The following is a 63,399-nucleotide window of genomic DNA, read 5'->3' as shown; positions in this document are numbered from 1 at the left end:
ATGACTTATTTTGTCAACAGCAATTCAGAGGGATGGTCTTTTTGTGAGCGTTCAATCTCTCGGTGACCTCTCAAAGGCCTGAATTAAGAGCTTCTATAGAAACATGAGAAAAAACATGTTTTCGCAGATGCATAAAATGTCACAAGACGCCAATACTATACAACCATTGCTTAGGCCTCATATCTGACTCATATCTGTTCCATCACAAGACTTTAAGCTCTAAAATAGGAAGCTTACTATGAAATAAGGCTGAACAGTTTATCGTTTCAGCATTGATATCGCAATGTACACATCAGCAATAGTCACATCGCAGCATGTGCAATGTTCAGTCGGGATTATAGTTGATCAGGTTGTTTATCATTGCAAAGTTTATCCATAATGTAGAGAAAGTTTATCACTTGCATGTGTTTTAAGACCCATAACTAGGCCCACAAAAAAATCCACAGATTTCTGCAGATTTTTAGCCCATCATCGAGTCTATAACTTACTTATGTTGTAAATGTGTGCAAATTTATATTTATTCAGTTTTTTTATTAATTTCAGTAATATTATTGACTAATATGAAAATGTTTATATGATTTATTTACAATACAGTTTGTAAAGTAATAGTTTTGGTGCGGTGAATTTATTATTTATGAATAATTAATTAATAATGGATTAGTTATTTGTAGCCTACCATTTCAACTACCTGACCCGCGTGGTCTTTGTTTTACCCATAATCAAATCATAAATAAATAAACACAAGTTACGCACAAATTGCCACCCGTCAATCACTTTTTCCATGGGACTCTGGCATGAATAGACAGAGAGATCTGTGTTGTTATCATGGCATCGACAAACTTAGTTGGTAAAAAAAGTGCTCAACCAACAGGAACCAACCAACAGCATCTGAGTTTTTTGCTAAAATAACTAAATAAAAGTGTGAAAGCAAAAGATTGAAGCAGTTTTCTGAGCTGTGGCACGTTACCTGATAGATTCAAAAACCGAAGAGTCGTTAGATAGAGACAAGATTAATTAAATATCACGTTTAACAACTATAGTAAGACGCGATCCAGTAGTACATCTACACAGACATCTACTACATACATGCATATGTCAACTGTCTGACGTGCACTGCTCTCTGGGGGTTTGTGCTCAAAGCATCCGCTGACTGCTGGAGCTCAGATGCGTGCATGACTATACAGTAAGTGTGAGTGTGTGTGTTCAGAAATGCTAGATGAAAAAAACTGTTCAAAGTTTAAAAACTGATCCTAATGAGTACTGTGAACTTAATCCATTTGGGTAAATGAAGCAATCTGAGCATAGTAAAACCCAATAAATGAAGAGAACTCAAACCAACTGAGTACTGTACAACACAATAAGTTAAGTCAACTCAAACTGTTTGAGGAACCTGATTGCTACAAACCATTTGAGTTAAAAACTATTCTATATGAGTACTGTGAACTTACTCCATTTAAGGTGAAGTAAAAGGTATTTTATTAACTCATTACCTTCATCACTGAGTTCAAAACTCTTTTCAAATGAGTAGAATTAACTTTCAGCAAATTTTGAGTTAACTACACTCATTTCATTTGATAAAGTTGACTGTTGGGTTTTACAGTGTATGACTATGTATAATTTGATATACTATAATATACTCAGGTTCTGTCTGAATACTGTCCAGCTCCTTAGATGTGTATTTCATTTGTATCTTTGCCAAGTTGAATTTATCTGCTTTTAATTTAATTATCATATGGGTAACACTTCATAATAACTGCACATTATAAATCATGCATTAAGTATTAGCCAATTCATCATTTGTTAAGCATTAACTCTACATTGATAGACATTGGTAAGCACTTTTTAAATACAGCTACAAATGGGCTGTTATTGATTTATAAGCACACAAATAATGTAATGACTGCGTCTTCATATTTTGTTAATGATTAGGTTTTCATAACTAATGTATTGCATTACTTACAAACCTATTTCAAAGTAGTTGGTTAAAATGAGCAAAGTAAATGATTAATAAACTATTCAAATCCATATTTATTTCATCAGGCATATAGTAATAGTCAATTTGTATGTAATTACATGCTTCATTAACACAACTTGATGCAGTTTTGTGGCCTAATCGGAGGTGAGAACTATTTATGCTTTCTAAACCCCTTATAAATGATGGTAACACTTTATTTTGATGGTCCATTTAAGCATTAGGAGACTGTCTGCTTAATATCTGTTGATACCGCTGCTAAACAGACTATAAGAAACTTTGCAAGTACATGTCAACTTACACTAACCCCACCCTAACAGTCTGCTTATAATCTAATGAGAATTAGTTGGCATGTAGATGCAATGTAACTTACATTCAACAAACGGACCATCAAAATAAAGTCCGCCCTAAATGACAACTATTTTAAAGTGTTACCAACTCTTAGTAAACATTTTTAACTCAAACATTGACTTGATTCAACCACTTTAAATCATCACGTGAGCCATAATTATTAATAAATAAAGCTTTTTACAGTATACATTTACTTTAAGGGAGGTTTCTATGCCTAAAAATCACAACACTGTTGAAATTTTATTTCTATTGCAAAACATATCGCAAAATATAGACCATTTTGAGGAATGTAAACAATAACAATGGTCCCAATGTACTTCCTGTTTTGCATTTTTAATTTCTATAGCTTTTGAGAATCCAAAAAGAGCCACATATTGATAAATAATGTTATGACGGCTGTTTTAACTTTAAGTTATGATTGAATTGATTCTTGTATAGGTTATAAAATAGTTTGATAACAAAAAAGAAATGTTCATGGGCCAATGACATGACCACATTGAAATGGTCTATAGCAATATTCTTTTTTTCTAATATCCTGATGCCCTAATATTTAATGGTCTGTTTGAACCACTCCAAATAACACAATCAAGTCCACAACATCAAACTAAATTATAAATATTTAAGAGTTCTGTCATTGGCTTGCTTAAGAAGACCTCTTATAAATGGCACACGATTGAATTTATGCAAATTGCTATGTCTTTGTGCTATGAAGGAGACTTCTGAAGCTTGTCTTCTCCATTTAAAGCTTTGAAACATGGACTATGTTTACATACATTAAATTAAGTGAACAAACCATATGCCGCAAAAACAAGCATATTTACATGCAGGCACTGTACAGTTTAGTATTCAATGCTTTTTTTAATGTTTTTGACATGAACACTCATAAGTATATTTGTAACTTTTTTGACTTTTCAATTTGACATTCCTCAAACAGACAAAACCATTCATTTCTATAAGAGCACAAGTCTTTCCCAGCTAATGAACAAACCGCATCATTTCCTGCCAAATGAGGCTAGAGGCAAGTGATGCCTTTTCAAATGTGATCCACAGTAACATGTCTGCGTTTGAATAATGTAGGCCTTGCTGTATTTATAATGCACTTCTCCCCTTTCCCCAGTAATGAGTGGCACGGAAAGGGCACAGCATGCCTGCTCTTTTATTAAAACAAATGAAAGATCCATTATGACACTGAATAGTCAGACACTCCTCCTCCTTCGCCTCTGCCTCTCTGTAATGTAAGGGAAGGAGGGAAAGTGGAGGGTGCAAAAAGCAAAGGTAGAGGCCTGCCATTCATTAGCCTGATGCACTATTCAGGTCTTGCAGTAAGTCATGATTTTAAGCCTTAATGAAAAGGCACAACCACTAACTTGAGTCGGCAGAAAGCAACTTTTAAGAAATTGGATGTCAAATTGGTTTATGTAACACTATTTTTAAGAACTATGGGAAGAGTTCTTGTGTGTACATATTTTATGATGTACGTTATGAAATGCTAAATTTGTTATGTTTTAGAGCTAAAGTAACCATACTTTGTATAGGGGTTTCATTACACTGATGATGTTAATGCACTGAAAAAAAATATTCATTGGATTTACTAAATTTTTGTAAGGTAAGTGGTGGCAAACATTTCATATGGGCTGAATTTAAACAAACAAAAGTTGAACATTACAAAATTTAATTTGTTTAAATTCAGCCCATATAGTTGTTTGCAACAACTTAACTTAAAAAAATTGTAAATCTAATGAATAATCTTTTTCAGTCTATCTGCCTGAAACAATAACTGCAATACAATCAAAACAATGAGTACTGCTGCTTGTTCAAACTACCCGTTTAAAATGAGCTGAAACAAAACAATTTTTGTAATTTCTTTGGCCAGTTAATTGTGTTATGTTCTGTCAACTTAAATTTGTAAGTTAACTTAAGCGTTTCGTGTTGGTCCAACTACCTGGTGTAGTTCCCAACATGCTTTGCGTGGGATTAAATTAGGAAATGGAAATGCTGACAATAAAAGTAATCTTAGATGTTTCAAGTTAATAGAAAGGCTTGTTAGAGTTTAATCTTCACTTTAGTTTGAAGCTTCAGAGGATTCTCATGTAATGCTTAGAGTTTTGAGATTACCACCTTGCAGAAGCACCCATGCTTTAGGTGTTGGCAGCTTAATTAGCAAAAATGCAGTTTATTCCCTTGCTCAGTGAGCAATAACTGTTCTAAAATTTGTTCTGAGATTAGTCTCAATCAATTGTATATGTAACTCATGAAATATGCTTAAAAATGGCTCTTTTAGTTCATTTAGGATAACTTTAAATAAAACTAAGCAACTTTGAAATGTATGACACATATTAGACATACAGTTAAAGAGTAAATTATTAGTCCGCCTGATTTATTAGCCCCGTTTATCCCCAATTTCTGTTTAGAAGATAGATTTTTTTTCAACATTTTTAAATATAATAGTATTATTAACTCCTTTCTAATATGTGATTTATTTTCTTTGTCATGATGACAGTAAATAATATTTTACTAGATATTTTTCAAGACACTTCTATACAGCTTAGTCACATTTAAAGGCTGAACTAGGTTAATTAGGCAGGTTAGGGTAATTAGGCAAGTTATTGTATACTGATGGTTGTGTAGACTATCGAGAAAAAAAAAGCTAAATAATTTTGACCTTAACATTTTTTTTTTATATAAAACTGCTTTTATTCTAGCTGAAATAAAACAAATAAAACTTTCTCCAGAAGCAAAAATATTATCAGAAAATTTCCTTGCTCTGTTAAACATAATTTAGAAAATATTTAAAAATGAAAAAAATTAAATTAAATTCAAAGGGGGTTTAATAATTCTGACTTCAACTGTACATGACATTATCAGACGTTTGAGTTTAAGATAAATAAAAATACAAATGTATTTAAACTTTTATTTGATAAGTCATATTGGACCAACTCAATTGCATTTAATTGTGTAAATATATATATATATATTTTTAGTCTGTGCTAAATAAATTTATTGGATGGAAATCCTGCCCTCATCCAGTTCATGCAGTGGGGTTCATCCAGCGAGTTATTGTTTGTGTACCTAGATCAAAACAAAATGACTAGACCCAACATCAAAGAAAAGCAAAAACTTCAAGCCAAAATACGTTGCTTTCTATTCAATTGCCTAATCTAAAAATGGACAACGGGAATTGTATTTTTTAAACATTAAAACAGACATTGTACTTAAGACATTGAATTGACTTTATAAAATTTGCATTAAGAACACATTAAGCGTCTTTAAATTTTCACTTAGTTTTTATAGTTTTATGTTACGATTTGATTCTATTTTTATTATTATTATTTTATTAGATTGTTGCAGTGTCATTAATGCACATCCAATTTATTGTATTCATGCAGAAGACATTTGACAAGTATGTTGTTGTTGTCTGGTAAAGGTCATTATGCATTGCCTGTAAAAATGTGCATTAAAGTATGTGATCCTACTAAACATTTGTTGACAGATCAAAATACCTAGTAATTATGGGGCTCAACACATCAACAATACTCTGCCAGTGTGTCTTCAAGAAGGGTGTTTGTGGTGGCAGCTTGGTGAGATTTGTGAGGTCCTCTGACTGATCTGAAGCCGCAGCACTGCTTGTTTAGAGCAGCTAAGAGCTGAGACCTCAAGGCCGGACAATAAATACACAAGTATGTTCATCGTCTGTGACAGAAAACTACTGGATTGTCACATCCTGGCCCGGCGACCTCCTCCAACCCGATCTCTTGGAATGATTCGTAGTTCTGAGCCGTGTTTCAGAAACACATTTCCTGGAAAATCAGACGGTTAATCAAATTACTAGTGGAATCGTTCATTTAAAATGTTATCAGTTGTTTCACAGTTTAATACACATTGAAAAATAAACTACTATATGCCTGAATAATGATAAGATACATAAATGTTAACATAAATAGTTTATTCTAAATTATCTTAAAAACCACCTTAAATACAAATGAGCAATTAATCAAATTACTACTGGAATCATATATATAAAATGTTGACAGTTGTTTCACAGTTAAATCAACACTGAAAAATTAATTTTTCATTAATATATTATGCAATGCCTCAAGAAATGTTACATTTTATCTCACTTAATATCATATATTACCTATACATCTTAGACATATCAACAGTCTTTTTTTTCAAAAGGGTGAGATGTGTATGAGCTCTGCATTTAAAAATACATATCATCTCCATAGAGATGTGTGCATAAGGGCTGTATCTTTCACATCTCTCATTTTCATTCTTTTTATTTTTTTTAACACTACTATCATAATCTCTGCTTGTGGCAGGAGTTTAAATATGGACTTAATATCACTCCTTTTTGCCTCTGAGATAGTTTTGATTGGTCCTTTAGTGTGCATTCAATGTGTTGATTTTCTCATAAATAGAACATTGAATATTTGTAAAAATAAACCCTCCCAAACTACATAAATAAGGTTTCTACAACTCAATTTTGACATATGTCAGAAACCTTTTATATGCCAAGGTAAAGACTTGCATTGCGTTCACACAGCAAATCTGCAATAACATGAAAAGATATCTATTCAGGTGTCTGAGCATAATCTATATTTAGCATGTGCTTATATAAGGTACATCTTCATAAGGTGGCTACATACACTCTCAGAAAAAACTAGGGTCATTTGGGTGGTACCTTTTCAAAATATACACTTTTGTACCAACCACTGCTACCAGGTTCACATTTGTACATAAAAAGTATATTTATACCTAAATAGAACAAATGTATAGGGGAGATAGGGGACGAAAGTAACATAAGACGAAAGTATTGAAGCGATTTTCTCGAAGCCCTGACAACATTTGATTTCCAAGCTGTAACAGCACATTCAGCAGGCAATCCTTGATGAAGCTGCCAAATATCATGTGATCTTGGGACAGTGTCCCACAGTTAGCTCCAAATTTCTGTTTTTAAGTGCAAAAAGTAAATTATTGTAGCGGTTCTTTTTTCCTTATTACAGGTTGTTTCTCTTTTCATGTGTCACACTATTGATCAATCTACAGGTTATTTAGTGCAATAACACATCCTTAAGTTAGAAACCTCTTGAGTTTTTCGGTTTAAAAGTAAATCAGGTTAAAATGGCAAGAGTTCCTGTGGGGAAAAAAGTAACATTGTTATTCATGTCCCACTGCTAATAGCCATACATTATTTTTCACTCCCACATTTGAGTTTTCAGTGTTTTTTAAAATTTGTTTTATAAAATTAATGCATATTGTCAATAAAAAAAAAGAAATATTCAAAAATTATAGAACATTTTTACATTTTGCATTGTTGGATTGCTTTTGAAACTGAAATTTTAAATGAAAATGCAGTTTATTTATTTCTTTGTAAAAATAAAGGACAAAATATGATTGCAGTTAACATTAACAAGGTCATAGTCAGATATATTTAAAATAAACAAGATTAACCCAGTAAATCTAACAAATATTGTTGTGTTACTTTTGACCCACCCGTGTGTAACTTTCGTCCATGCTGATGGGGTCAAAAGTAACTTTTGTTTAAAGTGAAGTTATATTAGAGTTGTTCTACATTGATGCAAAATAACACCTGATATTGATAGACCACTGTTGTGAGTTAGTTAACAATGCAAAAATATATTTCTTTTTTAAATTAGGTTATGATAAATTTTACTTTCCTCCCTGCTCACCCATATCTCATATTCATTAAATGTACAAAAATGTACCCTAATAGTTTAAAAATGTACCTTTAATATGCATCTGTAAGGTACAAAAGTGTAATATCTGAAAAAGTAGCAACACAGTGACAGGTTTTGTAGCTTTATTTCTGAGAGTGTACTTGGGTCAGGATAGACATGTTGCTACCATAAAACTAATGAATTACAGCAAATCTGACATTTAGTGCTCAACCTCTGACGTGTCTGAAAAATTACAGGTCATTTTTCCTGTGATTACATGCAGCACGGCACTCAGGAAAGAAAACACTGACAGAAGACTACTGGGACTGCTTATTAAGACAGCGTGTAATGGATTACAGCCTTAAATGACAAGTAAAGCAGGATGGAAAACATCGGTAAAGAAACATTTAGTCAGGGGAATACACTCACAACAACGGGGAATCGTATAATTGAAGCGCATCATCAATATTCATTAGGCAATATGTGAAATTTACATGCACAGCCTATTGAAGGAGTCTCAGGAAATCATTCGATCTCACAAAAGGTCCCCGAGCGGATAATCATGAACAATATGAGGCGGTAAACAGAAGGATCCATTCATTTGCATGCGGGTGATTATGTACTAAGGATAGCCTGAAAAATCTGAAGCGTGGAAGTAAACAGTGAGAGCGAGATGAGGTTTCATGTTTTGCAATGCACAGAAAATGCATTAAAGGTGGGTTCAAACAAACAGGCATTCATCTGAATGTGCAAAAAAAAAAAAAAACATCACCCTCGTGTGATATTTTGATGAATCAAAAAAAAACTTTAGAGCTGAAAAAAAGACATTTATCAGAGCCAGATGCTGTTGAATGAAGTAGTGACACCAACCTGCTGTCTGCGCCGGATTGATTCCAATGCCATCTACACAAATAATGATCACATCAGCATCATCATCATCATCAATGTGAATACACACACAAAACAATCATTCTTTAAGACAATCAATGAATCAGACAGATGGGCAAGAGCACAGAAACACTCTGACGAGCTGAAATGCTGAACAACCACATTTCAGCACATCTCATTTACAATAACTGTCCTGTGTTGTGCAAGACGAGTAATGCGTACATTCTGGTTATCATTTCTTCAATAATTACTCAACATGAAGTATTAAAGTGCTCTGAGGTCTCCTGCTAAAGCTTTAAAATTACACAAAATGGTCCATGTGGGGTCTGCTCTGACAGATCTAATGGCTCGTTTCCACTGACTGGTACAGTACGGTTGGGGTCGGTACAGGTCACCTTTATCAAGCTTGCGTTTCCACTACCAGGGGTACCCTTTTGGTGGGCGTAGTGTATGACAAAGTTTCAGTCAACGTCATTTTCGTTCGAGAAAACGTCTACACTACAGTAAAGCTGTTGGAGTCGCTTACATATCACATGAGAAGCACTTCTCACAAAACAGATGCTTTATACACATAAATACTTCTGTATAAAAGTTTATTACTAACTTTTCTATGAACATGATTTGATTATAACTGCAGATCAAAATGTAATTATATAAAATAAATAAATAAATGCAACATTTATGAACACACACAGACCCTTACAGTCACTGATATGTTACCAACTACAGAAAAACTACACACAACATACATTTAGTCCTTATTTACAACACAACATATAGCCCACAGTCAGAGCAAACCTCTCGTCTTTAGCAGCACATGTAGCCTCTGTTAGAGAGTAATTTCATCATTCCCGGTTCATAATAGTCCAAAAGGTGATGATAATAGTTAGACAAGGCAGTTTGTTCACGTTTGCTGAAAAACGTCACTCTCACGTTTGTCAGTTTCTGACAGGATCGGCTTTTAAAAGCACGTCAATAATCAAGCGCACATTATTATCATCAGCTCAAGAAGTTTATTATTTCAGATATAGATGCGCGGCGAGCGCAAGCAAGGGAAACTGCTCGCACTTCAGACAGGCTTGTAAAAAACTAAGGGGCACAGGGTAAATCTGCTCTTCTTTTTGGCTTTGTGACTGTTCATCCAGACGACGACAAGGTTTGTTTGAGCCCGGGTCGACCATGCCTCATTATTATATGTATACATAATTCTGCTGTAATCTCTCGGCTGTGTATTTTAAACATGATGGGTCTTTTGTTTTCATTCTGGCTTGTTGCGTAAGCAAATGACGTATCTTAGTTTAACTCAAATGGTTTGTTGCAATCGGTTTCCTCAAACAGCTTGAGCTGCCTTAACTTATTGGGCTTTACAGTACCCAGTTGGTTTGAGTTCTCTTTATTTATTGGGTTTTACTGTGCTCAAATTGCTTCATTTAATCAAATGGTGTAAGTTGACAGCACTCATTAGGATTAGTTTTTTTTTTTTTTTTTACTCAAATGGTTTGTTGCAATCAGTTTTCTCAAACTGTTTGAGTTGCCTTAATTTATTGAGTTTTACAGTGTATAGGCACTGTATGTGATGTGAAAAAAGAAGGATTAAAATGATTTTGCTGCAGGGAATATAAATACAGATATGTAGAATAAAATATACTTTGCAAGAAATAATAATAATAAATATCATGAAAAAATAATAACAATAACAAGAAGAAGGCCAAATCCCAAAAGATATGCAACCAAGAAAAAAATGGAATTTAATGTATCAGAAAGAGCAAAAAAACCCTGAATTTATAATGCCCCATTAAAATAGACTGGAACGATCATGTACATTTACATTTAGTCATTTAGCAGACGCTTTTATCCAAAGCGACTTACAAATGAGGACAAGGAAGCAATTTACACAACTATAAGAGCAGCAGTGAACAAGTGCTATAGACAAGATGTAAATGCATTAGTTAATAAAATCCATATCAGAATTAATGTAGAGATGAAACAAATTTATCAGTTAACATTCTAAATGAAAATGCCAGGAATCACAAATAGTATTCAAATAATAAGTGAAATTAGGTACAGTTTTGAAGACAAAACTGTTGCCTTCAGAGACAATTGTTTGAGAACCACTAGCTTAAAGATTACATCAAAAAGAGATCTAACATTTTTTTTGTATTAATAATAATAATAATATTAACAATCATCCTCATCCTCTTTATCATCACCACCATACATCACAGCATATATTATAGCATATATCATTTCTCATATTATATCTCATTTCATATCTCATACAACTTACCATTTGTAATGATGGCACTGGTAGCTGCAGGCACTTTAAACTTTAAATCAAAGAAAAAAGAAAAGTTTTATTATTCATCAATCAACAACATATGCTGACAGGCAGACACAACCCATAAACAGCACCACACAGTCTTTCTGTCAGGCAGGGATAAGAAAATCTCAGCTCAAGTCTGTGTTTGCGTTAGGTGATTTAAAGAGTACAGAAGCCTTCAAACGCGTGAGAAAAGAGTTCCCTGGGCTGAGCTTTAGAAGAAACTGTCACAAAGAGCTAGAAGAGTTGAAAAATAAATAAATAAATAAAACAGGGAAATTCGTTCAGAAGGGGCTTTGAAACTCTCTGGGTTTCCTGAAGGCACTTCTACTGCACTATTGAACAGCATAAAACTGACTTGAAGAAAAATGGAGAATTGCTGACCAGACATGTTGATGATTTTAGGTTTCTAATTCTCTGTACACTAATTTTTCTATCTGTTCTTGTCAGGAGAAGGAAAAAAAATCTGTGAATGATCACATATCCATAATCTTCCGAAGCAGAAAAACAAAAAGGATTTTTGAGAGGCCAAAAAAAAGAGGGTGAAAATAAGCCTGTGCGTTTTTAAAAAGGCACTTCATCATTTGTTCGGGCTTCCACTTGATGCATTACATCTTCCTATTATGAGGTTGTCAGAGTTGGCATTTCATTATGTCAAAAAAGGAGCGACGACCCGAGATAATCGGCAACGTCATCCTGCCATTGGGTCTGCGTGCCTTGAATTCAGCCGTTAATTCAGACCAGACAGTCCACAGTAAATTAAGATGCTTCTGTCAGATTTGAAGCCGTTTCTGAACGACTTATGGCTAATATTTTAATTTATGGCTATAGATTAACATACAGCTGAAGTCAAAATTATTAGCCCTCCCCTAAATTTTTTTTATATTTCCCAAGTGTTGCTTAATGGAGAGAAGATTTTTTCCAACACATTTTAAACATAATAGTTTTAATAACTAATGTCGAATAACTAATTTATTTTGTCTTTGCCACGATGACAGTGCATAATATTTTTCAACTTATTTTGCAAGATATTAATATTCAGCTTAACGTGCAATTTAAAAGCTTAACTAGGTTATTATGTTAAGTAGGCAAGGCAATATATATATATATATATATTATTTATTTTTTTTAAGCGGGTTAATAGTATTCACCTTGAAATAGTTTTTTTTTTTTTTTTTTTTTTAACTGCTTTTACAAGCCAAGGGTTTCTACAAGTTTTATCAAGTCAAATTTAAGACTTTTTAAGACCATAATGAATGAAATTTCAGACTTACACAAGACTAAATGCTAAAGATTTGTTTTGTTTTGTGTTTTTCAAGACTAAATGCTAAAGATTTTTTTTTTCAGGTTCAAACCTTAAAATATTATTGTAAGGAAGATAATTACACCATATGAATAAGTAAATAAGGTTAATAAACAAATGTTTCTTAAAACTTTTATTGAAATATATTGTTAGTGATTGGATGGGTGTCGGCCCAAAATTTGGTTTTCGAAATTCAAGACATTTTAAGACTTTAAGACCCAACAGATACCCTGCCAGCCAAACAAAAAAGAAGCTTTTCTCTAGAAGAAAAAATATTATAGGAGATTGTGAGAAATATTTATTAAACAAAAAAAAAAAAAAAACATTTTGCAGAAGGACTAATAATGTTGACATCAACTGTAGGTTAAAATGTCAGCATAAGCCAAATTTGTGTGTGTGTTTTTTTTAAACTTATTATATTAGGACTTTTTAAGGTTTTATTAGTTTTGGGAGGTTTCTAAAATGTATTTGACTATAATAAGGGTTTAACAGTGGCAAACGGTAATACAGATATCTTAAGCACAATGTATATTTTTGTAAAGTAAAAAAAAAACATTTACAAACAAATCTACGAGAACTTAAAAGATAATATTCATTTACATGTATATAATATTAAAACAATCATAATTCACATTTTATTTTATATTACTACTGCTGCTACTATTTACGATGATAATTTAATGTGATAACATAACTCATATAACAAACAATATCATAATGAATTTTGAATTCAACACAATGTAATATTGGATGTCTACCGTGTATTGCATTTTTCCTTTCTTTTTATGCAATTATATATTTATAGTACAGGTACCAGCTCTAATATTGGTTATTGGAATTACATTATATCTAATTCTAATGACTTCTCTACAAGATTGAAATATCAGATTCTGCATTGATCCCGTTCTGATTTTAACAGGAAAGGCTGGGTACACAGAGATAAGCCTGATCTACGCTAGAAAAAGAGGATAAATCATTATCAGAAAAGCCCTATTAAATCTATAGGATATAACTGGGCTAAAGTTCATGATCCATGCAATGCTATATAAACAATTTTATTCGATGATTTCAAAGTCAGTAGAAAAATATTAATTATACAATCACCCTTGAAAATTATCAGTAATATAGTAATAAAATATCAGTTAAATGAACATGTTTATGCCATCAACTCACCTCTTCTGCTGCAAATTTCAAAACCGCTGTGAACGGTGTGCTCTCAGGAACACTTAATCTGAAACATAATAAGATCAATAAATCTCTGTGTACAGGTAACACTAAAAAGAATATTATGTGTAGTGAATAGGCATGGGACGATAACCATTTTCAAGGTATACTGCAGTTTGGAAAAGTCAAGGTTTTCAAACCGCCAAATTATTCTGCTATACCGTTCCTATGGTTCCTATGGTTTTTTTTTAATTTACTTTTTTAAAGACAACAGTATGTCCAGCAGAAAAGATATCCAAAAATGCTGTTTTAAATTACAAAGAAATCAGTGTTTTTAAAACGAATGAAGACAGCAGAGGTCAATAATTTATTTTAATTATTTAGCCTGACGTGTATTGTTCCAAAATATTTTATACGTTTCTCAAAATAAAATATATTGTGTTCAAAGTGGAAAAAAGTTTCTGTTTTTTACCCATACATTTGAAAAGAGCATATGTAAGAGCAGTAATCACAATACTGTGAAACCGTGATATTTTTATTCAAGGTTATCATACCGTCAGAATCTTAAACCGGCCCATGCCTAGTAGTGAAAGTGTTACTGTAAAGAATGTGTGTTATACAGAAACAAAGCAAAAGTGTGTCAAACACAGTAATACTAGTAGGGCTGCACAATATTGGGAGAAAAAAAAAATTACAGTATATACGTATAGTTATATGAATATCTGTGATATTTGTGATATATACAGTGCTCGGCATATATGAGTACACCCCACACAAATCTTTCATTTAAATAAATATTTTCTATAAGAAGCTATACAATATTATATTTGTGCATATACATTAGTTTAGTCAGTACTGAAGCCAAATCTGGAGCTAATCTAACAAAATAACTTGCAATAATGGTTCAAAAATTAGTGGCCCAAATTTATATCTTAGGGAAAAATATTAATTAAAAATGAGAAAAATAGCAAAGATCAAGAGAAACAAAAAATATATACGAATTTGTTGAAATGTTGTAGTTTGTAATTTTTTTTTTTTTTTTTTGCAATATTTGGTATGAATTTAAATGTATTATCTTTCCATTTCTAAAGATGTTCTGTGACTAAAATATTATTTTTAATTAAATATATCTATTTAATAAATCTCTTTTGTTCAAATGCACCAATATACATTACCCATATTCACTGAGAAATGGATGAAAATGTTCATTTTCAAAATGGGGTGTACTCATATGCTGAGCACTATACAGTTGAGGTCAGAATTATTAGCCAATCTGAATAATTAGCCCCCCCTGTTTATTTTCCCGTCTTTCTGTTCAACAGAGAGAAGATTTCTCAACACATTTCTAAACATAATAGTTTTAATAACTGATTTATTTTATCTTTGCCATGATGCCAGTAAATAATATTTGACTAGATATTTTTCAAGACACTTCTATACAGTTTAAAGTCACATTTAAAGGATTAACTAGGTAAATTAGGTTAACTAGACAGGTTAGGGTAATTAGGCAAGTTAGTGTATGAACATGGTTTCCTCTGTAGACTATTGGAAAAAATAGCTTAAGAGGCTAATAATTGACCTTAAAATGGTTTTTAAAAAATTTAAAACTGCTTTTATTCTAGCCGAAATAAAACAAATAAGACTTTCTCCAGAAGAAAAAATATTATCAGACATACTGTGAACATTTCCCTGCTCTGTTAAACATCATTTGGAAAATATTAAAAAGAAAAAAAATTCAAAGGCAAAAAATAATTCTGACTTAAACTGTATATATTTCATATACATATGAAATAGATGCTTTCAAATGTTGCAGCAATTAGGGGGATTGCATCTAATAAACTAGATTTTTAAAAAAATCCAAAAATAAGGAAAAAAAAAAAAGTGCTTTATTTTTTTTCTTGGAAGTCTTGTTGGTAGGCAGACACATTATACATTTCATTAATAATCAAAAAATCCAATCATTCAAAATATCCTAATAGTTAAAATGTTATTAAAAAATGCAATAAAAAAGTTAAATATCTCTTCATTATATAAATGAAATGCAAGTCAAATTTGATGAACTTATATTTATTTTTCCCTAGTAGGTGCTTTGTCACATAAAACAATAATAATAATTTTGAATTTGTATAATCCCTTTTGACTTTGAACATCCTGCAACATGACTATTGCAGATGTGCATAATGCCATGTCGCATGCTATATTGTGCAACACAATAGACTAGCTCACTTGGATCTAATCAGTCCATAAAACGTAAATATTATGCTTTTTCAAATGATTCTCTGTTATGTTTTAATAAGTTCATTTCTAAACTGGTGTAATGAATTATATTATAAAATTCAACACCTGAACTGTGAAAAACATCCAAATTGGCCGGCGTGTATATAACAACAATGCAGGTGTTTAGAGCCGAGCTGGTAAATCAGTCTGTTTGAATGGCCCTTGACAGAGCAATCTCACCCACTTAGCATGTGCATCTGCCGACCCGTCAGACACAGTATGACATCTATAGATTATTACAGACCACAGCAGTGATTGCGATCGATAAGGCAAACAGACTAAGAGCAACTGTCACAAGGGAAGACATGACCTTCTGCTTCATGCACTGACCAATTTGAAGATTTCTGGCTGCTTTGCTGTCATAAAATGTAATCTTTTTTAGATTAGCGGAGAGAACAAACATTTAAGTGATTCTTTTAAAGGATTTGATCTATTTGCATCTGTAGATTGCAGTTACAGCACACATCTTTAAAGGTGTTTTCTCAAAATGAGCATTTTGGAAAAAATTCACAGAGGCAGAATTTCAGTTCAGCAGTACAAACATGAAGATTTCAGTATTGATTAACTGTCTGACTGATCGCAGATTGTAAGATATTTAAAAATAATAATAATAATTTAAGACAACCATTTTGCAGCATACATTTTAAATATGAGAAATATAGGAAATGTACATCAAGGATCTTTAATTGTAATTCTTGAAATGTGCTGTATTTACTGTAAACATTAATTTCATGCCAAATAAGATTCATAGGATGTTAATGACAAAGGAAAAGCTTTTTTATGTTCATACATAAAGCAGAAAAGTAAAACATTGCTGTAAAGCAAAAAGTAGATTTTTATATTATAAGTTTTACATTATATACAATTTATATTTATTTTATATGTATGAATAAAAAAGCAATCAAACAAAATACAAAAATCCCTTTTCAAAAATTTAATTTCTTCCAATTCCTTGCTATAGTGTAACTATTCAATTAACTAATGAGTAATTTGAGATGCTAATTAAAAATAAAGTTATTGAAAAAGTGAATGAATTTAAGTATCTTGGCATAACTCTAATTTTAAAATTTGATAGTCATGTTTAAAATATAAGCAAGAAGGTTAAGCCAAGTCAACTGTTTTCGTTTTATTGGAAGATTTTAAACGTATCAAATTGCAAATTTATACATGAACACAATGATATTCTGTCACTTGACATATTGCATTACATCATGGTCACAAGCCTCTTTGATTACATTGAAGCCTATTGACTCGATATATAAACAGCGGTTAAAATTATGGCCTTAAAGCCTATGCAATAGCATCTTTGTGATGTTTTATGTAAACATAACCTTTATAGTTTTGATAGTTTTATTAAATTTAATTATATAAATTGTTTTTTAAATGTTTAAATAATCATGTTCCAATGCTGTTTTCAGATCAAATCAGTAGGCATCAAACCTCTCACAGTCGCACGAGCCACTGCTAATGGTGACTGTCTAGTGCCAAAGTGTAAGACCTCTTTTAGTCAATCTGTTTTCTCTGTTAAATGAGCCAAATTGTGGAATGATTCACCTGTTAGCCTAAAATTAGAAAGTAATATAAATATTTTTAGTGGTGTTCCTAAAAAGTGGTTAAAAACAAAACAACAGTGTTTGCACAAACAGTCTACTATTAGTTTGTTTGATCATGCCGCCTTTGCTTTTGCCTTACAATAGTTTTATGTAAAGAGTTATAATGTTGTGTATAGGTATCTATTTTGTTTCATTTTGTCAAGCCTCCAGTGGACAGGTGTTGAGAATTAGCAAGTCTGCTAAAACACTTAAACAAATGCATTTGGTTGTCCAGTGTAATTGTGATGTCCACGTCAAATAAATAAATAAATAAATAAATAAATAAATAAAGATTAAATACTTTTATGCACACTCAGGGTTCATCAAATTTTTACTACTAAAATTCCATGACTTTTCCAAGACTTTTCCGAAACTTTCAAGTACATTTTCATGACAATGTTTCATGTAATGCCTACATATACATGGTAAAAAATAAGAAAAACAATGACGTTCAAATGTATTACAGCATATCATAGAACACGCAACAATCTATTTTTGGCCAAGGACAGAAAATAAGTAATGACAACTAACCTATATTCAAGCTAGGGCTGCACAATATATGGTTTTAGCATCGATATCGCAATGTGTGAATGCGCAATAGTCAAATCGCAGGATATGCAATGTTGGAATTATAGTTTAATATAGAGTTTAATCATAATGGAGTAAAAGTTTATCATCTGCATGCATTTTTAAAGAGATAGTTCACCCAAAAATTACTTGCCTTTTTCATTACACCCTTTCCTTGTTTCAAACATTTATGATTTTTATTTTATTTTAAATGAACACAAAAAGAATACAATTTAATAACTCCTATTGTATTAAAACAAGTGAAGTGTGAGTAAATAGTAAGTACATTTTAATCTTTGAGTAAGCCGTCACTTTAAGGCCTGTGACTGTGTGAACATTTCAATATTTCAAATTTTAAAACAGCCGGCCACAAGATATTTTTTGTAACTTTGATAAAGATTAAATAATATACAATGAAGACTATGCAGTGTTGATTATTCAAGATCTGTACCCGAATAGCGAATACCTGAAAACTATCATTCACTTTTATCTTTTACTATATTTTATTTATCTATGCTTGCAATTTATTTGTTCTATATTATTCAAGATTCTCCCCCCAACAAAATCTCCCAATCAACCTAAATAAACCTGTTAAATCATCTGGTGAAATTGTATTCACATCGCAATTTATATCACAGAAATACAAGTATACAGATATTTGTTAAACTAATTTCCATAAATTTGCAGAAACTTTGTGGGCTTTTTTTTTTCCCAAAACTTTTCCAGGTCTGCAAAATGTCAAAATTCCATGACTTTTTCAGGTTTTTCATGACTGACACTGTTTGTTTGGGGTGGGATTTACAAAGAGGGATTTGTTCCTATAACACTTTATTCTTAAACATATGCTGACAACTATTTGGCTGCTGAATGTATGCTCTGATTTATGGTGTAATACAAATATGCCATTAAAGAAAAGTAAAACCTTCAATTATTGAGCTGGGTTTTATGTTTATGTTCTTGAATGTGGATTTCCATTCAAGTTGTATACAAATATGTGCACACTTAATTGACCTGTTATACAAAACAGTTCTTGATACACTGATGAACTAACGTGGGGAAATATATGGTGCTTTACATGAAAATTATAATGTATTTTATATTTGACTTTAATTTCTGAGTTGACAGCAGAGTTAAAAACATTAACACTGTAAATGTATATTTAATTAATCAGTTTGGGCCATTATTTAACAAATCACATTGATATAAAGTGGGTTTAATATTCATACATTCAGGCTTTCACCTTAATATAATTTCATTAAGGTATTCTAAATAGTGAAATCAAATTATCAGTGAATGACTATCAAAGTACAACATTGCTGACAGTCAATTAAATAGTGCTAATGTTGTTTTCAAGTCATTCTTACATGCGATTTTAGACACAATATTTAATTTATCATGATAAACAACATAAATATCGTGTCACAAGTTGTGCTCATAATGGTGCATTACTATAATGAATCTCTATTAGACTTTTAAATTCTGCTATAGTGTTTTATTGAACGTCAAAGTCCAAATGTGTGAATATAAAACCAACTTTACCTCAATACAAATCATGTGTGAATAAAAGGATGAACGAATAACAGATGAATTGATTAAGAGATCAAGTCAGCCCCTCAAATTATACAGTCTGGGCACATAATCAAAAGACGTACATATTAAGACAAAGAGCATTAAGCAAATCAGGCTAATGAAACAATTAAATGAGGAATATTAATACTGATGGTGTGTCATATGTTGAATAATGTGTCACTCACACTTTATACGGTAACCGCGGGTCCGACGTCAGCGTGATTTTAAAGGTTACTTTCGACCTAATGCACACAGAGAGTTTATTAACATATTAAGTACAATATATAACAAAAAATGAAGTGTTGTTACAAGATAAACGTCTTTACTTACATTTTACTTGTTTGTATGAGATACCCGCACACTGTTTACACCGACCCGGAAGACCCAGGGACCCGCTGTAACACGTCATCCGTCTGATGGACCTCTCTTTCCGTTTTTCTAATTTCGTAATTTATCAATCTGCTAGAGCTATATTTAACAAATAGGATTATGTTGATGTATTTTAGCGAAGTGGAGAAATATGAGATTATAAAAAGGAATATGATGTGTCTTGTGCATTTCACTCAGGCATGTTTCAAGCTGACTCAAGATGGATATTACCGTAAAGCTTGTTGTTAATGCCCCGGTTTATAAGAGTAACTGCGGCTGTGCTCAGTGTGAGTTTGGAATTAAAGAAAAGCAGAATTGCAAATACAGCGAAAAATATTTGCACATCAAAGACATTCTTTAAAAGTGTTTTTTTTTTATAAAAAAGATAGACTGAGTCTAATTTGAGAAAAAAATGTTTTGTGGTGATAACGCGCTTACATATAAACAGTTACATGTGAAGTGTAGAAAGATACATAAATGGCTAAAATAAATTATATTAAGTATATTAGATATTACAATGTCTGCATTAGAATTATTAGAGGGAACTGAGGCTTGAAATATTACACAGATTAGAAATACTGGAATCTTAAATTAGCCTAAATGACTAAAAACAACAACAACAACAACAACAACAACAAAACCATTAAATCGAGCAGTTCAGGTCTTAAATTAGAAAGACTTGTGTTAAAGAGAACTGAGAATCAAATGTTTGAATAGATATAGGCAGAATAAATATAGAGAATAAATATAGGCAGAATGTAATTTTAAATCTTCATTTCAAAATGTATTAGATAGTAATTTAATTAATTACTAATTACTTTAATTATTAATTATTATATTTAATAATATAAGATACAGACAAATAGGTAGATTTTTTTTTTCAAAGAAAGATCATGATTGAAGATGACTTTTTAGTTGAATATATTTTAAATATTAAAATAAACATTAAAATAATAATAATAATAACAAAAATAATAATAATAATAACAACAATAATAATAATAATAACAACAATAATAATAATATAAATAAATAAAATAAATATTCATTCATTCATTCATTCATTCATTCATTCATTTTCTTCTCTTGTCTGCTTAGTCCCTTTATTAATCTGGAGTTGCCACAGCGGAATGGACCGCCAACTTATCCAGAATATGTTTTATGCAGCGGATGCCCTTCCAGCTGCAACCCATCACTGGGAAAGAGCCATACACTCTTGTATTCACACACATACACTACGAACAATTTTACCTTGCATAGTTTTTTGGACTGCGGGGGAAACCGGAGAAACCCATGCCAACATGGGGAGAACATGCAAACTCCACACAGAAATGACAACTGACCCAGCCAAGGCTCGAACCAGCAACCTTTTTGCTGTGAGGCGATTGTTCTACCCACTGCATCACCATGACACCTATTATAATTATTAATTACTAATTATTATATTTAATAATATAAGATACTGACAAATAGGTCGTATTTTTTCTTCAAAGAACGATCATGATTGAAGATCACTTTTTAATTGAATGTGTATTTTAATATTACAATAAATGTATAAATAAAATAAATATATCAATAATAATAATAATAATAATAATAATAATAACAACAATCACATTTTTTCTCATAAGTAAAAGCTTATGTTGGCCCATATAGGAATCATGGGTGGACTGATGATGAAACAGTTGATTAATCACATTTTAAATACACATTCGCCATAATAGGTTTGGCCCAGAGGTCTGTTTTCTGGCTGGTCTCGGTGTGAAGCTTATACAGCGCTGCTGGATTTATGGAGGGCTGTAAGCTAACTTGAGTCTCATGAGTCATTTTCATAAAGCCAAGCCTGATTTCTGGTACCGTAGGGCACACTGCCAGCAGCTTCCCTAGAGGGACATGTGGGTGTTGAAGAAAACAGACTTCTCAGTGTGACTCAAAACCCAAATTCACTAGATGCTGACAGTTCGCAGGAGTCCATTACGCTTTTGTCACAGGCTTATTGAAAGCACTTAAATAAAGTGGAAAAGTTATTCTCCTGAATACCAACCAGAGATCAAAGACGACCAAGTCCAAAAACAACATGACAGCAGTATGACAGCGTCAAAACAATCCTTCAGTTATGTGTAGTTATTAATCTTACAGACATAGACACAGAACGACCTTTGAACAAAAGCTGCTTCCTCACAAACATCTCCTCCAGGAATTTCCAGAGTCTGTCGTCTAAATTTCTCCTAATCATGAAGCCCACAGTGAGTCATTTATGGCGACAAGCAGCTGTGTGGTTCCTGTGTTGAGGGGGATGAGATAGCAAAAACATTGCTCATGCTGTCAGATGAACTTTTTCATATAGACAATCTAACAAATAATTCAGCTGTGACAACTGAAGGCAAATGTGGTGAACACTGCGAACAATGCAAATTAACACCAGAATTATTTGCATGCCAGAAGTCGTACATCAAACTGATTTACTTGTTCATTGAACCTTAATATTGATCTATTTGAACATTTACACATGGGCAAGAGCTATCTTTTGAGGGTTTACATAGTGGATGCAAGTAGTTGTTTTAAAGGTGGTATTTATGAAAACTCGACATACAATTAAAGACAATGTTATTAGCTCTCCTGCACTGTAAAACCCAAAAAGTTTAGGCAATTCAAACCATTTGAGAAAACTGATTGCAACAAACCATTTGAGTTCAAAAACTAATCCTAATGAGTACTGTGAACTTAATCCATTTGAGTAAATGAAGCAATTTGAGCACAGTTAAACTCAATAAATGAAGAGAACTCAAACCAACTGAGTACTGTAAAACCCTTTTTAGTTAAGGCAACTCAACCCGTTTTAGGAAACCGATTGATACAAACCATTTGAGTCAAAAAACTAATCCATATGCATACTGTGTCAACTTACTCCATTTAAGTTGAAGTAATGAGGTATTTAATTAACTCATTACCCTCAACACTGAGTCCAAAAGTTTTTGCAAATGAGTAGAATTAACTTTCAGACAATTTTTGAGTTAACTACACTCATTTCATTTGATAAAGTTGACTGTTGGGTTTTACAGTATATATATATATATATATATATATATATATATATATATATATATATATATATATATATATATATATATATATACACGAAATCATGTTGCACTACTTGTTATTGCACAATATTATTCTGTAAAAATACTTGTATAGTCTGTCTTAAGTTATGTGTATAGTTTAAGTTTGTATAGTCAGGGGTGGACTTAGGTAAGTTGCCGCTTAGGGCCCCAATGTATTAGGGGGCTCTGACCAATGCCAAGAAGCCTATATTAATCATATAGCTCTTTTATAAATTTTCTATCATTTGTTGTAAAATCTGTCAATAACTATTAGGTTTTTAATGTTATTACTACTTTTTAAAACTGGGGGACCCCACGAACAGTGGAACGTTCCTTTAAAATCTTTCCTTATTAAAATCTAACCACAAATATGGCTGATTACCAGTAAAAAATATTTGTGTATTTACTGTATTTAATTTTATATTAAGAAGATAAAGGTTCCACTTTATCTAAAGGTATAACATTACTCACAGGATCATTAATATGCACACCCTCAGCAGCATCGCATTGGCTGCAATGTATTATTATATTTACAGCAACTATTACAACTATTATATTTATATATTCCTTATTGTCTCAGTTTAACACAGCTTATTATACAGCATTCCCTATTTATGTGAGACTCTTATTTTGAAATAGAAAAATTGAATGTTTTTGACTGATATATCAAACTTATTCATTAAAAAGCTTCTCAAATGGAGCAGTGCTTCTAAAGGGGGTGGTGCAAAATGACAATTGATGTATATTTTTCTTTTTCTCTTGACTTTTTTTATTTCTTTGTTTCTTTCATTAGGACAGGCTTTATTTAATTTATGAAATTGAAAGACCTGCTTCTATCAAATGTATGTCAAAGATTCAGTACTGATTGATTTAGAGCCTGATTTCTCTTGAGGATTTTTTCCCTTTGTTTCGTCAATTGGTGAAGTTTGTTCCTCGCCACTGTTGCCAAAGGCTTGCTCGGATTAAAAGAACAGACTTTACAATAAAAAAGCCATTTGAAAATTTCTTTGAGTCTATTGAACTGTTAAAAAAATTAATAATTCAGGAATAAACCAAAGAAAAAGAATCAATCATTTGCTTAGTCAATTTAAACACACTGGTTCATTTAAAACAACTGAATGAATGAATCACTGAATCATTTGCACAGTCGATTTGAAGATTTACTGTGAAATGACTTACTTTGAAATATATGACCATAATTTACATAGTAATGTAAATCATGCATTGTCCCATGTATATATTGTCTCATGTTTTTTTCCTTTCACTTCGTCAATTGGTGAATTTTTTTTCCTCGTCACTGTCGCCAATGGCTTGCTCTAATCAGGACATGAGGAGCTGCACATAGATGGATTTGCTCTTCAGTGATTTAACTTTCAGCAGTGAAATTTAAACTACACTGAACTGAATTAAACTGAACTTCAACTATGAAATCTGGACTTTACTAGAACTATGTTAAGCTGCTTTGACACTATCTATATTGTGAAAGCGATATATAAATAAACATGAATTGAATTAAATTTATTTAGGAGGTGCTTTGAAGAACTGAAACAGCCATTTCTCTATCCATACTCTCTATTCGTCTATCCTCTCGCCTCGTTCCACTGTCCATGGTGCTGAATTCCTGTACAATCTAAAGACTTAAAACAGCCTGACTTGATATCATAAAAGCAATGGCACTTTACAGGACAAATATAGAGAAGTCAGTGTGACTCAAGCAGGCGCAGTTCCAAGTTTCAGTGTCTGTAAAACAATGACTTGCTTTTTTTTTCCTGCAGAATATTCAACTGATTTCAGCGAGTGAAGAAAATGCGAGCGATCCAAGCAGTGGAATTTGCAATTTCTGATTTTAAATGAGTCATAATTTTGGAGGATGAGGAATCTTTGTTTGCTTCGCTTCTAAAAATAAACGCCTACACACCTACATGTTTGGTCCTGCTGTACTGTTATTTCTCAGCCATTGTCTGCGTTCTCTGCAAGATTTTTACAGGCAACCGACATCAGACCAAATCCATTTCCTCCTCCATTGTCTTGAGTGTGACACCTCACCTGTGCTATAAATAACACACAGAGTCAATTTGTGGTTCCTTGGGGCTTTACAGCAGAATCTGGATGGCTATTTCAGGAAGAATCAGGCTGGAAGAGGGAGGATTTGAACAGGCTTAGAACATCTGCAGGCTCTTGATAAGGGCAAAGGAGAGCTGCATCCTCAGTGCAGTGGAACAGATGAGCATTAAGCAGGCCCGGGGCTGCCCTAAGGGGATATGAGCTCCTAAATATCTACACTTGCTCTTTCACACAGTTACATGTCTGTTCTTGATACAAAATATGAAATGTTTTCAGTAGAATCTGGTAACTTTAACTGTGAAGCTGCCAGTATACCTATGGTGAAGCTCTTTCTTTTTTTTTTTTTTTTTTTGCCTAAAGAGACAGTTCACACAAAAATGAATCATTTACTCTCCTTCATGTAGTTTTAAACCTTTATGAGTCTCTTTCTTCTGTTGAAAACAAAAGAAGATATTTTGAAGAATGTTGTTAGCTGGTCAAATTTGATATATTTATGAAAGTCAATGGCTATCAGCATTTTCAAAACATCTGCTTTTGTGTTCAACAGAAGAAAGAAACTCAATTAGGTTTTGATCAAGTGAGTAATGAAGTCAAGAGTAAACCTTCTCAGGTGAGTAAATGAGGACTTTTTTTTAGGTTAATTATCCCATTAAACTAGGGATGCTCCAATTGATCTGCCGGAGATTGGCATCGGCCTATAATCACATTGTATGGCTCACATTGTACTCGCTAATCTGGGCGATCTCATGAACCGATCTCAAGTGTTCATTTACAGGTTTACATGCAGAGAAAGAGCCATTTTAACTTCTTATGCATCAAATATAGATTCCTTTTTCTTCATTGAGACATGTTGAATTCTTTATTCATAATTTGCAATGTTTCCAGATTGCATTGTTAGTCATTTTTCTTACCTTTTTTTAATCGGTCGCATCTATTATTTTTTGTAAAGCTGCTTCTGACCATGACATGTCCACACTAAATGGTTATGAGATGTGTTTAAGGGATTATACTGTATGCAACATCCTTCATTTATTCTTTTAGTACAGGAGAGATTTCTACCTAAGTATCATACTTAGAGGGAAAACGTACTAATGTTGAAATGTGTAATGTTGAAGTTATATGAAGCTTGAAGCATCAGAATCAGTACTCTGTATTGGTTGATCACCATGCAAGGAATCGGTACTTGGTATCAACTCCAAAAATCTTAATCAGAGCATCCCTAATTTAAACATAAAATATGTTGATTATATTGACCTTATTTTTTATTTCTTTTTTTTATTGTCATAACAACAGGCAATTACAACAGATAGAAATACAAACAGATAGAAGTATAGTACAAACAATACAAATAATACTTTTTTGCAAAAAGAGAAATGTGACAATTTTAAAGAAATATAATAAAGGAAAAGCAAAGGAAAGACAAATAAAAAGAAAAAGAATAATTAATATTAATAAATTAAAAAAAATAAATAAATAAATAAAAGAGGGCACATGAAAAAAATAATACAAATGAATGTAGAATATTGAATAAAGCACATTGTTTATAAGTTTTAATTGCTTTCTTGCTTTACATTCTGTGATGGTTAAGTACAGTTCCAATTCTTATTTAAAAAATACAAAATTTGGCTTACATTGTGTGGTCAGATCAGTTCTGGCCGTGTTGGAAATATTTCAATCAATTAATTGTCTCTCCATTCTTCTGTGGAAATAACAGACTTTACAATAAAAAACTTCTTTTTACAATTGAAAACTTCTTTGAGTCTATTGAACTGTTAAAAAAATTAATAATTCAGGAATAAACCAAAGAAAAAGAATCAATCATTTGCTTAGTCAATTTAAACACACTGGTTCATTTAAAACAACTGAATGAATGAATCACTGAATCATTTGCACAGTCGATTTGAAGATTTACTTTGAAAGGACTACCATAACTTACATAGTATTGTAAATCGTATTGTCCCATATATTGTCTCATGTTTTTTTTTTTCCTTTCACTTCGTCAATTGGTGTTTTTTCCTCGCCACTGTCCCCACTGGCTTGCTCAAATCGGAACACGTGGAGCTGCGCTTCGGGTGGATTTGCTCTTCAGTGTTTGGACTTTCAGCAGTGAAATTTAAACCACACTGAACTGAACTAAACTGAACTCTGAAATCTGGACTTTACTAGAACTATGTTAAGCTGCTTTGACACTATCTACATTGTAAAAGCACTACATAAATAAACATGAACTAAATTGAATATGTTCTGTTTTGGTTGTTTTTTTCTGCCATTTTTTGTTACATATTTACAGTGCTTTTATATCAGTGTGTTTACAAGACCTCTGTTTTCTTCATTCATTACCTTGCTTAATTTTAGGGTTTTAGTGCAGATTGCTATTCTGCTTCCAATGTTGTTTAAACTATCTTGAATTTATTCAGAGGGACTCCACAAGGGATTTCAATGGCTCTGCGTTATCTACAAAACCAGACTCACCTGCGCATGAAGAGTCCTTGAAGGAGTTTCTCACAGTATGTGGAGTAGGTCTCAGTGAACTGTTAATGTTATTACACCATCTGCCCTGGCCTCCTTCATCTCTCACTCACTTCTCCTCTTCCTAAGCCAGCCAGTCTGCTTGCCCCTCATCCACCAACTTCTTTCAGCTTCCTACTTGGCCCCTCATTTTGCAGCATGGATCCACTCTAAATCTCCCAAATCCACAGTTCCAAAGTGGATCCCATAGCTCCACCTCAAGCCTCCAAGCCCTCAACTCCACTTTTTACTTTTTCCCCAACAGGGTACATAACTTTTTGGCTGCTACTTGGCTCCCTTATCCCTCCAGCTCTGCTTTTATCATTTAATATCTTGCTTCTTCTATGGTCAACACTTTGACTTTATTTTGTTGCTTCATCTCTCTTGTTCTGCTGATTTCTTCCTTCTCTTTGACTTCACTTTGGTCCACAGTCTCCTCTGTCTGCCATGCCTATAAGCTTTTTTATGGCATGACAATGTGCCTTTTTCTGGAGGGGGTGTCTTGTCAAACGAATGTTTTGTTTCATTGGGTTTGACCTTCTTTAACTCTAGATATTGTGGCTCCAGAAAAGAAAAAGAAAAAAGGTTAGGGTTAAAGAAAATGCTATGGAAAAATAATCATATTTGTGGAGGAAATGGTGAAAATCAGAATGTCTCTGGAGGAAAACTAAATTAAACATACATCATGAGATTTTGCTGTCTAATATATATGAATATAATAAAACAATTCATGTGGAAAGACAATCTTTTATTCAAAGATCATTAACGAAAACAGTAGTAACCCTAGAAAACGCTTCTCTACCATAGATTGTCTTTCAAACAATAAACCTGTTATTTTGACCAGTCTTCTGCAATTATGTGTGAGGATTTTTGCTACATTTTTTAAGCAAAATAACGCAGATTACAACCGATATTGTACAGATTGATCACATTTTTGTGGCTAAATTAGGAAGTTATCCACAAAATAAAATAGAAATGTTTAGAATCATTAGTAAAGAAAATCTTATACAAATCATATCTCTGTTAGTCCTCTTTTAGCTGTCTTGACCCTATCCCAACAGATTTTTTTCTAGAGGTTTCAAATTGCTTGATTGACTATGTCCTTGACATAGTAAACAATTCATTAATGACAGGAATTTTTCCTAATGCTTTAAAAAAAAAGCTGTGGTAAAGCCACTTTTAAAGAAACTAAATCTGTACTCCACAGTCCTGAATAATTACAGACCAATTTCTAATGTTTCATTTTTTAGTAAGATTTTAGTTGTATTGCTACAGCTTAATCAATTTTTAGATGAGCATAGAATGTGGGAAAAATATCAGTCAGGTTTTAGAAAAGGTCATAGAACAGAAACAGCTCTACTGAAAGTAGTAAATCACATGCGATTACATATAGATAAAGGTAATGCATCAGTTTTAATTCTTCTGGATTTAAGTGCAGCAATCGACACACTTGATCATTGCATTTTAATTAACAGACTGGAAAAACTTGTTGGTCTCTCTGTGAAAGTTTTAAATTGGTTTAATACATGTTACAGAAAGGACATTTTTAGTGAAATAGATGAATATACATCACAAGAACACAATATATTATATGGTGTTCCTCAAGGATCTATCCTAGGCCCAAGTCTATTTCATTATATATACTTCCCTTGGGTAGTATAATTCAGAAATATGGCATGAATTATCATCTTTATGCTGATGACATACAATTATACATTTCTGTTGAGCCCAGAGACACTGCTGCAATAAAAGATTTGTCCAACATTGTACAATGAATGAATGCAAATTTTTAAGGTTGAATAAAGATACAACTGAAATTCTTACTGTGGGCAAAAAACCTGAATGAGAGAGGATTGAAGCAGAATTGTGTATTTTACGTTTACAATCAAAAAAAGAATTAAAGAACCTGGGTGTTATTTTCGATTGTGATCTTAATTTTAAATCTCATAATAATCAAGTTACAAAAACATGTTTTTATCATTTGAGAAATATTGCCAGAATTCGTTCTTTCCTATCTTTTGATGATGCTAAGAAATTAATTCATGCTTTTATTTACTCTCGGCTTGATTATTGCAATGCTATTTATACTGGTTCACCAAAGGATTCTATAAGGAAGTTGCAACTGATACAAAATGCAGCAGCCAGAGTTTCAATGAAATTTTAGAAACTAGAACATATTACACCAGCATTAATTGAATTACACTGGTTACCAGTGCACCAAAGGATAGATTATAAGATTCTTTTATTAGTTTATAAGGCACTACACAACAACTTCTTACATTTCTGACTTCTTATCAAAATATAATCCAAACCGTTTGCTACGCACTTCTAGCGCTGGACTTTTAGAATTTCACTCTTTAAACGTGATGCGATCTGGCAGCACCTCTTTTAGTCACTATTCTCCAAAAATTTGGAATTGTCTCCCAAATAAAGTGAAATAATGCCCCAGCATTCATGTTTTTAAAAAGCATGTTAAGACACATCTTTTTAAAATTGCGTATGAATACAACAGTTTGTGAAGTGTGCATTTTATGTATATTATGTAGGTGTATGTATGTATGCATGTACGGTTTGTGCATGCATATGTGAGGACTATTGTGTGTGTGATTGTGTGGATATATGCATATATGGGTGTACATGTACGCTTTTATCTGAGTATATATTTGTTGTTTATTATGCTTTATTTGTGTATACATTTTTATGTGGTTTATTTTAATGCTTGTTTGTTGTTTGTGAAGTGCTTTGAGTTGCATGTATGTAGGAAAAGTGCTATGCAAACAAATTTATTTATATTATTATTTAGACTGACTAAGTCCCAATCCCAATTTATTACCCCTACGCTGATGCCTTCCCCTTAGCTATAGAAACAAAGTTTGAAGGGATAGAGAAGAAAATATTCTCCTAAGAAATGGGACACCACTACTACACACATGCCATCATATTTCATTGCTCATACTTCACACGAGATGTCATCTGGGGTACTCCTTCTTGAAGGTGGAAGTACAGTAACATTTAACAGATTACTCACTTGCAAAGATGCTTTGAGCTGTATTTGGACCTTGTTCATGTTCAGCTCGAAAATGAATGAGCCAGCGGGTTTCCTCAGGCATCTCTTTTATAACTGGTGGACCATTTTGCAAAAAGCACAAAACTGTATTATATTCACACAGTCCCCATGTTCATGAATGTAACCAACACAAGAAAACAACATTAACGTTCTACCAGATTTGCTGTAAATAGCCAATTCACTACCATCAGACCTTTCTGACATCTGATATGCTGGTTCATTTTGTTAAGTCATCAGGTAATTAGAATTGAAAATATACAGTTAGGTCTATAAATATTGGGACATAGACACAATTCTAACATTTTGACTATATGCACCAGCACAATAGATTTGAAATGAAAAAAACAAAACAAGATGTGCTTTAACTGCAGACTGTCAGCTTTAATCTGAAGGTATTTACATCCAAATCAGGTGAACGTTGTAGGAATTACTGTACAACAGTTTGCATGTGTTCACTTGTTAAGGGACCAAAAGTAATAAGACAGAATATTAATCATAAATTAAACTTTCACTTTTTAATACTTGGTTGCAAATGCTTGAAGGTTGGAACGCAGACATCACCAGATGCTGAGTTTCATTCCTGGTGGTGCTCTGCCAAGCCTCTAGAGTAACTTTAGTTCCTGCTTGTTCTTGAGGCATTTTCCCTTCAGTTTTGTCTTCAGCAAATTAACTGAATGCTCAATCGGATTTGGGTCAGGTGATTGACTTGGCCATTGCATAACATTCCACTTCTTCCTTTTAAAAACTCTTTGGTTGCTTTTGCAGTATGCTTTGGGTCATTCTCCATCTGCACTGTGAAACACCGTCCAATGAGTTCTGAAGTATTTTTCCTAATTTAAGCAGAAAATATGGCCTGAAACACTTCAGAATTCATCCTGCTGCTTCTGTCAGCAGTCACATCATCAATAAATACAAGAGAACCTGTTCCATTGACAGACATGCATGCCCACACTATGACACTACCACCACCACCATGCTTCACTGCTTAGGATCATGATCAGTTCCTTTCCTTCTCCATACTCTTCTCTTCCCATCACTGTGGTACAAGTTGATCTTGATTTCATCTGTCCATAGGAGGTTGAAGCACTGTGAAGGCTTTTTTGAAACTCTAATCTGGCCTTCCTGTTTTTGAGGCTCACCAATGGTTTACATCTTGTGGTGAACCCTCTGTATTCACTTTGGTGTAGTCTCCTCTTGATTGTTTTGCAAGCATATGCAAACTTGTTTCATTTCAAATCTATTGTTTTGATGTTTAGAGCCAAAAATATTAGAATTGTGTCGATGTGCCAATATTTATGGACCTACCTGAATGTTGTGAAATGTTTTGCGGTGGTTATTATGAAGGACTACCATTAGCAACATTTATTTATTTTTATTTTATTTATTTAAATTTTCTTTAAAGAGCATGACCGTAAAACATTAATGCATAATCAATACAATAAAACAGAGGCTTCTTTGTAGTAAAAAATCCTTATGAATGCCAATTTATTTATGGAATGCGTTGGTCTTCTTGCTTGCTTTGGCAGCCATGTTGCTGCTGTAGCTGGTGCATTCATGGAAATATCGAATTTCTCATGGAAATATCTCATACATTCATTTGAAAGGCTATATAAGGCTTTATAAAGCACTTCTCCTCCATTTTGCTTGTTCATATGAAGGGGCAGAAGTGTTTTGATTCTCTTTGTGGAAGTGGAAGGGCTAGGGGTAGAAATGAAATTGGGCCAAAAGCAGTTTGTGACATGCATTTTAAAAAATAGTTTTCTAAAATAAATATAAGGTTTGCAGTAGAACTCTTTTCCAAATATTAATTCATCTGCAGTCTAAATTAAAAACAAAAAGCTTAATTGAACAATTGAGCCATGTGTATTGTTGTATTTCTCTTTATGTATAGTTGTGTCTTATGGAAAAATTCTACTCAAAATTTAAGAATGAATAAATTGCAAACTCTTTGACAGTGTAAAACCTCACTTTGTTTACATGGATAAAAGCATGAGCAATTGCCACTCATGTGGAAAAAATGGACCTCTTTTATGGACTGGCAATTCTGACCATTTATGATGTTTAAAAATGCTGACAACTGTCACATTCCCTTTGAAAAGAACAGAGCAGAGTACCATTTAGCCCTAAACACATATGAATGTACCTGTCAAATTTCAACTGAAGTGCTTGTGCTTTCAAAGACATAAAAAATGCATGCACAAAAGGTCCACGTTGTACTTCAGTCGCGTCTATTCTGAAATAAAGAGTTAACGCAATCATTTTGCTATTACTAATCCTTTATTGTAGTCGTTCTGCCACACATTTAAAGTGCTGAACAAGTACACGCTCTGCTTCAGACCTTCATCAGACAAAAATGAACCATAATTGCTGATAATTAGTCTACTTAAAACGTTCAATTAAAAAATTATTTAATCGGAAGTTCAGTGTAGCAGTTGGAGTTTCATATTAAGGTATGCATACCTTGTACTTTCTCTCTAATTAAACTGGCACTCTGAAAAGCATCACTCACTTGACTGAAGATGCATGTAAGTCACTTTACTATAAAGTATGTGCTGCAGAACAACAGATGGAGCTAGAAAAGGCCACAGAGTTAATACATTTTACTTTACTTTTAATTAAAAAACATTTTGTCATTTTGCTTTGCTGGAGATCAAGAGCTAAAGTTCTGAACCAAAGCTGTTTTTTCAGACTTTTTCTATATCATAAGTTAGAGTAGGATAAATGTGTGAGATATAAGTTTAAATAAGTTTAATATGTAATTTTTATAAGTTTATAATACAATAATTATATAATATACTGTATATATAAGTTTACTCATCCTCTGCTTGTTCCAAACCAGTTTGAGAATTTCTTTACTGGTCAACATGAAAGAAGATATTTTGAAAAATGTTAAAAAGTTGTAACCATTTATGGATGTCAGTGGATTTCACTTAAAAGTTTCACAAAACACGTAAAAAGCCTGAAATATGTAAACAGGGAGTACATTTTTTGTTTCATTTCCATTAAATACAGCATTGACTTAAAAAATGTATTATTTTATAAATAAAGACTTAATAAATCTCCTCTCTATTTCTGTGCTTAAGTTGTCTTCCTCCTTAAGTTGTAATCCTCCTGATTACTGATTCTATTAGTTTTTTTACTGATTAATCTGAGTCTTGTTTGCTTTTTTACTCTACTAAGCACTTCTTTGATTGTTTTTTTTAAATGTGTTTTATGAATAAATGTTTTTTTATATATTTTGGGGCGAACTGTCCCATTAATATTGTGCAAATTTTGATTAAAAACTACTTAAATACAGCTTTTAAACTAAAAATATGGATTTAAATATCAATCCGACCTATATTAAATGTTAATTTAAACAACTGGAACAGGTAAATAAAAGCTATTTGAAATGTTATCTTGCCAACTAACTACAGTAAGGCACAATCCCAATTCTATTTTTGTACACCTTCCCCGGCATGGACATGGGACACCCCTACAACAACCGCACACGTCATCATATGTCATCACGATCTCTTACTTCATATGAGATCGCCGATGGCGACTAGTGTAGTTATTCCAGTTGTGTTATTTTTTGTTATTCATCTTTAGGAAATCACCGAAGGCAACGATATCATATTATAACGATATAATGTGGCAATAAGATCGTAGGCCTACTGTACTGTGCATTTACACTGTGGCCATATTCATCTATGTAAACACACAAGAGAGAAAGAGAGAGAAAACTTTACAGTCATTGAAGGTGATAAGTAGCAAAATTCCTCTTGTCAAAAATAACATTTGAAATATAAAAGAATGAGTATGTATTCTACACATAATCACTGAGGTAAAGTTGACCCTGATAAACTGTGTGGATCTGCTGTGCTGATTGTGTCAGCAGCTCAGAACAGATAAAAGGCAGAACGTGAAGAACATCTGAATAGTGCACTATTAAGGTTCATTTTTTTAAAAACACCTGGATTTACTTCCATTTATTTTGCTCATATGCATGGTTAATTATAGTAAAAGATCCTGCTGTTTGTCTTTTTAAGAATAAACGACACAGTACCACAGAAATACGAATAAATACGATAATAGAAAAATCTTAATTTACAGATCAGCTTCGAAAACTCTCCTTCACAAACTGGATGTTATTTACCATGCAGCAATTCATTCTGTTACTGGTGCGCCATTAAATACTCATGACTGTCAACTGTATTCCTTATTGAATTGGCCTTCTCTTCAATCACGTCGACAAATTCAATGGTTTCTGTTCATTTACAAAACTCTTATTAGGAAAACTTCACTATATTTACAGTCACTTCTTAACATTCAGAAAACATGTCGAAATCTGCGCTCTAGTAGTTTTATTAACCTTTGGATACCCAAAGTTCGCACTTCATTTGGTTGCTACTCATTTCAGTTTTCTGCTGCTGATGCATGGAATCATCCACAGCTGACCTTAAAGCTCAACACTTTCGTTCCACTATCATCCTTTAAAAATTCAATCTAGTTAATAACACAAGATCACAGAGCTTGTTTTTAGTTTTTCCTTGGTTTTATATGTTATTAACTGCATTTGTGAAATTGTTATGTATTGTCCCCGCTGCTTCTTATCTGCTTTTTATGTTGCCTCTTGGCCAGGTTGTCATTGTAAATGAGAAGTGGTTCTCAATTGACTTACCTGGTTAAATAAAGGTTATTATTATTATTAAAAGACATTTTTTGAGCTGTTGGTGGATATTTAAATAATGCACAAAAAGGGGGAAAATCTGTCCAGGTGAACAATTAATCACCATTTTATCTGATTATCTCTGTTTGGGTCCATCAATTCGACAATACAGGGCACAATCCAACCTTACCTGGACAAACAGAGGTGGTGCCAAAATGTAGGATTTAATTGATTAAATGTATTTACAATTGGATTACACAATCATTTGTGTCCACTTGATTGGTTCTATGGGCTGCAGTGACCTGAAACAACAGGGAACAAATAAGCCATTTGGCTCAGCGAAGACAATGGCGATCAAAGCCAATTATTTGTGTCTCCCAGACTTTACCCGTGTAGAGCTACAGCAGATTTGTTAACATGAAGTGAACTGTGCTAATCTAGGAGAGAAAGACACACTCATGCTCATCAGGGCTTCCAGCCAGGGAAGCAGTGATTTCCTTCAGCCTGTTTGTCTTCCAGAAAAAATCCATACAAATTTTCTGCTGACGGACCATGATGTATTCAGTGCCTACAGATTAAAGAGACAGCTCTCAGAACATACAAATTCATCGTTTACTCACCCTTGTGCATTTAAAATGAGTGATGGCTCAGCGCAAATTTTGCTGATTGTGGGCAAATAGATGAATAAATGCTAAATTATTATAAAGAGAAGCTAAACTTTAAATTCGAGATGTAAACTACAGAAGTATATGCTGGTGATCAAATTATGAAAAATTGTGTTAAAAGGTTGTGGAATTATAGTACTGATTTAGCAACTGATGTTATCTGATCTATTTAAGAAATAATATATAAAAATAAATAATTATATATACTGAGATGACTTTTTAAGGTGTTTTTCTTTTCTTTCAAAAACTCTACATTAAAAAGTCATTTTACAGATGCACTAAAAGTTTATTAGATCACATCTTGCACATTTGGCATCAGTTTTAAAATTGTGCCAAATTACATATTATTAATCAGTTATAGTATTTAATTTAAAGCCTCATCACATCTCGTTTTAGTCCATGAAACAAGTCACTCCATAACAGAGTGAGCTAATTTCAATTTAAATTACATGAGAACCAAACATTGCAGTGTGTTTTTTCTTTCTCATTTTCAGTTGCTCATTCGTGAGCCACATTACCTGTGTTATTTGTGTTGCAAGCCATGAACCAGACGAGGGAAATCATAACATTTCAATCATTTGATTTGAAGCAAAGTATATATGAAAATCTGACAAAAATCTAAATTGCTGTATGCTTAGCGGCTTTAATGAGAAAAAGAACTACAAACCCACTGAAGCACTCTGAATAACTCAACCCCTTTAAAAACAACATGGAGCTTAGCTTATTAGCTAACAAGCAAGTTTATTGGTCAGAAGAACCATGGATGTTGTTATATAAATGATAATATGAAATAATTTACAAAATCATGCTCTATAGTAAAAGTGTTTGGAGGAGATAACAAGTGAGCCCTGAGGATAATTTGCATTGCTGTCATATTTTGGGTGTTGAAGGGATATTCCACCCCAAAAAATATATTCTGTCATCATTTATTAACCCTTTACTTTTAAACCTTTATGAGTTTTTTGGTTAAATGCAAAATAACATATTTTTATGAAGCTATAAAACTTTAACCATTGACAACCACAGTATTTGTGTTTCTTACAATGAAAGTCAATGGCTACAGGTTTCAGTTTTCTTCAAAATAGCTTCTTTTGTGTTTAACAGAAAAGAAAAAAGGTTTGGAAACACTTGAGAGTGAGAAAATAGTGAGTACATTTTTAATTTTTGGGTAAACTATCCCTTTAAGAAATAAAAGTTGTTGGCATTTCACTGCCTCCAGTGCTTATTTCAGCTAAAACTCTTCCAAACATGAACACGTCTACATACATACGTCTACGTCTTTCACCCTTCGTGGTTTAATTGATTTTAACATGTGAATTCAACCATCTGCACGTCTGTTCTGATAAGCCTGTTCAGACTGTAATCTTCATGCCAAACATAATATACACAAGGACATGGCAGCAAAACCAGCTTTTCCACACAGGTGAAAAATGTGAATTATTTTCTGTTTGATGTTTTCCTTTTTCTTAAAATGTATTTTAGAAACTGAATTTGGAACGCATATGTTGATTGGCTGCAACTGGGTAAGATAAGGAGCTCCCAGAGAGATTGCACAATTTGCTTTATTTTCTTGCATGTTCGATCAATATGCAAATCAGTAATCATAAGCAGCCAAGGATGGCAAATAAATGTCTGCACACCTGAAAAATGACATGCTGTGAGTCATTATGATTAAAATGCGTTTCAGTGATCACAAAATCAAAACAAATTCACAGATGTGCCATTTTATGTGTTCCGATCATCAAGAAAGACAGTGTCTAAACAGCATTAGCATTAATAATATAAAAAAATCAAACCTTTTGTGGGTAAAGTATTGTTTTAGAGTAGACGGTTAGAAATGGCAATAAAGTCACTTTATTTAAACATCAAATATTGTCAGAGCAGATATCAAGATCTCGTAATGCCATTAGAAAGCATAAATAAATATGGTATACTGTTAATTAACAGACTTTGTAAATATTATATAGCTGCTCTGGTTCAGTTTGAAAAGGCACTATGGGTTAGGAGGAAGGTGGGATATTTTTTCATAATACTAATGATTCATAATAGCATGACCTTTTCAGTGGATTAATGTTTTGTCAAGAATTTATGTGGTTCAGTGATTTCCTGATTAAGGGTCTGACTAAACATTCTAATGAAAATATAATGAAAAAAAATTGTCTGCAATTAAAAAAAAAATAAATAAATAAATAAAAGGAATATATATGTCTTTCTTTTTTATTTTGGTATTGAAAATTAATCTTTTAATGAGTGTATTTTTATGCTTGTACATCAAAACATGGCTTGTCTTCACGAATATAAACATGACAATAGAATCGCCTAGCCAACAAATCGAATCATTCATTCAATCAATCATCATCATTCAAGTGATTCATTCAAAACAGCTGATTCATTTAGAAACAAAGCAAGTGAGTGTCTTGAATGAATCACTGTTTCTAACTATTTGTTCAAAAATGTATTTATTTATTTATTATTTATTCAGAAACAGATTTGTTTACTAATGAATCATCTCAGCGTTTCTTAAAGGAGTGGTCCACTACGATATCATATTTTAAACTTTAGTTGATGTGTAATGTAGCTGTGTAAACATAAACAACATCACTGAATGTAAGACGCTCAAAGTTCAATGCAAAGGGAGACACTGGCTTTTACAGAGTTAGCTCAGCAAAGCAGCGAACGAAGTTTGGGGACTACAAAAAAATACATCTGGGTTAATGCGATCACAAACCCTTCAGGTTACGCGCATACACCATGCCATACACCCCACGCACCAAAGGGGCGTGGCCAGAGGGGCTGTAATGTTATAGCAGAGAAAGCTAAAAATGTCAAACGCTGCTATTTCAGCCTGATCTCACGAGAAAACTTAAGTATTTTATGTTTTGTCAGTTTAGTGGCTAATTCGTACGAGTTCAGTCGTACGAAATTGTACAATTTTAAAAAGGAGGTGTGGCACCTAACCCCACTCCTAAACCCAACCGTCATTGGGGGATGAGCAAATCGTACTAAATTGTACAAATTATATCCTACGAATTAGCCACTAAATCAAAAAGTTACGAATTGCTGTGAGATTGTGTTGGTTATTTCCACAGAGCTTGTTCTGTTTTGTATTTGGGCTTAAAAAGGACATGACACAAAGAGAGAAGTGCTTACAGTTTAATTCTAATTATGTTCCAGAGACTTATAAAAAATATATAGCTAGAATTTGATAAAGGGCAGCTTCCAAAATATCTCCCAGTTCAGTGCTGGATTTGGTTAAAACTCCTCAAAGGAGAAGCTCCATCAAGCAGAAGCTGTGGATTGTGAGTCACAACCGTTAAGTTTTATATTTTGTTAAAATTGATCTATGACATGTACAGTTTCTAGCATTAATGGTATGTTGTACCAAGGATGTAAACAACGAGAAATGCTGTTTGGCATCGCTAACAATTTAGCTACACATTCATATTTATCTGTAAAATCGCTGTGCAGTGTCTCTCTATGCGGCCGCTTTCCCTGAATTCTACATCTCAAATAATGAACTCGCAAAAAATATGTGAACGTTTCATATTACTCGCACATGCTTATTCCGAAAATATGTGAAAGACATGTAATGCTTTGAGTTAGGTAAAAAAATACTGCATAGCTCACCCAACTCGTGTAGCAGCAGAAAAATCAATCAAAACTCACACGGGTCGCATTCCGTATCTTGTGCTCTATTCTCCTGTCAACAGAGTCACTGTATATTACAGAAAAATAACTTAATTCGAGTGTCAGGGAAAAATAAAAATAAGCATCGCTCCCGCACACATGCGGTTCTTGTGTTACATGCGTCTACAGACTGATCACACACCCACATACATAAAATGGAGATTCTCTATTAAAGGAGCCACACCCTATTTTCACTCGTTACAGACATATGTCAGATTTTATTTTAGAGCGCAGGCATGAGGTTCATCCTTTTCATTTACTGTCTGGTCACACTCAAACAGATACTGCTAACAGCTACTCTGACTGACACTATTTACACAGCAGAGGCAAACCACGTACTTTTGGAGTCATGAAGCTTTAGTGGTGACGTTGAACCGATCCACGATAACACATTATGTTAGCTGACCAATCAGAGCCTCTTGAGGGTAGGTGTTTCGGAGGAGCTAGGAAATATGACAGTCCTTTTCATGCTAGCTAAGTAGCTTTATATAATTAAAGTAAGATATGAAAAAATAAAGTGATTTTTTACAAATGAAGCATGAGCACACATTGCTTTGCATCTTATAAACACAAGCAATATGTATATATATAACTATATATAACTATATTGTGTTCAAAATGTAATTCAGTCTGCATTCATTTTCTGTTTGTTGAATGTTGTTAATATTTAGTCAAACTGCACGCATTACTTACTAAGATATAATCATATCACAATTTAAAAATACATAAGTCTAATTATCAGCTATATTACAATGTGTTTATATGTGCATTTTCAAGAGTACATTTATAGCTTTTTTTCTACATCTTGTAGGAAACAAACAGGGTTTTTTTTTCATTTCTTCTTTTATATCTCTATATTTAGCTTTCATGATCATGCTCTGATGACAAGGAGTCAGAGGCCTGAACTGCAATCACATATTTGCTAATTAGCGCCTTGAGCTTCATTTAGTGCGTGGGCTGCTGAGACTCGCTCTGGAATAACATTGAGGAGATTCAGCTACATATAAATCATCAATACTCTCACTGTTATCATGGCGCAATAATTGACCGCTCCACTGTTTTTGTACTCATTATAAAAAGTTCAGTCTGTAACTTTAATAATTTGCTCAAATGAGACTCATTAAACTGGTGAAGTGATATGGACACACGTAGATGTAAATGAATTGAACAATCCTTTAATATTCCAGAAAGTGAATTCATTAGTTGTGTGATTCATTAAAATATATTTAAATAACCATTTGCATTTTTTATAATATATTATTGGACAAAATGAATTGTACATTAAATTATACCATATGATTATATTATAAATGCTTGTAGTAAAATGTAAAAAAAGCATATTTTAATGTTTATTGAAAGTAACACTGTTAGAAATGTAAAAAAAAAAGTATTATTCAAATAAACATTAACATTTTTAAATCTCACAAAAATGTAATCATATAATTATATTGTATTTATAATAATTATAAAATTTAAAAATTATATTACAAAATTTTAAGATTATAAAAAGTTATATTATTACAATTTTATATATAAATGTATGTATATATTTCCCATTATTGGGTTGCAGTTGGAAGGGCATCCACTGTGTAAAATATGTTGGATAAACTGGCAACCCCTGATGAATAAAGAAACTAAGCAGAAGGAAAATGAATGAATGAATGAACATATAGTTTTATTATATAATATTATATACGTAATTGTTGAACCATATAGTATTTAATAATTCCTATAAAAAATTATAATTAAATACATTTAAAATTTTAATTCATTCATTTTCCTTTTGGAAACCCACGCAAACACAGTGAAAACATGCAAACTCCACACAGAAATGCCAACTGACCCAGCCAGGGCTCGAACCAACGACCTATATATAAAATCTCAATATTAATTAATCTATTTTTTATATATACTTTTTGGATTATAACTACTGTTTTATTTTACTCAACTACTGATTTTACCTGTTACATACTGTATGTACCCTCAGAACTAACAGTAGCTCAATACACATTGTTTGCACCATAATTCACATGAACAGTCCATTATATTAATACTATATGTATATAAAGTTATAGTATTACAACCATTAATGCATTATGTAATTTAGTACAAAGCCTCATCACATCTCATTTTAGTCCATAAAATGTCACTCCATTACATACAGTATAGTCAGCTAAATAATATTAAATTACATGAGAATGAAATATTAGGGTTTTTTTTTTTCATTTTCAGTTGCTCATTCGTGAGCCACATTACCTGTTTCCTTTACTTTAGAGCATTTGTGATATAAACCATGAACCAGACGAGGGAAATTTTAACTTTACAATTTTTTTTGATTTGAGCAAAGTATCTGGAAATTTGACAAAAATCTAAATAATGGTGTATTTAACAGGTTATATATATATATATATATATATATATATATATATATATATATATATATATATATATAAATTATATACATAATTGTTGAACCATATAATATTTAACAACTCCTATAAATAATAATTATTAAATACATTTAAAAATTTCTGTTTAAGGAAATATTTAGTATTAGTCACTTGTATTGTATTTATATTACTCCATAAATATAAAATAAAAATCACTATATTAATTCATTTATTATTTATATATACTTTTTGGATTATAACTACTTTTACATAATACTCAACTACTGATTTTACTTGGTACATACTGTATGTACCCTCAGAACTAACAGTATATTGTTTAAAAAAAAAAAAAAAACAACTCACTTTGTGAAACTGAAAACAGAGTTAATTTTTAAACATGAATCATTGTGAGAGCAGAGATCAAAGCTCCATAATGGAATTTAAATAATGCAAACAAACAGAAAAACACTGATGAATCCACAGCTATACAGACAGTTTCGGTTAAAATATACATTCACATTTCTGCATTTTCAGGCCTCACCCACAAACCCTTTATTAAAGCGTGTGCAGCTGAACCACACACCATGTTTTGTGTCATCTCATATTGTTTCCATCTTCCTTTGCTCCTCAATGTGTGACACTGGCGTCTGCACCATTAACAGACGTCACACAGGCAGAGACATAGACCCACACTGTGAGCTCAACCTTTACGAAGCACTAAACTGTCCTGTTTTACTCCCACAAAACACATTTCTCATGCCTTGCGGTGATAATGAAGGCAGTTGTATGGTTTATTTAAAGATCAGAAAGCCTCATTAGAGCTGCACATCTCCCCACTTTCTTCTGAAATTGTACTTCAGGTATAGGATGGACACATGGCATTTCTGTTTACACTAATATAAATGGACCAGTGTTGGGTGTAATTGGTTACTGTAATTAAATTGCTTATCCACTGAAAAAGCAAGGGATTACTGATAATTTAAAGTAATACAATTAATTATTTAAATATATTGCTTTATATACTGTAAATATTTTAATCAGTTTTGGTGTACTTTAATTTAGAGAATCTGTATTTTTTTTGGTGTTGTTAACTAAAGAAACTAAACTAAAGAAGCTACATTTATAAGGAGGATTGCACATGCTTAAAAAACAAAGAATAAAATAAGGAATTAGTACATGACAATGTGGGTATGTGTGAATTATTGTGTCATTGCTTCGAAACATTTCATGTTTTGATACTTTTTTGCAGAGTAAATCAGTTCGTTAACTAAAGAATGCTCAATGTGTTATTAAAATTGTAAGTATTGGAATCTTAAAGCTAAAAAAATAATGTAAAGAATTCATTTAGTTGGACTTTTTTTTTTTTTTGTTGGAAAGATTCATTTAGTTGGACTTTATATGGATTTCATATGGATTTTAAGTAGTACCACAGTTCCTTTAAGACAAGTCATTTCACTCGGCGGCCGTCTTAGAAACGCCTCTCGGGCTTTATGCTAGTGCATTCTGTCCGAATGGGGAAACATCAAATTCTCCAAAATTGTTTGCCAAGCTTACGATTGCATTCCATATTTGGAATCATCAATCAAATTAAACAACAACTGTCTCCTAAGTTTAGTTTCTAATCTTTCGAAACAAGCAAAATCTGCATTTTTTCAGGCTGCCTAAGCTAATGCTCACTCAAAAGGAACAAGATCACTTAACCAACCTCATGGCCATTCTACTCATTATTATCCTCTGCATAATGCTTCGTCAGATCACGCTGGTCTTCTGAAGTAATCCACAACTTGGTCTTGATGGCGAATCTCCTCCATACAGCAACTCTTTGTTTACAAGTTTGTGGGCGTTTGTTGCTGTCATGTGATGTGTTTGACAGGATGGACTGTACCTCACTTTCGTTTCATATAGATTACAAAACCAAAAAAAAAAAAACTTTTGTTTTCAAGTGCACTTCATTTAAAAGTAAAGATTTTAAGCTTTATGCGGATATATTGCTTATGTCTGTGTTCCAGTGTGTTTTTTGATCACAAAAAAAGCATACTTTTGGTTCGAGTTTCTACAACCCACCTTAATAATTTATTCTTTTTTTAAGTAACTAAAGTGTGATTTCATGTGATTTTAACCATGAATTGACAATCAAAATTTTAGAATTCTCAGCCTTACGCATTCTACCATAATAATACGTTTTGAATATTTTAGCTCAGCCGAGACAACAATTCCCATCATTGTACATTCAGTTATGGCATCATCAAAATACACCTTTACATTTGTGAATACGCACACTCTAGTGGCAAAACTTACATGTTGTTCCTTTAGGAAGTAAAATACCTACTTGCCAATTTATTTGATATGTATTCTTGCATATTATTTATTTATAATTTATTATTAATATATTATTTAATATTTAAATAGAGTGGACATAAAACCAATATTTTTGTTAAGGTGCACTAAGCTAATTTGATGAACACTTGGACCGAGTTCCAAAACAATTTCAGCCAATCAGCGAGAAGGGGCGTGTCTTGAAACTATTGACCTTATTCTTTTATGTATGAGCTGGCACAGCCATTAGAACCTTTTTGGCTCAAGACTTCCTGTCTCCAATCATATTTAGCAGTAAATACAAATCGTTATGCTGCTTAATGTTACAAACTGCTATTTTCTTATTATGTTATTTTAATTAGTATGTGTTATCATAAACATACTTGTTACAAGAGCAAGTAGTTTGATGGTTTACTGCCATTTGTTATTCCTAGTCATTTTCCCCAAAGGTGAATGAATTAGAGCAGAAATCCTATATAATCACAGAAAAGAGCTTACCACTACATTGCAGAATAAGGTCAAGAGCAGGGATTTCAAATAGCAACATAATTCGTCAAAATTGGCTTGGTACACCTTTAACGCAAGACTTCTGGTTTAACCGGGTTTTAGCAAATAGCTTAACATGCTGGTTTTCATAATGCATGCAGAATCAGTATATGGCAACATACATCATTACAATATGAGAGCATTTCATATAGAACTGTTGAGACACTGGAGGAAGGAAGTGTTATGAGCACATGGAAGCATTAGTACTCATGTAGAGGAGATAGTAAGAGAAATATGAGGGCCATATCATGCTGGTGTTGGGGGTTAAGTTTTCAAGCTTCATCGATGTGCATAAAACCCAGCCTTTCTCTTTTTCTCTCAAGCACAATGTTGGCTAAAACAGCACCTGTTCCAAGCCATTGATCTCTCCCTTTGGCAACACCTGTGGGCTCTACTGAGCTCCACCAACTGATAACATACTGCTTTCTAAATGATTTTCTTTCTTTTTTTTCTTGACAAAAGACCTGTTTCTAGATTGACCTTATAACCTTAAAAAAATTATGTTAAATGTGATAAATGATTTATTCTAAAACCCCAGCGGCTGATTGCATGTTCACCTCACATGGAGAGCGAATGTCACATACAGAAGCAGAAAGACGGAGACAGAGAGTGAGAAAAGGCTGCGAGACAGAGAGGTGCTAAAATTAGAACAGCCTCATGCTGAGAGGCAGCTGAATTTCCACTTCACAGAAGCAAAAGTGAATCATCTGGATATTTTTGTACCATTGCGGAGGGAAATCACTTCAGAGCGGTTATTGATTGACAATAAAGCACACCTGTAGACAGGAAATAGATTTTCGACTCTGGACTCTGAAGCCACATGGAGCTGTTATTGCACTGCGGTTGGTCTGAAGCTCGTCAATTGCTACACATTGTGACATTTAAATGCTTTTCTCCCTAAAGGTGAAGTGGGCCATTTTTTTATCTCTGTTAGAGCGAGAAATTCCAAACTTAGTTTAATAAGAAACAAATATTAGCCATTTGACGTTTGTTTTCCTTAAAGGATGCAAAGGATCAATACAATGCTGAAGGCATGGATAGAATCAGCTGTATGGCCATCTCATTCAATTTTCCTCAGTCAGAATTTGTCCATTTGAATAACTAAAAATTAAATTTGTCTTAAAGTCTTCTTCTATTGGTAATTTAACAATTTTTGATGGCATAGCATTCAAAAATTGGACAAACGAGCACATATAAAGGTCAAATTCTGGACTTTGTCAGTGGGGCAGTGGGTCTTTTGAACACTCGAGCTGAGCATGACATACAAGACAAGACAGGAGTAGTGTCTGGACTCTGCCACTAAAACAAGAATTAATGGTAACACTTTATTTTGATTATCCTTTTTAGTATTAGTAGACTGTCTGCTTAATATCTGATGATACTGCTCCTTCAACAGACATTTAACTGTCTTTAAAAAGCATTGCAAGTACATGTACACTAACACCAACCCTAATATAACAGTCTACTTATAATCTAAGGACAATTAGTTGCAATGTAACTTAAATTCAACAAACAGACCATACAAAATAAAGTGTTACCGAATCAACAAGACTGAAGAGGCAGAATCCTGAGAATAAATAGTCAAAACAAAATTTCATTTTAACTTGAAAAATTGATATAGAAAATTCATTCATGTATTATGTGGAAATGTTGTTCTATTTTACAGAAGAACGCATTTCTCAAAGTACTAATAAAACCTTAATAATAATTAAAACAAAATTTTTAGGAAATATTTATTACAAAATAGTTTTTGCACTTTCAAAATTAAACAGAATTTGATGAATAAAGTAAACCTGATTTCATAGGGTTTTTAAAAACAACAAATTTGATCAGTTTTTAATACATTAATGATAAATTTAACCAAATCTAAATTTAGTATGCTTTTTAATTACAAACTTTATTGTTAACATTGTTATTTTTTATAAAACAAATTATGAACGAACATTGCTTGGATGAAATACTTTTACAGAATGATTTTTTCTTTTGCCATTAATTTAGATTTAGCTGTTTTTAAATAATTAATATATTTAGTTTGACTTCAAAATCCATATATCACATTCTGCGTTTCTTGAATTTCAACGTTTCATGATAGTTTTTTATTTTGTCTGTGTTTAAAAATTAATGAGCCTCATTTGCACTGACTTTTCTATATTTAATTACACCGCTGCCAGCAGCAACATTTGGCACCTGCTGCTGTGTACATTACCGCTAATCAGAAAATCAATTATCCACATGATTCATTTGTGTCTAATCTCAAGGACTCCATTTGAGTTTACATCCTAAATTATGCCTGTGCCGCAGCAGCTGCTGTTCCAAAGTGATAACAGAGTTTTCCTTCTTGCCCGTCGGCACACAATGTATGTAACAGCAACAATAACACACTAAAAACATCTCACAGTGGGAAATACAATCATTTTCCGCTGATTACCAAACCGCAGGCTTTCCAAAGTCCAGTCTTCCACCAGAAAGAGGGTTTTTATGATTTTACTGAACACAACACAGCTGCAAACCAGTCACTTAAAATTACACAGTCCTGCTTTCTGATCTTAATCATTAGTTCTGCTATTCGTGTAGTTTTTTTGAAAGTAATGATGTAGGCGTATTGGACACAAGTGTCACTGCATGATAATGAATGTTAGCTCAAAGGGAGAATGTTTGTGCGTGGCTTCAGCCAGGCTTAGACAGACACTCTTCACACAGACCTATAAATATCTGCGAGATGTCAGTATGTTGGACAGTAATTTGAAGGGGCGATGATGACCACCTGGGGAATATAATCAAGCCTACACTTCGCTTTGATCGTCTGTTCAATTTACTGTAGCAAAGCTTGTATGGCATTCCCTTAGGCTTTCTGAGGTCATAAATACTGTATCATTAGAGGAGATTTACAGTAGATGGGTCAGGCTGAACTCCAATTGTGGTCGTATTATGGTCCAATCACTTATATGGTTGTATATAGTAGTATCTTATGTGTTTGTCATATTTATAAAATGAAATCAATTAATGGGTTTGTTCACCACAAAATTAAAAAAGTCATAATTTTTTTCAACCATTCAATCAATCCATAAGAATTGCGTACATTTTTCCAAACACAGATTTATATGCTTCCATTAGAAATCAGTTTGCCATAATAATAATAATAATAATAATAATAATAATAATAATAATAATAATAATACCTTACATTTATATAACACTTTTCTTTTCTAGACACTTAAAGCGCTTTACACATTGGGGGAATCTCCTCATCCACCACCAGTGTGCAGCATCCACTTGGATGACGTGACACCAGCCATATTGCACCAGCTGATTTTTCAAAGGACATCCTGGGATATTTAACGACCACAAAGAGTCAGGACCTCAGTTTAACATCTCTTAACATCTCAAAAGACAGTTCCCACTGAGCAGTATAGAGTCCTCTTCACTATACTGGGGTATTAGGACTCACACAGACCACAGGTTGAGCACCCCCTGCTGGTCTCACTAACACCACTTCCAGCATCTACCAAGCCATGTGGTCTCCTATCCAGGTACTGACCAGCCCTGCTTAGCTTCAGTGAGCAACCATGTGAGAGTTGCAGATATCAACATGATCTTGACATGATTGCATCTGCTTCATGAACAGATTTCCTTTAGGCTTTTACGCTATATACAAAATAGCGATTAATTGATTTTCTTTTTAAAAGGGAGTACACCTGTTGCCTTCAATGTGATTAGTTAGATTTTAGTTTATTTTGTAAATCTATTGACTTACAATTAAAACAAATAACACTCAATGATTTAATAAATATTTCATTACTAAATATCTCCTGCTGTATATTTCATAAAGAAATTAGTAAACCATTTTTGTGTTTTGTCAGTTAAAGACATTTGGTCACAGCACCAAACCTGGAAGAGCATGGTGATTTTAATTGGGCTTGAAAATCATGACGCAAATGAATTATGGACATAATTATACAAGTTAAGTCAACAGTTCTGAGTTACGAAGTTTTTTTAGAGTAAAGTCAACTTGTCATTTTTAATTCAATCTTCAAACTTATTGCTTTTTACAGTTTATTCACACAAACAGGAGGAAACATGATTTTTTTTTTTTTTTTTACCAAGAACAAACTCATTGGTTCTTGTGGAATTTTGAATGTACCATGTGACATCTGTACATCTGTATTTATGTACAAATAAATTTCATTGGATCGCATGCATCAATTAAGCATGACTGAGGAATTAAATCCTGAAAAATATACAGTACACTCACACCTACAATCAAAGCAGCTCCAAGGTTCCTCAGTCTACTGTGCATGAATGCAAGCCTTTATAAATGAGTGCCTATTACTGGGCTACAGTGATTGGCTATTTGGAAAAGAAGCTTAAACAGGTCAAGCGGCTGATTAAGAATCTAGAATTTAAACCAACTTAGAGAAATAACAAACTGCCTCAAAGAAAACTACTAAAAAAACAAACAAACCAGTATTTCATACAAATAAACAAAAAATAGAAAAAGAAATAAACTTTAATACAATAATATTCATTGGTATCTTAAAAGTTATAAAAAGCATAATATAAGGGACAGAGAGTTCACAGATACAACAAATAAATTATATCAGAATATATATATATATATATATATATATATATATATATATATATATATATATATATATATATATATATATATATATATATATATATATATATATATATATAATATTTATATTCTCTAGAAAATAAATAATTACGGTAATTAGACTAAACTGACTTTTTGACAATGATATTTGATCATCATGTTTCACCAAAGACATACATTGATGTATTTCTGAAGTAGGTTTCAAAAGCGCCGTCCAAGTTAAGGATGTTATCTGTAAGTTCATGAGCATTAATCATTAATCAATATTTTAACAGGCTTAGTCTTTATTAATAAATGACATATTTAAAGTCTAGACAATTTCACTCTTGATTAAAAATGTCTTGAAACTACAATCCATGATGCAAATGCAGTAGTATTTGTTATTTTCTAATTGGGTTTGGACATTTCAGCCAATCATATACAAGAATCAGAATAGCTGTTGTATAAATGTAAAATAAAGACTAAAAAAATTGTTCCTCAAATAAAGTCTCATCAAGAACAATTGAATACCCTTTTTCTATTTTATTTTTTATTTAAATAATGTATTTTTTTATGTGCAATTTTGAAGCATCAGAATGTGAACAGACTTTAGAATAGCAACAGAAATCTCTCAGATTTTAAAAGAACAATCATTTTCATTTGTGTTCCGAAGGTAAATGATCTTGCATAAACATGAGGTTGAATGAATGATGCCTAAATTTTTATTTTTGAAGAACAAACCCTGTAAATGAGCTAAATGCTCCACCCACCATTAAAAGCACAGAAAAATGCTCCATCACTGGTCATTTTCCTCAAGCTCTGAAGTGTATTGATTACGGTAAACCGCATGTCGTTGTACAGCATGTAGATCACATTACTCAGAAAAACGCTTTCAAACATATCAGCGCTCCATTGTTCATGACAATAATGGTTTTGTCTTTGTGGTTTGGAATGGTCTTGTGTCGAAACAGATTTGTTTGCATTTGCATCCAACCACATTAGAGGGAGAAAAAAGTGTCCCCATTTCTCCACACCACAATCAACATGGCAAACAGGAAACCAACAGCAATAAAAACAGCTAAAGTGGTCCTAATGTGTTCAGAGAGAAAAAAACGGGAAGCAATTTCATTGTCAATTCATGTTTCTGCTTAAAACTGCCAAGCATATGAGTGCAGTAAGACAATCACAAAAAGGAAGAGAAAGCAATTAAAATGCATTATAGTTTAGAATTGACATCTCCTTAGTTTACTTTGCACAGTTTTCTTTTAAGTTTCTAACTGCTGATGTTTCAGGCAATTAAACTGTGCCTTTGTTCGCATGTTGTAAGTTGTGAAACTTTTTCAGTTATTTTTTTCTGGAGGACATGGTTTAGGTTACTTATTCTGTCATTGAATAATTAATTCAATCTATTATTTTCAGAAAACAAAACAAGGTTTTTCCTTTATTCCAGACTTGCATACCAACTGACCTTTCCTCAAATTTAATGTGTTTGGAAACATTGCAAAGTGATTCAATTAGTTATTTTTTTATATATTACACGATTACAAATTAGCAACATAAGTCAAGTATTCATAATATAATTCTCATTATAATTCTATGTGTTTTCAAATATGGATTTACCAAAAAAATCTAAATGCTTTTATTATGGGGCAATTTGAAGTAAAAAAAAAAGACTTTTATTAAAAAAAAAAAGATTTTTTAACCAACAGCAAAAAATATTTGACTTCGGGTTGATCATTTGGATGACTGAATGATCCTTTCCCAGACATGCTCAATAATGTTCATTCCTGGTGACTGAGCTGGCCAATCCTGGAGCACTTTAACCTTCTATGCTTTAGGAACTTTGATGTGGAGGCTGAAGGCTGAGGAGTGCTCTCCTGTTGAAGAATTTGCCATCTCCATGTGGTTTGTAATGTAATGGGTAACACAAATGTCTTGATCCCTCAGGCTGTTGATGTTGCCATCCACTCTGCAGATCCCTCGCATGCCCCCATACTGAATGTAACCCCAAACCATGGCTTTTCCTTCACCAAACTTGACTGATTTCTATTTAAAAAAAATTCGGTCCGTGTGGATTTCAATAGCTCTTCTGCACTATTTGTGATAACTGGGATGCAGTTCAACAGATGATCCATCAGAAAAATCTACCTTCTGTCACTTTACCAAAAGTATCAAAGTAATCTAAAAGTTATCCAAAAGTAGTCAGAATACATAACTACATAAGTCATTTAGATTAAGTTTTAATCACAATTTCTGTCATGTACTACAATTTAGTCTACCAACAGTAGCACAGGGATTGAAGTAAACATTTAGAAAATTCCTACTGTATTCTTACACAAAAAATTATATAACTGAAAGCAACATCTAGTAATGCAAACGACTCTAATTCTATTCCTCTATTCCTCAAATGTCACAGTTCTTTTTTGAAGATATAAAGATATTTAATGTTCACATTTTAAAGATAAATAATGGTGTACCGTGTAATACCAAACTAAATGTGACACAACAAGGAACCAGGCAGACATACATAACATTGTATGTGTGCAAATAATTGTATGTGTGCAAATACAGTATTCTCAGTATTCTTTATAAAACAAATAGGTTCCCACTGGTGTTCAAGACATGATTTATGAACATATGTGCATCTGTGAGACTAAAATAAACGTAACTATATCTTATTAGTGCAGTGATAAACAATCTACATGCATTTTTTTTAAATCAAGCAAGCTCTACAAATGTTCTATAAATGGCACACACTTTTATTAAACAGCTCCGAGTGGCTTGGTTGATTAAATCTCACAGTGCAGTCTTATCTTAATTGCTATACCTCTCAAAAACATCACTCCGCTCTGATTCCAGCCCTTGCTACTCAATTACACAATAGGACTGCATTTCCAGACCCTCTGATGCAGCAAAGCCACATGATAAGGCCTACTGTATATCTTTATTTTGTAATGTTTGCAAGTCTTAGTACAATATAAACCTGTCCTTTGGTTGAACAAACACAATTAGTGGCCATAATCATGCAGCATCTTAAATCTTGACAGTTTGGGAGAAAATAATAATGGATCACAAATAAATAAATGAATGAATGAAATAAAAATGAATGAAAGAAAAAACAAACTAGCAAACAAATTAATAAACAAATATATATAGTGGAGAAAATAAGTATTGAACACTTCACGTCACATTCCTAGGAAAATCTTAATGGTTCTGTGGAGTTCATCTATCCAAACGGATTTTTATTTTGTGTAGTCAGGTGTGATTTCAAGTACAGCTTGATTTTCTTTCTCTGAAAACATTTGAGAGTTTCCTTGGCTATATGGCCTGGTTTCATCTTCATCATCCTGCAAATGTAGATGTTGCACTAAAGCAGCTGATATTTATTTACAATAACGATGGGCAGAGGGTTGCTAAAGAAATACTGAGAGATTTCAGCTGCTGTCTGGGCTTTCACTGCCTTTCTACACCTCCCTTTCTTCATGTGTTCAATACTTTTTCCCTGCGGCATTTTATTTTATTATGCATAACTTGATTTATAAACTTAGATTTGTTTTCTTTGCACATATGGATTTTTTTTGGTTGTTACCAAAATTTAGTGAAAATTATTTATAAATAAATAAAGTCCTTAATTTAGGAAACAATTTTTGCCCTAAGACTTTTTCACAACACATTTTAACATTGGCTCCAAAATATTTGACAGGTTTGGAGTAGGATTCCCAAGTCACTAAGACCAAAACACAAACTATTGCAATTTTTTTAATAACATTTTACAAACATTTTATGATAATTAGCTTTTAAAAAGGTATTGGCTTAATCTTAATCAATCTTTATATTATGACTGTTGTAGAACTTCACCAATTTGAAATAATGCTTGCATGTCATATTATCAGCCATAATTATTCAATTATTCAGAATCGTTAAATAAGCGTTTTATATGCATATACAGTAGATTAATTGTTTACGAGAAGCACTGGCTCTTAAGAGGCTGACAATGAGCTGAACATATACTTGTTTAATTAGTGACACTTTGCCTGTATTTTATTAAAGTCTTTATTTGAATGTGGGAACATTTTATTTTGAAACTTTTATTTAAATATTACTATACATAATATCATGTTTTATAATATTTTTATGACTAAAGCTCTGGCAGAGAGCCCTAACCTATCATCCAATGACTGTGTGGCTGGTTAAAACACATTCTGAGATCATCCATGGTGACAAGGTACCCAAAAATGAAAATTTCCCATTCACTCAAAAAAGTGTGGTTAGTTTAAACTATTTATTTAAAATGAGCAGAAATGACTTAAATTTGTAAAAAGTGATAAGCTAGCTTAACTCCTTTATGTTGTCCAAACACAAATCGATTGTGTAGAACCCAGCATTTTTACAGTGTTCGCTCAGACTCAAGTGGCTCTAAAGGTTTATGAATTTTTTTCTTCTGTTGAACACAAAACAAGATGGAAGCCAATGGCTGTCTTTGTTCCCCAACAATCTTCAGAATTTGTTTTCAACAGTACACTAAAAATATAAATTATCACTTAATGTTTAAATAAGTAATAATAACTAAATAATTTATGCTTCTTGTTCAAATTATGAGGAATGTCACCTCACTGGGAGGGAAGGAGCCCGAGCTTGTGCGGTAGGTGTAATGGTACCAACTAGAGGTAGTTGGGCTCACCTCCACGCACAACTTCTTGAGAAGGGCTGGACTTTCTTCTACTCTGGAGTTGCCCATGGTGAGAGGCTGCGGGCTGGTGTGGGCTTGCTTATAGCTTCCCAACTTAGCCACCATTTTTAAGAAAGGTGACTGGAGGGTGTGCTTCAACTATAGGGGGATCACACTCCTCAGCCTCCCTGGGAAAGTCTATGCCAGAGTACTGGAGAGGAGGATTCTGCCGATGGTTGAACCTAGGATCCATGAGGAACAATGCAGGTTTTCGTCCGGGCCGTGGCACACTGGACCAGCTCTATACCCTCACCAGGGTGCTCGAGGGTTCATGGGAGTATGCCCAACCAGTCCACATGTGTTTCGTAGTCTTGGAGAAGGCATTCGCCTTGTCCCTCGTAGCATTCTGTGGAGGGTGCTGTGGGTTGTATGGGGTCAGAGGTGCTTGTTAAGGGCTGTCTCATCCCTGTATGAACAGAGTAGAAGTTTGGTTCGCATTGGCAGCAATAAGTCAGACTTGTTTCCAGGGCATGTTGGGCTCCGGCAGGGCTGCCCTTTGTCACCAATTCTGTTCATAATTTTTATGGACAGGATTTCAAAGCACAGCCTTGGGCTGGAGGGGGTCCAGTTCGGGGACCACAGAATTTCATCTCTGTTATTTGCAGAGGATGTTGTTTTGTTGGCTTCATCGAACATGGACCTTCAGCAAGCACTGGAGCAGTTTGCTGCTGAATGTGACACGGCTGGGATGAGAATCAGCACCTCCAAGTCCGAGGCCATGGTGCTCCGCCGGAAAAAGGTGGTTTGCCATCTCCAGGTTGGAGGAATGTCCTTACCCCAAGTGGAAGAATTCAAGTATCTTGTGGTTTTGTTCACGAGTGTGGGATGGATGGAACATGAGATTGACAGGCGGATCGGTGCAGCGGCAGGAGTAATCCAGTCAATGTACTGGTCCGTTGTGATAAAGAAGGAGCTGAGCCGAAAGGCAAAGCTCTTGATTTACCGGTCAATCTACATTCCTACTCTCACATATGGTCATGAGCTTTGGGTCATGACCGAAAGGACAAGATCTTGGATACAAACGGCTTAAATTAGTTTCCTTCGTAGGGTGGCAGGGCGCACTCTTATGGATAGGAGGAGCTCTGACACTCGGGATGAGCTCAGAGTAGAGCCGCTGCTCCTTTACATCGAGAGAAGTCAGCTGAGGTGGCTCGGGCATCTGTTTGCCTCTAGGATGCCTACCTAGGGTGGTGTTCCAGGCATGTTCCACCGAGAGGAGGCTTCGGGGAAGTCGGGGACTACATATCTCAGCTAGCCTGGAGACATGTGTGTCTGGGGAGAGGGAAGCCTGGAGCTCTCTCCGAAGACTGCTGCCCCTGCGACCCGGCCCCGGATAAGCGAATGAAAATGACTCATGAATTAACACAGTTCTTGAGATTTTTAGGGGGACAACCTAATTGTTCAATCCACTTTGTAAAAAAATTGTAAAAAACAAAAAACAAAAAAAAACTATTTAGTTAACTTAATCACTTCATGTTGTCCCAACATAAATTGATTGTGTAGAACCCAACTTTTTTTTGTGATTGATTTGTGTTGAGGAATTGATTTGTGTTGGGACAGCATTAAGGAATTGTGTGAAATCCAGCATTTTTTACAGTGTAAAATTTTTTTTTGGGCTATTCCTAGATGTCTATTAGATTTTTACTGACAGCTAAGTTTAGCCTTGTTTTATCCAAGCTGTCTACATTTAGATGTCTATTAGACGTCAGTTAACACATAATTGTTTGCTAGGTAAATCCTTTCATGTTGTCCCAACATAAATTGATTGTGTGGAAACTCAGACAGGTTTGGAACAAGTGGAGGATGAGTAAATGATGGTAGATGTTTTATTTTTGTGTCAGCTGTTGCTTTAAAACTTTTTTCACTATTCCTTTGGTAAAAGTTTGACTCAGCAGTTTAGTGAATACGTTGTAAGAGAAAGTCCTTCACTAAAAATCTTTCCTGCTATTTAGGAGAGCTCTTAAAATGTTTTGTGAATACAGACCCAGGTTTATACCTAGTGCAATCATAAAACTACAGAGTCGACAGTATCAACAATATCTGAAAGCGCCTGCTATTTTGAGATCATCCCTTTAGGAGAAATCACATTTATGTGGCACCTCTCCACTGAGCAGTCTTTTGAGAAGATCTTTGAACCGTGAGGAGACTCAACTCGTGTTCTCAGATTATTATGTACACTTTTTTAGCACCAGTTCTAGTGTGAATCATCAGACTAAATGAACCGTGTACACTTTTTAATGAGTTATCATGACCTTTTTAAAAGACCTAGCAGATAATTAACTTTGGAGTGAGCATCATTAGCACTACAGTACATTGGTTCTTCAAAGCCTTCAAATGTATTAACAATAATCATTACACGTTTCTATTTCCTGAATGCTCTTGTATAACTTTTTGAACCTCGTGTTTGTTCATTTAGATTTGCATTTGAAGGGATATTTCATCCAAAATAATTTAAATTTGGGGTTAATTTATTCATCCTCAGGTTTTTGAGATGACTTTTTTCTTCAGTTCTTGTATAACGTGCATGAAAGTTCATGGCTGTTTCTTAATTACAAAAACACTGAGAATGGACTCGTGTTCTCGAGACTGGTCTTGCCAAGTTACTTCAGAAAAACAAACTCGGGAGACCGCGAGAATACAAAAGGCGTCCTGAAAGAAATGAGATGCTGTGTTCTTCCTGACAGTCACATGACCTTCACACATTTTTAATGGAAAAACTTTTAAACATTACAGCATTCATACAACGATTTATTATTTTCCCCTTTTCACAACATATACTATGCATAAAGACATTACAAATATACATTGCACAATACAAATAAAACGAATTTCAGCAAATAAACACCCTTAATGTGTTTATGCCTTTACAAAGATTTTCACGGTAATGTTTGCTTTCATCGTCTCATTTAGGGAAACTCCTGGAACAAATAATTTATATCGCTGAACTTTATTAATAAATCTATATAAAATGCTGTGCTTCCCACCTCCTTTATTCAGCAGCAATGACTTCTGGGACTTCTCGAGTGAGCTTTGTGCTCAAGTCTGCATCGACGCTTCCTCGATATCAAGAACACATGCGGGAACTTTCATGCATCCTCAGTTCTTAAGGTCTTGAGATTTGGAAATGAACTTTGGCAGTTAATGAAGAACTCACACGAGAACACGAGGACGAAAGATCGCTGTAGAACACATCTTGAGAAACAGATCTTGTTTAACTTTTAAATCTTATGTTTGTTTATTTAGATTAAGGGTTAGTTGCCTCAGAATAATTTAATTTGGGTTGATTTATTTCTCCTCAGGTTGTTGAAATTTCTGTTTTCTTCAGAATTTTTTTTTTTTGGTGATTCATATTAAGATTCATAAAACGTCAACCAGCAAAAAATTTATATTGGGGTTTATGGTGATACCTAGTTTATTGAGTCACTATAAACTATTTATTGTAAATGAACACACTTTCTGTCACAAAAGAATAGTCAGGCTCTAAGACATTTTTATGTAAGCAGAAACTCTTGCATTTTTTATTTTTGTTTAACCATCAAGTAGGCTTGTTTAGCTATCCATGCTAAGTAAAACCTCAAGTGTGTTTTTAACACAAAAGCTCTGAAAAAAAGATGTTGCAAAAGTTAATATATGTATTTTAACAACATTATACTTTGATTCTTATTTCTTTCAATGTCAGGTTTTTAAAATTTAAAAAAAAAAAACTAAATGTACCACATTTATTATTGGGTGAACTATCCCTTTAATGAACTTTAATCATTGTCACCATTTCTCTTTTTCTCTGTCATTTTCTCTCTCTTTGCACTTCATTTCACACACATACATAAAGCATAAAGCATTTCATGAGCCTTGCCTGTCCTGCTGTCTGCAGTCCAATAGGCTGGCAGGTTCTCCTTCAGTTGGTTTGAGTGGTTTTTCAGCCTGATCTGGCAGGCGGACGGCAGCAGAGGTTACAGTCATTACCTCACTCTCTGAAAAACACTCTCCAGCCCTCTGGGCTCCATTAGCTTTTCCTTTCCTCACTTACCAGCACAACATGCACTTCATTGTTAGTCTGTTTGACAGGAGTGAAGTGTTGGCTTTCATTGGATCCTCTTCCCCTGGCGTTACTCGATTATGATTCTATTCACCCTAAAGAAGTCACAGATCGTCTGTACCTATGTACCTTCTAATTGCACAATACATTTTATCTTCACGGCCATTCATCATCCTCAGCAAAACTTTAAAATGGGTTAGTTTTCTTTATAATTCAATGTATGCTCAATTAAATGTATTGATATGAAATATGCCACATTTGTCAAGGTGTTTTTTGTTTTGTGCGCTGTTCTTTACTAACGCATATGTCATTCCAAACCCATTTACTGTTATATTTTTCTGTGAAACACAAAACTAGAGATCATTACGCAAGTCTGGCCCTCTAATGACAGTTCATAGTGACCAAGGTCTGACAAATAAACACTGTAAAAACAGAAAAATGTATTCTTTTGAAAGTACTGCGGCAGATTTTTCAACTGCCAAAGTGACACAAAAACTTTTACATTTAAAGTATGAAGTTTATAAATGCATTCAATATTCAACCCAGTTATTGGTTTTTAACTTTATTCACAGCAGTGGCGGTTCTAGACCAGAATAACTGGGGGTAACATGCATCACTCTGCAGTTTTCAAAAACAAGCTAATGAAATAACAAACTCAATCTTCCATGGTTATTTATTTGACTAGTAACTTTGTATTGTAGTGGACAACACATTTTTAACATTCAACTACATCAAGGCACATTTTCGCATCTGTAAACTTTAACATATGCAGTTGAAGTACATTTTTTTTGCCCTCCTGTAATTTAAAATAATATTTCCCAAGTGATTTTTGACAAACCAAGGAAATTTTCCACAGTATTTCCTATAAATCAAAAATAATTCTTCTGGAGTCACAGTACGTCTCAGTTTTTAAAGTATATATAAGTATATATATCGGTGGATAAGATCAATCGTTGCTTATGCAAACTTTAACTACTTTCTTTATTAAAATATTAAGGTGTTAAACAATTTTATCTTGACAAACTTGCACCAATCGCCTTATGCAGACTCTTATTTAAAAAATCATGCATCGTGGAAAAATTGGGCATTGCAGCCAAAATTGTTGGTGCGATACGCATCCAATTTTAGGGTTGCCAAGCTTGTTGACAAGGGGGCACTGGCCCCCTAGAACCGCCACTGATTCACTGCAACAACAACAACAACAAAATGCTTTTCTTAGAGTTTTTGTCTTGATTCTACTTCAAATAAAATTCTAATACTAAAATTCTTAAATCATGAAGCATTTTCTAGACAAGCAAACAGTTTTGTCTTCAGAAATGATAAGTCAAAATTAAGTGAGTTTTCCTTAAAGCAAGCTAAATAATCTGCCAATATTTTAGCATTAGAATAATTTCAAAGCTAAAACAAAATTATTTTGCTTACCTCATTGCCTCAACTCATGGACTTAATGTCAAACAAACAATTATGATGCCCCCTAAAGGGTTAAAAATAATAAAATGCTTAGACACCTTAAAGCTGTGCGCTAGCAAAATAAACATTGTAAATTTAGATTTCATGTAGACTTTAAAGGGCATGAGGGTGAGAAAATGACGACAGAATCCTCGTCGCAGGGACTGTTCTCTTGGTACTTAATCAGCAGTGATCAATTACCAGAGTGCTCCCGGTTTTAAATGTTCATGCTGTCAATGGTCTTCACAGCTCTTGCAGTTTGTGACAGTAACAAACATTTTCTGATATTTTGAGTGCACAATCAATTACTGAGAACCAAGAGACAACCTTGGTCTTGAAAAAGTACTTTTTCGTAGCAGTCTGAAGGAGGAAATGATGTTGACAAGACATTTTTACAAAATTTACAAGAAATGAAGCATGAGTTTGATTTTTCAGCCCTATTTAAATTCCAGCTGCTCATGGCGAGGAGTAATTATCTGGACCCTTGAAACGGAACAAATCTAGTTGTTTTGTTGAGTTGTCAATCATGAACCCCAGAAACAGACGAGCCATTCAGAAACCTACAGGATTCTCTACTCTTATCTGCCACCAGTAAATTGACCCCTTCTTTGTTAAAGCATACAGCAGTATAAATCCATTATTTTTTCTTTTTTTTTTTCTCTTATTATTTTTAAATGCACTGCTAGATTGCCATTTCCTCTTAAGCTGACTTTAAATTATACGAATTGGAAAATACTGTTGGTCTTGTACTGTTGGAGGGAAAATTCTGCGAATGTGTTTGGAAATAGAAATTGAAAACTGCCTTAATACAATTGCTGGTCTCTCCCCTGGCTGTGCTTGGAGTGAATTTTATTAGCTGCTCACTCGTGTCTCATATTGAGCTCCAGACAGAGGGAAATATGTTTCATCTTCTGTCTCCACCCACTCGCTCCACCAGAATTCCAAACACTGGAAATAAAGCCTCCTCCATACAGACACCTCATATTACCCCCGCTCATGACAAAGGCTTATCTTGCCATCACACCTGAATTTGCCATCCATTTAATGGGGAAGAGAATCAAAGGTTTCACTCTGGTAACAGGATTTTTTTTTCCGGTTTGGATTTAGTGCTTGCAAATTGTAGCATCTAAAACCCCTTTTTGCAGTAAAACCATTTTTGTGCCTTTCACAGAGACATGACGGCAATGTTTGCGTGATCTTTGAAGTATTTGAAATGATAGCAATATCTCAAGCATGCTAACTGGAACTCTTTTTAAAGGAATAGTTCAATCAAAACCGATAATTCTGTCATCATTAACTGAATCTTTACTAGTTCTAAACCTGTTTGAGTTTTATTTAGGGTGTTTTCACAGCTGCCTTATTTAGTTCGGTTAAATCGCACTAGAGTCTTTCTCTTTTGGTGTGGCTCATTTGGGCAAGTATGAATGTAGCAATGACACTCGAGTGTGCACCAAAAGTGGACCAAAAAAGCATACTGAGACCTCCTTGAAAAAAGGTGGTCTAGGTTATCTTTCAAACAAACTCTGGATCGGTTTGTTTGTGGTGAGAACATGATCAGAACTAAAACAGACCCAACCGCAAAAAGTACAGCGCCTTATTGAACTAATCCAGCTGTCGTGGTCTGATGCGCTGTCCCTTTGTATGGGGCGTGAAGGAAAAATATTTATATTTTACTAATAATATTTATTTCAATTAATAAAGGAATGTTTCTTCTGCTTAAACAAGAAAATGACATTACTTGGTTCATGTAAAAAAATAAATAAAGACTCAAAAGTAATGATAATCAATTAACTTTTACTTTGATTTACTAATGTTTAACCTAACACTCCTAAATAAATTAAGCAAATTTTACATGATATTGACAAGTTAATTGTACCTGATATAAGACTGTAAAATGCACTTGAAATTTGCTTGTGCAAATTGTTACAAGGATTTTTTTAAGTAAATCTTAAGTAAATCTTTTTTTTTTTTTATTACATCTCTGGAGGATGTAATAACAGGCAGAGATATGAAACATGCAGACGTTTACACAGCTGTTCTTTATAACTTCAAAGAAAATGTTAAACATGCAAAACTGTGATCCAATCATACCATTAGGCATTTACTTCCAAGTCTGCAATCAGCATGTCTGTTCACACTGTTCAGTTGAGACTTATGGTCAAAACAGGATTTAAAGCTGTACTTCACCCAAAAATTTAAATTACCTTATCATTTACTCCCCTTTCATGTGGTTCTAAACTTTTATGAGTTTTCTGTTGACTACAAAAGAAGATATTTTGAAGAATGCTGGTTGCTGGCACCCAACTTCCACAGTAAGAAAAAATACAGTAAACGGGTACCAGAAACCATTCTATAACCTATTGGGTCCCGCTTTATATTAAGTGTCCTTAACTACCATGTACCTGCATCAAAAAAAATAAAATAAAATAAATACAATGTACTTACTCTGTTCATAATGTATTTGAGAACACTTATGGTGTTCTTGTGTTGGGATATAGGAATGGTTCTGGACAGGTTTGGTGGTATGGGTAGGGTTAAGGGTGGGTTAAGCTGTAAGGGATCATCAACAGTGTATTTAAAAATGTAATTACATAAATTAATTACAGATGTAATTACATACAGGTATTTAATCAAGCATAAGTACAATGTAAAAATATGTATTTACACAATATGCACATTGTAACGAATTATTAATTTCGGTGTTAGTACATATTAATTAAGGCCACTTAATATAATGTTGGACCAAATATCTTCTTTTGTTTTCAACAGAAGAAAGAAACTAGAACAGGTTTTGAACAAGTAAAGGGGGAGTAAACAAAGGTAGAATTTTCATTTTGGGGTGAACTATCCCTTTAAATACCTTTCACTTCAAAATTATGACGCTTTTTGATGTAAAAAAGAATCTTGATACCTTTATATGTGTAACTGACCTCAGAGAACAGTACAATATAAACAAAAAACTAGATCATGACCTCTTAAAATATCTGTTTTGTATTTTTTTTCTGTTTAAAGTATTGATTTACATTTCCAGTTATCTATTCTGCATGTCATTAGAAATGAATTTGAAGCCACTCTCTAGACTCGGCCTGTGATGGATCAATCTTTAATTAAGTAAAATCCCCTCAACGATGCCTGCTGAGAGCGGGCCATTCATACTTGTAAGGTGAGTGAGTGAGTGAGTGACACTAATAGTGTTCCTGTTTTTGTCCTGAGGCTTCTGATGAACTTTATCTGAAATTAGAGCCTAATTCTTCTGTAGTTTGCTATTATTTAGAAGGGTATCTGACTCAGTCACACGGTTCTCCACTTAACTCTCAGCAACCCACTGCAACAGTTGTTTTGGATCATTTTACCTAACTTGAGTCAGATGTATTAATTATTTAATGTGTGTTTAAATAAATCGGGTTTGAAAACAAATTATTGCAGCCACTGGGAAAATTATTTAATTTTAAGAACTAACTAAAGCAGAAACATCACTTTATAATTAGATTTGGAAAAGGCAGCTTCATCTCTACATGTTTCACATACTTCTATTTT

At 33.3% G+C, this 63,399-nt stretch overlaps 1 protein-coding gene across 1 annotated transcript; it reads right to left on the bottom strand.

The window, feature by feature from the left end:
- Positions 1-3,161: 3,161 nt before the first annotated feature.
- On the bottom strand, positions 3,162-20,118 carry ufm1 (ubiquitin-fold modifier 1). The gene is made up of 6 exons (XM_056467138.1): positions 20,012-20,118; positions 19,867-19,923; positions 13,686-13,743; positions 11,177-11,216; positions 8,872-8,904; positions 3,162-6,120 (listed from the first exon to the last, which is right to left on the bottom strand). Coding segments are annotated over exons 1-6 (273 nt in total). The 5' UTR covers positions 20,014-20,118; the 3' UTR covers positions 3,162-6,037.
- Positions 20,119-63,399: the final 43,281 nt, after the last annotated feature.

The sequence above is a fragment of the Danio aesculapii genome, chromosome 10 (assembly GCF_903798145.1).
Source record: "Danio aesculapii chromosome 10, fDanAes4.1, whole genome shotgun sequence".
NCBI lineage: Eukaryota > Metazoa > Chordata > Actinopteri > Cypriniformes > Danionidae > Danio > Danio aesculapii.
The sequence above is the reverse complement of the archived record's forward strand: the minus strand, read 5'-3'. Positions and strand labels throughout refer to the sequence as shown.

Coding starts and splice junctions, on each gene's coding strand:
- ufm1 (XM_056467138.1), bottom strand. Junction 13,744..19,866: donor CCGCGGTTACCGTATAAAGT/GTGAGTGACACA, acceptor ATTATGTTTCAG/ATTAAGTGTTCCTGAGAGCA. Junction 6,121..8,871: donor CAATCCGGCGCAGACAGCAG/GTTGGTGTCACT, acceptor CTGATTTTCCAG/GAAATGTGTTTCTGAAACAC.